The 60,948-nt window shown below is 37.6% G+C and overlaps 4 protein-coding genes and 1 non-coding gene across 6 annotated transcripts; 4 read left to right on the forward strand and 1 right to left on the reverse strand.

Annotated features, from left to right (window-relative positions):
- Positions 1-2,523: 2,523 nt before the first annotated feature.
- Positions 2,524-3,474, forward strand: LOC121998522 (protein P21-like). The gene has a single exon (XM_042553478.1). The coding sequence runs from the start codon at positions 2,544-2,546 to the stop codon at positions 3,225-3,227; it is 684 nt and encodes a 227-aa protein (XP_042409412.1). The 5' UTR covers positions 2,524-2,543; the 3' UTR covers positions 3,228-3,474.
- Positions 3,475-9,124: 5,650 nt separating this feature from the next.
- Positions 9,125-9,197, forward strand: TRNAA-AGC. The gene has a single exon. It is a non-coding gene; the product is annotated as a tRNA-Ala (tRNA).
- Positions 9,198-23,776: 14,579 nt separating this feature from the next.
- On the forward strand, positions 23,777-24,686 carry LOC121998529 (protein P21-like). Its single transcript, XM_042553492.1, has one exon. The coding sequence runs from the start codon at positions 23,798-23,800 to the stop codon at positions 24,566-24,568; it is 771 nt and encodes a 256-aa protein (XP_042409426.1). The 5' UTR covers positions 23,777-23,797; the 3' UTR covers positions 24,569-24,686.
- A 14,327-nt stretch (positions 24,687-39,013) lies between these two features.
- On the forward strand, positions 39,014-39,625 carry LOC121998536 (auxin-responsive protein SAUR71-like). The gene has a single exon (XM_042553501.1). The coding sequence runs from the start codon at positions 39,093-39,095 to the stop codon at positions 39,426-39,428; it is 336 nt and encodes a 111-aa protein (XP_042409435.1). The 5' UTR covers positions 39,014-39,092; the 3' UTR covers positions 39,429-39,625.
- Positions 39,626-40,994: 1,369 nt separating this feature from the next.
- On the reverse strand, positions 40,995-59,514 carry LOC122015050 (anaphase-promoting complex subunit 5-like). 2 transcript variants are annotated; one of them, XM_042571700.1, is made up of 21 exons: positions 59,198-59,509; positions 58,588-58,741; positions 58,368-58,489; positions 52,270-52,501; positions 50,092-50,260; positions 49,951-50,029; positions 49,763-49,848; positions 48,680-48,812; positions 48,147-48,179; positions 46,632-46,886; positions 44,922-44,999; positions 44,542-44,813; positions 43,677-43,736; positions 43,516-43,583; positions 43,155-43,260; positions 42,914-43,055; positions 42,463-42,561; positions 42,117-42,381; positions 41,916-41,983; positions 41,415-41,758; positions 40,995-41,341 (listed from the first exon to the last, which is right to left on the reverse strand). In XM_042571700.1, the coding sequence occupies exons 1-20, from the start codon at positions 59,381-59,383 to the stop codon at positions 41,612-41,614; spliced, it is 2,754 nt and encodes a 917-aa protein (XP_042427634.1). In that variant the 5' UTR covers positions 59,384-59,509; the 3' UTR covers positions 40,995-41,341; positions 41,415-41,611. The 2 variants fall into 2 exon arrangements, with proteins under 2 accessions (XP_042427634.1, XP_042427644.1); XM_042571710.1 differs by lacking the exons at positions 40,995-41,341; positions 41,415-41,758; positions 41,916-41,983 and having other exon boundaries at positions 42,208-42,381; positions 42,463-42,557; positions 59,198-59,514.
- Between the last annotated feature and the right edge of the window lie 1,434 nt (positions 59,515-60,948).

The raw sequence follows: 60,948 nt of genomic DNA on the forward strand, positions 1-60,948 counted from the left end.
CATGTTGAGGGCACGCCTCGCCGACAAGAGCAGACTCGCGGATGCGGAGATCAACACAACGGGCGTGGCTGAGTTGGAGAGTTGTGACTTGCAGCCGGTCACCCCTTCTGAAGACTCGCTCGACTAGGCGGGCGAGACTCCTGCACCGACCAGCGAGGCAGGAGGTAGTTAGATAGCGGCTAGCGGAGCCGCGGCTACTTTAGGTGACCTCCCTCCCGAATGACCCTCGATGTTACCGATTGCGGTGGCTTCAAAGTCGACCACCTCTGGCGAACCCTTGTCACGCCACAAGAGGTGCCATGCGGAGGACTCCTCCCGCTCCACCACATCCACCCTGCAAACCCCAACCCAAACCGGTTCATGCCCTTCCTCCCTAGTGGGGTGAAACATCCACACCTGTTCCACCCAAGAAAGGAGTCAAAGCCCTCCACCATTCACTACCATTCAACCGGACGCCTTCTCTGTCCGGTACTGTCTGGGACCATCTGTGAGCCGCCGGTCGCCTTCATACTACCATCATCTTTGCCGACGGCCCAACTGTCCATCATCCGATCGTCCCCTGCGTCAAAGCCTACAGGGAGAGAAACTTCTGATCCCTCTGGTCTGAGCAGCCAAAGGAAGATAACGGTCGTCATCCACCTGTCCACCGATAAATGGTGCAGTCCAAGTGACACCACGTCCCACACCCCCGAGCACCAAATCCGGATTCAAGGGCCGCTAGCACACATATGGGTCGATGCCAGGGCCTACGCGACGGTCATCTCTCCATGGGAGCTTACGAACAACCATACCCAGATGTCCACTGGGGTATGTAGATTGTCTTTATATTCTTCTATTTTTAGCCTGCTCGGCCCTTATAATCTCCTCGCTATTGCAGTACTAGGTTGAGAGTCTGGCCATATGCCAAAAGCTGACATTTTTGGAGCATAAAATCCAGCTGCTTCGCACCTCGAGCGACGTATCCGAAGCCTCCCATGCTCAAGTTGAACAACTGACGACTCAGGCAGCTCGGCTAAAGGTCGATCTACAGCAAAGCTCTGATCTGCTGCAGGAGGAAAGGAGCGAGAACGCTGATCAGGCTTATCAATTGGCGAGGCTTAATAAACAAGCCAACTCTTTTAAGTTGAAAATTCATTCAGTCAACACCAAGAAGATCCAAGCCATTGAGGACTTGGAGATCAAGAACAAGGAGGCTCGTGTCCTAGATCAGAACCTGAAAGAGGCCAAAGCCATACTGGGCGCCGAGTGGGAGTCGATTGGCAGAGCAAGCTGCGATGAAGGTTCAACTCGCCTCCAAGGATACAAGGTTAGATTCTCTGAAAACGGAGTTGGAGGCATCCCAATCGGTCCTCCAAATTTATCAAGAGACAGAGCCTGGTCATTTGAAGTACTCAAGCAGGATTATCTCTGCTCGAATGCTTTCAATAACTATTTTACTGACCGAGCGCTTCGCCTCCTTAATGTGAAGATTGGCCACATTAATACAATTTTTTCGCCAATCTAATATGCCTAAATCATTATAGTCTTTTGAAGTATTAGTATAATCTAGTAAGTATATTTACCTCATTATATAATTTCACTGATTAGAACTAGCACTAAACGCAGCTAAACTTTGTATAGTTTTTCAATTGTAAAGTTTCATAATATATAGCTAGAAGATTGCAAAAAATTATATATTTAATTGTAATTTTAAAATAATATAACAATACAAATGAATCATGATATTTTTTATATTCAAAAAACCAAAAGCTACGTGTATTTTTAACATATAATTAATCATTATTTATAATTGGTTAGCTGAAACTTTCTACACTAAACGTTTCTATTTGATCTTAAAATGATATGGTTGCTTTAAGTACAAGCTAGGTTGACTTTAATCTATGTGTTATATTAATGAGTAGTTTTTAATTTATATATACTTACATCTTTAAACTCTTTGTAGTCAGGTTTCAAAAATAGCTAGTCTTCGCTGAAAGGTCAATATTATGTGGCTCATGAACACTTTTAGTGGATAAGGATTATGCTGCGTTTACTTTTATTTTATAGAGAGAGAGAACAAAAAGAAAGAACATGGAAATTAAATATCGAAAGTAAAATAAAAGAGAGGAAATTCTTTTATTGTATAACTAAAAAAAGTATTTACGTAAATGTCAAAGAAGTTAGGCATCCATTCACTTCCACATCCTCTTCAAAGATATAAAACATCAACAATTGTCAGAACTAGAGGGCTTTCAACAAATAATCAGACATTGCAATCCATTAGTAAATCAAGTTTCAAGTTCATACGCCTTTGAATTTTCTATTTACACATTTAATTAAGCATTTTAATTGTCGGCAATCCATGCATGCAATTCTAATTTCTCGACTAAGGCTTGTAATCTGTAACATTTTTGTGTGAAAGTCCTTTCGTATTAATTTTTTCTACTATATATATATATTTCTTAAATTATCCATATTACTTGATTAATAAGTAATGAGATTGATTGCCTCTACCATCTCTATAAATTCTCTGCTTCCCCCATGAATCCCCACAAGCTTAAACCATGGCTACATCAACCAACGCTGCGCTCTGTTTCTTCCTCTTCCTCCTCCCTCTCTCCATTAACGCCGCCACCTTCCAGATCGTCAACAGATGCTCCTTCACCGTCTGGGCCGCATGGGCCACCACCGGCCCCCGCGCAGGCGGCGGTAACCGGCTCAACTCCGGCCAGTCCTGGACCATCAACATCAACGCCGGCGCCACCGGCGGCCGCATCTGGGCCCGCACCGGATGTTCCTTCGACGGCAATGGCCGAGGCAGCTGCCAGACAGGAGACTGCGGCGGGGTGCTGCAGTGCCAGGGCTACGGCCGGGCGCCCAACACCCTCGCCGAGTTCGCCCTCAACCAGTTCCAGAACCTCGACTTCTTCGACATCTCCAACGTGGACGGGTACAACGTGGGGTTAGACTTCAGCCCCACCAGCGGCGGGTGCCGCGGGATCCGGTGCGCCGCCAACATCGTGGGGGAGTGCCCGGCGCAGCTGAGGGCGCCGGGGGGCTGCAACAACCCCTGCACCGTGTTCGGGACGCAGCGGTACTGCTGCACCAATGGACCGTGTGGGCCCACGGAATTGTCAGAGTTCTTTAAGACGCGGTGCCCGGACGCCTACAGCTACCCGCAGGACGACGCGACCAGCACGTTCACCTGCCCCGGCGGCACCAACTACAGGGTCACCTTCTGCCCTTGATCGACCTGAAGCATGAGATATCGTATATATATAATTACTATAAGACAATAAGATTTTCAAGGATCTATTCGACACGTTTCTATAGTCCATAGTCATGTAGAATAAGGTTTTGGGACGGGTTGACGGGAATCGTTGGGATGAATGTATTTATTTTTTACCACAATAGTCATGTAGAATAAAATATAGTGGGCTAAATTCAATTAATAAATAATTATTAGATTGTCATAGATATGACAACTCAAGGATATATTAATGTGTTGTTGCCCTTTGTTTACTACTGCTCACTTATTATCTATATATATATACACGGTGGTGTTCGTCGGGTTGAATCAATAAATTGAATGAAAACAAACACCTTCGTTTAATGATGATTGTGATAACCTTCGTTTAACGATGATTGCCTTGATGGCAGTACTTAGATCACTTATTAATGATATATGATATATTGTTGTTCAAGTATCTAACTAACTTATTAATTTAATTTAGTCTAGAAATTAAAAAGTCAAAAACCATTGTTCATAACACTAGACTTCCCGTATACGAAACATTCTCATTGAGGTCATCGTATTTTTCTTTAAGTCGATATTTAATTACTTATGCCGATTAATTCTTAAGTTTTTCCACCAAACATACTATTAGATAAATAAAAAATACACATAATAAAAGGGTGTTTGACTGAGCTTATAAGCTCTCTAAAATAATTTATAAATTGTTTTGAAACTTATAAATTCTTTAAATTTATTTGATAATTTTTTTTCAAACAGCTTATAAGGTGTCAAAATAAGTTGGTTTGGAGCCTATAAGCTGTTTTTAAAAAAGTATGGAATACCCTATTTTTTTTTAAAAAAAATTATTTTAATAATTTGTTTCTCTAAAATATCCTTATATAATTTCATAAATCCCAATTTTATCCTCCATAAATTTTTATAAGCATAATATTTTTTTTATCTCCGTCGACTTTTCTTCCAACGTTGTGTCATCTTCTCCGCCAACGCCTCTTTCTAATTTTCTCTCCCCCGGTGCAGAAATTCGTCCAAAACCCTCTATTAATAAAAATCTCAAAACCCTCTATTAATAATATTATACCCTTTTTGGTAAATTTATTAATAAAAAGATCTTATAATACCAAACACATCAATATCTTTAAGTTGATTGTAATAAGTTCACCCAAACACTTTAACAATTTATTTTTAAAATAAAACCTAACAACTTATAAGCTGTACGGGTTTATAAACTATTTTTAATAAATTTAGCCAAACACCCTCTAAATGATTTATTAGTCTAAAATTTTTAGATAATAGTCCATTAAAACAAATCTGAGACTAGATTCTTAATTATTATTCGGGGTGAGGTCATCATATTCATGAGCATAATGCGTAGAAATCTCAAAAAATAAATTTTTTGCATGCCATTAAGATAACAAAATCAGAAGAAAATTGTAAGGAGGATGATCTACATATGATGCGGCAATCCTATCAGCAGGAAGAATAGTAATTATCTCTCGTAGAAATTATATTATATTATATTATATTATATTTGTCCCGGGAATGAGTTAGGCAACAGTAGGGCGTGGCATCCATGCGAGCCTTTCTTGACCAATTGGCCTCTTGATTCAATTCTGATCTCGTTCAGGAATCCATGTAATTACCCAAATAATCAAGAGTATCATCGTTATAGCCGAGTTGATATTTGAATAATAAATTTTCATAGGGATTAAATTTTCAGAGAATAATTTTTTAAGGAATAAAATTCTTACCACTTAGAGAGAGACTATGAGACTATTCGATTGTTATAAGTTACTCTCTTCGTTTCGTTTTGGGACGAAGAACATTTAGAAATTAGAATGAGTGAATTATTTTCTTCCTCTTCACGTTCTCCTTCTAGATTGTCAGTTCGGCAAGTAATTTTTTAACTAAGAGATCAAATGGACATTGTAAATGAGTCAAAGCGAAGATAAGCTTGGCCCCTTACAAACTTGTTTGACGAACCAACCTAAATTGTCGAAATAGATTATTATAAATTTGATTTAAGTGTGACTGGAACTTAATTGATTTAAATATTATCAAATTCTTAATTCATACTTACTGATGTAGTGATAAAGGGGTCAACAAATATGGGTTAAGGACAGATATAACAGTAAACGCCGAGGTCAATATTAAGATGACGAAATACTTAGGAACCTATGAACTCATCAAAAGTGGGCCCAACAGAGTTCGACTTCAGCTTTCGATCAAGTTTGAAGGGTCCGATTAGCCAGTAGATTCAACGGAGCAAATTGTTCATTTGGATGGGTCATATAAAAAGAACATCAAATAATGCACAACTGATCAAGCGAGTACCAGGTCAACCAAAGCTCATGTTTAGTTGGGTTAGAGATAATCAACTGAACCAAACTACAACAAAAAATAGCACAGCTGAGATTGATCGGGTGGGGAGTCTCGGCCGAGCGACTACCTCGCTCGGCCAAATAGTGAGGCTCCTCTCATATCTCATAATATCTCTTTAGAAGATAATACCATTGATAACAGGACATGATCAATAGAGAAATCATATCCCAACTAGCTTTCTTCATAATTTTCAAACAGAATCACTTATTTAATTAGTTAATAAGTTTAATAACATATGATTATTTATTTATCGTAATAGTTTATTTATTTAGCTTAAGTATCATTAATTTAAAAATATAATTTATAAATTTTATTTGTAGATATTATTGATAAATGTTATTCACTAACAATTCAGAATGTATGAGTTATAAATTGAACATGTATATATTTAAGTCTATTTAATGGATTATTCAAACATGATTACTCACACTAATATTAATTTGATCCATTTGAAATATACATGATAATAATTTTTATATTAAATTTTAAAAATATATTTAAAACTATTTAAGTGATAGTTTTAAGACACTTTGGAAGCTAAGAAGGCGTGATTAATTTCAATCGCTTCATCTTCATCGATAAAGATTTATAGTGAAAATTTGAAATAATGTTAATACCTTTTAGTTTACTTGGTATTTATCTCCAGACTACCGTCTCAAGATTCCTTTAGATTCTAGGTAAAAAATTTAAAAATAAAATTCTTTAATATATTTTTAAATTTTTCTTAACACTTTTCATTTAGATTTGGGATTAGAAATGATAAGTTTTAAAAAAAAATTAAAAAATGAATATTATTTTTTTAAAAAATTATATGGCTTGTATTTTGATAATAATTTTATTTTTATTAATAAAATTATTAAATTATTTAATTTTTTTAGTGTTAAATACAAATAAGACTTTATTAATTTTAATTTTGAAAAACTTATTTTTATTAAAGTATTTTACTTTATATTTTATGTATAAAAAAATCTCTAATTCATTATTATTATTGAGGAAGAAAAATAAAGAGCGAGGAAGAAACATTAAAGAAAATGATGTTTTCTAAGAGTATCATTGGCCAGAAAGGAAAAACATATAGAATCACTGATGAGAGAAGAAAAGGACACAATGCACTGATGAGAGAACGATTAGGATTTTTAAGAAATATTGACAAGAAAAAAATTGAGAATCATAGTAATAATAAAAAAATAAATATGTCAATTAAAAAATGAATTATATTTAAGGCAAATAGAATCTCATATAAAATCATGGTACACAATTAATGAGTAAATAAAGATAAGGGTAAGGGATAAATAGGAAGTGAAATCGATAATGAATTAATTGATAAGGTGTAATTAATGAATTAGCAAGATATTTATAATTAATTAATATTAATTATGTCAATTTAATTTGTTTTCAATGTCTTCAATTAATTAATCAATGGACCCCAATAAAATTGGGGCCCTAGCCATAAGCCTTAATGGCCTATACCTTGAGTCGAGCTTGTCTACCTCTTTGTGGTGACTAATCCATAGGTCCACTCTCCTCACTCAGAGATACACTATGACAACCTCCTTCCAAGAGGTGGAAAAGCTTCATACAATCTCAACACGAGAGATATAACAAAGATACAACAATAATAAGAAAGTTAATACAATAACGAGGAACCTTGCTCTTGATCTCTTGTTGCTCTAGACGGCCTCTTGTTGATTCGGAAATGTAGCAGTACTTCACTCTGAATCATCTAAAAATCAGTGAAGAATAGCGGAGAAGAAGAAGTGATTTGAATTTTCACGAAATTCTTTATATCGTGCTATTTATGGCTCTGATTGATTGACTTTACTTCTAATCGTTTGTCACGTCATATCAGATCAAATCCAGTCGTCCAAACCACGCAAGGACTCTTTTATGCTTTTCCCAATCGATTGGCTTGGGCTGAATCGATTGGTCAATTGATTCCCCAAGTCTCTGTGTTTTCGTGAACTAGCCCTTAATCGATTGTCCTAATCGATTAGGGATGCTAGAATTGATTCCACGTCTTCGTGACAAACTGTTGCTCAATCGATTGGCAATGGCTTAATCTATTGTGTTAATCGATTCAGCCTTTGTTCTCGCGAATTTCCTTCATGAAACTCCTAATTGATTGAGCTTTCTTCCCAATCAATTCAATACTACCTAATTAATTGAACCAATCGATTAGAGATGTTGGAATTGGTTGCCCAATCGATTCCGACACTTTCTGTGCTCTCGCGAATTAAGCCCTAATTGATTGATAATCGATTAACTTAGGGGCACTCGATTGCCCTAATCGATTGTCCAACTCTAACTTGCTTAATCCAAATCTAGGATTCCCTTGCCTAACCCTGACTGCCAACTCCTAGCTACTCCTGACTCCTGACTACCGACTGCCAACTCCCAGCTACTCCCGTCTCCTAACTATCGACTCCCGATTACGCTTGATGCCCGACTCCCAGCTAGTACTTCTGACTGTCGACTCTCGACGTACGATTTCAGGCTCTCTTAAACTATCAAGGATCGGCCGGAGCAACAAAGCATTATGTTGTTCCTGAAGGATAATGAATAATGCAATTGTTATCGCGGGAAAGGCGGAAACACAGCTATTACTTCCGACATAAATGGGTTATATATAATAGACATTTATTTGGAGGAATATGACCAAGGCAGCGAGAAACGAGAAGTATGGGGAGAACGTGTTAGAGAGATCTGGTCCTATAAAATGCAATGACTCTCCTAAGCAAAAGTACGCACTTATATGCTTTTAAAACCCTAATTTCCTGTAATCACTTTCTTTTTCAAAAGAACTAATCTGTAAGGGGAGCTACCTGAAGGATGACGCAAGGAGCACTTTCTCCTGCCGGGGCACTAACTATAGTGTCACCTTCTGCCCATAATCATGAGAAATATATAATGCATCACTATATAACTCAAATAATGAGCGAGCGAGAGGTCTTCTTCCGCGCGTGGGTCTGTTATCTATCTCATGTATTAAATCCCCATTTTTATATCTATATATATGTGTGTGTTTGTTTGTATAAAATAAATGACCGGCATCATCTTCTAGTCTGGATTCTGGAATACCAAGCAGCAAGGTTTATGGTAACAAAAGCTCTAGAAAGATTGCAAACATGATGAACGCCGATCGATGTGATCAACACAATCCACAATAGAGAGCTCTTGAGAATTATTCAAAAATTGCACGTGCGTTTGGTTCTAGCAACCACCATTCAAAGCTTGAAGCCATCGCTAATAATTAAGAATGATAATTTTTGTGAAATTGCAGATCTGATTAGGATTTGGCTGGCAAAAGAAATTATTGTGCCTCAAGAAAAATAGCAGGATGGATATAGGGAGAAACTACCTCCATCAGTTAACTACTAAATATTTCTTTCAACGCATGCTATTTATTATGTTATGCATGAACTTGTACAATTTAATTTAGTAGGATATAAATTGTTGTCGCAGTTAAGTTTGTTTTATTTTATTTAAAATTAAAATTTTAATATTTCAAAAGGGGATGTAGCTCAGATGGTAGAGCGCTCGCTTAGCATGCGAGAGGTAAGGGGATCGATACCCCGCATCTCCAATGTTTTTTATATAATTGGTTGATTTTGTCTAAATACATTTAAAAAATAATCATATTTTAGCTTAATTGAATGCAGGTGCGATAAAAGCAGTCTCAGTACAAAATCGAGGATTAATATTAATGTTAATTATAAATTATTAAAACTCAATCAATTATTAAAAAAATATCATTTATATTAATCTATATGACATTATGAAAAATATTACAATTAATTAATGTGGTAATGATCTCTCCAAATGCTTTTTATATAATTGATTGATTTTGTCTAAATACATTTAAAAAATAATCATATTTTAGCTTAATTGAATGCAGGTGCGATAAAAGCAGTCTCAGTACAAAATCGAGGATTAATATTAATGTTAATTATAAATTATTAAGACTCAATCAATTATTAAAAAAATATCATTTATATTAATCTATATGGCATTATGAAAAATATTACAATTAATTAATGTGGTAATGAACTAATGATCTCTTATAATAAAGATTTTTTTAATAGGTTTATAAAATTAAAAAAAGCTTAATAAAAAAGTTTGAATGAGCGTAAGTTTGAAAATTAAGGTGGAGTCAATAATTAATCATAAAATAATATTGTATATTTGATCCTTTTAAACTAATTTAAAAATAAAGTATTAAATAAAAATTATATATATATATATATATATATATATATATATATATATATATATATATATATATATGATTTGTAACGTAGCATTCATAAAACAAAGAGTTATATGGAAATATTTTTAAGTGTGGAAAGAAAATTAGGTTTTAGAATTACGGCTACTTAAAGGAAACGACGGACGATACATGCCCACGTTCATATGCACATCCTATGCTGACAAACTAAGAGCATCTCCTATGGATGAATCTTAAAAGTGAGGTTTTTTCATTTCAGATATCTCTATGTCATTATGATATCAAAAGTAAAAATTCTTATTCTTCTTTTCTTTTGACTATAAAAATATTTTTTTATGGGATCCACACTTACAATTCACATATCTTATAAAAAAATTATAATTATTTATTAATGGATCACTCTTGTATCACAAAATTTATTAAAAATAATATTGAAATTTATAAATTAAAAAAAGTACAACATTATATAACATTAATATAGATAAAAATAAATTACACAAATGAAATTACAAATAATATTCACTATATGTCATATTTTTTTTTAATATTTTCACAAAATTTACAATATAATTTAAATTGATCTTCTGTCATCCCAATAGTATCCTTCATAAATACTTCATACTTCTTCATTGTCATCTCGTGCTTTTATATCTCAATTCGTTCTCTTTGTAATTCTTCCCATTTTTGCCACCTATTATCAAATTCCATGTCATCAATGTCTCTAGTTTTAGATTTGCCCTTCCGTTTCGCTGCCTTTTGCCCCATTGGATGAGTATCGACTTTACAATCATCTACGTCGATAGGAGCATCCAGATTAGATGAGTATGTGTACCCCTTGATTCTGAAGTCTTGGATTGTTTGTTAGCACGAGGACCAACTCCTTGTGGAGCATATTTTTCACATTCTCTGATAACTCACCAAATATGTTCATAGTTGAAGGACTTGTTGTAATGATTTTCTTGCCATATTTTATATGCTCTCATGAGCACATCCTTATCGCTCCATCCGCTTTCACGATATGTATAAAAGTTATCGTATATGGTTGTAAATTCATTCACCATCAGATGGAGCCTATAGAAATGTGATTTTATCTTCACCTAAAGTCGCTCCACAAATCCATCAAGTCGATATTTGTTGTAGTAATCTGCGATTCATTTCCAGAAAGTTTGATCCTTTTGATCATTACCGACGATTGAATCTGTGCTAATATTGATCTATGTCTTTGCAAGGTGTATCTTCGTCCATTGACCATTTTGCTCTTTTGGTATTAGACACACCCAAACTTGTTTCTTTGATCAACTCTTGAACCTCATATGGTGTTTTTGATTCTTTGTCGGTCCCGAATACATTTATGCTAGCATTTTGTGATTCATCTAAGAGCATTAATGATGGTTGTAGAGAAGAAATTCCATAAAAAGGGGGTTACATTACAAATTGATTTGTCATGGGCTGTCAATATTCAGGATGATACATATAAAATAGAGATTGAGGAACATTACTTGAAGGAGTCGACAAGTTTTGGACACTTTAAAATTTTAGAGGAAATTATGGAATGTATATATAGAACATTTGGAAAGTTTTGGGGGTAATGTGTGAAAGTGGAAATTTAAGAATATCTAACATGAGAACTTTGCCAAGTTGTATTTTCATAATTAAAATATTTTTAAAACCTCCCCCATAATTTGGATCCATTTGAAAAAATAAAGGATGAAATAGATTTAAAAAATAAGAATGAGATGATTTTTAAGAGTAGGATAAATGAAAATAATAGAGAGAATATATATATATATATATATAGGAAAAAAGTTGATAGAAAAAAAAAAAACCGTTGTAAACAATTCGCAGAAAAAACGGTCACAAAAAATTTAAAAAAAAAACAATCACAAAAAATAAAACGGTCAAGCAAGCACAGTTAAAAAAATGGTCACAAACATTAATTGGAGAACAAAACAAATAAAATCAGCAAACTCCCAAAAAAACCAAACGGTCAAACCATTAAAAAATTATTTTTGGTTCTTAATGGGGCCCACTAAAACTCAAAAACCTGAGTTTGATTGATCGAACCCAACCAAAGGTTTTTAAAAGAAAAAATATGACTACAATGGTAGCTAGATTTTTGACACAATTTTCAAAAAGAAAAAACCTCCCAAAAAACCATAATAACGGTCAATGTATCATGTATTATACTCTCTAACTACCCCGGGCATTAGTATAACCATTTAAAAGTCAAGTAGTTAGTATTTTCGGGTCATAATAACGGCCAATACGTTAGATATTAGACTTTCTAATTGCCCTCGAGCATCAATATAATAGCTTAAAGGTCAGATAATTAGTGCCTCCAAATCATAATAACAATCGATGCGTCAGATATTATACTCTCTAACTGCCTTCGAACATCATCAAAATGGCAAGGTCCTAGACATTATATGTTCATATCGCTTACAGATAGACGTATAACAGTTTTCCTTTTTTCTTTACTAATCTCTATATTCTGCGTTGTTCCCTCTATCTCCCTGGCAGGAATGTAAACGTTCTTGTGGTTTTCCTAAGCGACATCATCTTACAGGCATTTGTCTTGGAAGGAAAAAATCGATTTCTATGATTTTACAGTGTTCCTTCAGCAGTTTCACTCATGAGTAATAGAATATCCTGCTCCTACTAGTATTACGTTGAACTCAAGCAAGGGCAAGATATTTCCTATTTCTGTGAAGGAATAAGGAAAGCGACAATCAACAACACTTTTAATAAACGGACTTCATTCGACTTCGCTTTTCAATCCGACTTGAATAAGAGATATCTAATAGGATCCAGATATATCTCCAAGCTAAATCCTCTTCGACTCAACATTTTTAATCGGACTTCATTCAATTTCTCTCTTCAGTCCTATTTGAAGGAGGGACATCTGATGGTATTCAAATTATCCCGAGCATTAGGAGTAGTTTTCATCCAAACAGTGTACATATATCTTTCATCAAGCATCATTAGTGTTTTCTGCCAAGTAGCATGCATAAATGTCCTTCATTCAAACATCAGGAGCATAGTTTGCAAAATCATAATCTTACGCAGGATCAATTTGAGGTCAGGATCAGATCGGTCAGAATTAAATCATAGAATAGTACTATCCTATCAAAAATCTTTGAAATTTTATAGTACATAATTAATATTTAGAAAAAAAATAATTAAAATGGTTATTTACATATAAATAGATTAAAAATTTTACATATACATACAATCATATAATCATTGACACTAGACACCACATTTGACATTATTACATACATAAATTCAAATTAATTAGTAATTTAGCTATCATTCTAATGCAATAATACTCAATAATATTTATATTTTTTAATAACAAAATTAAAGAATATAAAATTTCTACTGACACAATAGCAATAATTGCATCAACCTTAAGAATGTTCCCTTATTTCAAAAGATAACTTAGTTTAAAGGCCAACCAACAAATTATTGGTACAGTTGGTATTAATGATCAAATCTAAGTTTTGATAAATGATAAATAGATTAAAGTAGGTATAGTATGATCTAAACTTTCTACCAAGTGTGCAGAACTTGACGAGTCTGACACCAGGCTGAAATCCAGCTAAGTCTGGAAGACCTGATAGCTAGTGTAGAAGTCCAGATAGGTCAAGGAGTGACTCAATATTTAGCGAAAATTCTAGCTAGGTCCGTAGGATTTGACAACTTACCAAAGTCCAATTGGGTTTGTAGACCTAATAACTGGCGGGAAGACTTAGTGGGCCAAAAGAGAGTTAAGCCATTTTGCATGGTAAGTAATGTAAATCGAGGAGAGCGTTCTAGTGAGGACGAGTCCCAAGGGGACTTTAGGTGATCGTCTAATTTTGGTCCATTTTGGATGCCTAAACTAAGACCATGACTAGATCCTGGTCTCAGACAGACAGAATTTAATTAATAATGCTTATAAATTGTGCTAACTCTGTTTGTAGGGGTAACACTTTTTGTAGGGGTAAAAATGTATTTTAAGCCTTGGATGAACAGTGTCGGAGGCGCCCTAGATAGACTGAATGCACCTTCGTACATGGTTATATTAGTACCTCGGGATAGTTTTGATGTGATCAACTAAGTTCAGTTAGGTTCTGTTGTGTTTGATTCTCGTGTCTAAGTGTGCAGGAGTTTAGGAATACAAGAAGTCGAGCGAAAGATGCAGTTAGAGAGAAGGATGACACGGGAAGGGAGTTGACGGGCTCGATGCATTCCAAGGATGAGATACTACAGAAGTGTACACCTGCAAACGAGAAGTGCGCGCGCGGCGGTCTGAGGGACTAGAAGCCGGCGAGGAAGGCTGCTCGAGGAGAATGTCAGAGTTGAGTTTGGGTGAGCTCTACTCCGGTTAGCCAGAGAATCACCTACACGAAGAAATACTCGAAGAGATCAGCTTTTCAGCTGAGTTGCCCTGTGAAAGGCACCTTCCATGGATGGAAGACTCATTCGATGAACAGTGCGAAGACACCTTCCAGCCTATTGAAGGCGTCTTCTCTAGCGATTAGCCGAAGATAAAATTTTATCTTTGACGATAATATTTGCCACGCTAGAAGTGCCTTCCACCCTATTGAAGGCTCCTTCTAGCTTCAGATAGAATTTTTCAAGGGCTATAAAAAAGACCCCTGGAGATAGAAATAATTCAACAACTTGAACAACAAGTATTGTACACTTTCCTAATCTTTCTTTTGAGCTATCAACTTCTATAAGAAGCTTCTCCACCTGCAACAAAGGAGAATTCTAGTGGAGCTTTTTTCAACGTCTTGATTAACAACCACCTAGGTTGTAATCAAGTAAATAAAATTATCCTCTTACTTACTTTATTTAGTTATTCAATTAATTCATTATTATTGTGCTAGTATAATTTAATCAAAGGATCGATAAATGAGTTATTTTTTTTTGTAGGCAATTCACCCCTCTTGCAGGTCCCCCGTGCTAACAATTGCTATCAGAGTCAGAATGCCTCAGAAGGACTAACCACCGATTGAAGCATCGAGACATGACCAGACCAAGCATCTACCCGCCGAAGTTCAAAGGAGAATTCGTGAGATGGAAGAAACGCAAGGAGGTATTCTTGAAAACAGACTTTGAGTTGCTTTTAATTATTAAATATGATTTTATAACTCCCAAAGACCCATAAGGAAATGAAAAAGAAGAATACCAATGGACCAAGAAGGAGCAAGCAGACTTCGTAGCAAATGGATAAGCCGAGTTCCACCTACTTAGCGTACTTCCACCCAGGAAGTCAATCGGATCGGAGATTACGAATTAGTAAAGAAACTTTGGGAGAAATTCCTAGAGCTACACAAAGGAACCTCTGAAGCAAAGCTCATGAGACGGACCTGCTCTGGAACTAACTAACCAACCTCCGAATGGAAGAAAGTGAAATAGTCGCACATCAGCACTCGAGGATTACAGAACTTATCACCGGACTCATGAATCTCAGAGAAAATGTAACAAACTAAGATTCATTAAGACACACTTTAAATGCATTTCTTAGGACACCCGAGAGGACATCGATAATCAACTCATTTTATATATCTAAAGACTTTGAAGTTAGTTCATTAGAAAATCTATTTTCCACTTTTGAACTTTACGAATTAAGATGTGTAGGCTTATGAAATAAAGAAGAAAAGACAGTCCACAACATAGCTCTAAAGGCCAACCAGAAAGGCGAACCAAATTCAGACTCCGAAGAATCAATCGACCAAGATGAAGCAACATTATTGGTAAGAAAATTTTGTAAAATACCAGAAATATGCAAATATTAATAAGGGAATTTTCCAGAATTTTTGGATATTTTTCGGAAATTTTCCGGAGCTCGTACAGACAAGTTAACGGGGATAAAAACGGGGTCCGGAAAAGCCTGTTTAGGCTACCCTGTTTTAGTGAGGAAAAGTTGATTTATTTATTTTCCTCTTTTTCCTTTTTCTGTTCTTCTTCCCTCACCCGACGCCGTGCCTATTTCTCCCGCGACGCCATCTCTTGCCCTAACCGCTCCCAATCGGCGCCGCAAAACCCCTCTCCTCTTCCCCTTTTTGCTTCCGCGACGATGACTCCCTCTCGCCACTGGCTATTGTCGCCATTGATCGGCCGGCACAGCCTAGAACCACCGGCACCTCCTGGCGCAGACAAGCCCTTGCCGATCTCCCAGACTCTAGCCTCTGCCTATCTCACGGTAGATCGTCGATTGTCACCGCTCTACTGTCTCCTCTGCCCGAGCACCATAGTTGACGATCCTCTGCTTTCCCTTTTCCCTAGCACCGGCAGCCGATCTCACTCGTTCCCTAGTTGAGATTTTGGGGGGCTGTGAAGAGGGTTTCCAGCAGCAAGGTTCACCAGTGGTGAATCAATGAGGAAGCATCTAAGATTTGGGTGAGTTTGTTTGGATATGGTTGCTTGATTTCTAGGTTTGATATCTATGAGACTAAGCTGTTGCTGAGGTATGATATCCGATCATGGTTCAAAAGAAAATTCAGGTGAGCTTATTTCTGTGATCTCTCTTTGAATTCCTATTGAGGATGATATGTTCATTACATATTTCCATTTGGGTTATTAGTTTACTTCTATATTAATTCAATTGGAGTATGTGATAGAATGATGACATTTGATTTAGTGATTTATTTGAGAAAGTTAAGGAATTGTTCGATGGATTAAGGATAGATTAATTATCTAATTTGATTTGGATTGTTAGGTGGAATTAAATGAGAATACCTAACCGAATTAGGATTGAGTTTTGAGTTTAGCTAGTCGTTGCTTATAAGATTAGCTAAACTGTACATTAAATGATATACAGGACTTTGATTGCGGGACGAGCATCTCGACATCGGATTGGTTCGATTCGATCTACATCGGAGGCGGGTACCTCTTGACTTATCTTTTATGATATTGTCATTGGATATGTATAGTATTTTATAATTACATGCAATGAACATGTTTGCCTTTGGTATGTCACTGTTTGATATCCATAGCATGTTAGGTTTGTCACCTGTGATGTATCCGTGATTATATCTCGTGATTTGTTGCCATGATTATCTTGTTACCATGAGTATCTTAGTTTCTAGAGTGACATACCATGCTTACTGAGGTTAGGACTAGGATTTGGATTGTTGTTTCTGGCCTGTGTATCTAGATTATCTGATACTTAGATTTTTGTGCCATATCAGATTTGTGTACCTCTATTTGTATATCATATATGATTCGGGTGTTTAGACCCTGATTCTTTGATATGTGTATATTGTTGGTACATATGCTATGGAAGAGGGATATGATTTGGGTCTAGGTTGTTATACCTTAGAGGACTTGTATACCCTAGATCCGTGGATTTGGCTTACTGATACTGTGGTACCCATATTATGTATATATGGATTTTCTATGCTGATCAGGATATTCCATACTTATTATGTGCGGGACATAGGGTTTTCTATCTGACCTGTGTACTCTAGATCTTGGTATGTGACCATCGCTTTTACAGTACCCATTTTGTATGTATGGATATGGTTATGTTGATCAGTTTTTGCCATGCTTAGTGTCATGCATCATGATTGCATGCTGTGTGATAGTCGATTCCATTGTTGTTGAGCACATCGCCAATTACATCCGCACACATCACCACTCATGGGTTAGTGGTCGATTCGGCAGTGTGTGTTGCAGCAGGGACTTTGTTTGGCTACGTTGGTCCGCTCATGGGTAGTGTGACTGCAGTTCGGCAGGGATTCCTCCCGTCATCGTGTAGGAGTTGAGAGCATTGAGCTCCCCATTTATGATTTGGGGTCACGGGACAGACGACAACATCCGTCCACTCGGTCACTCGTGAGTAGTGAGTCTAGATAGCCCTACCCACTCGGTCTCGCCATTTGTGTGTGAGATGGCTGAGTCAGGGGTGACCAGGACACATCATTGGCATCATATGCATTGATGCATTTATTTCTTGTGATTGTGTTTGCTGCATTTATTTGTTGCATTTGGTTGGATGCATATGTTTGACATGCATACAGGATTTAGGGCACTTTCGGTTTGACGACCTTTTTGTCTGGATATGAGTTCCTGGTGAGTACAGCTTCCTTAGTTACCTTTCAGTTTTGCATCTTTCCTAGATATATGATTAGGAAGCTGTATTCCATGTTTATTGCTGTTAGATATATCTTACTAGGCATGTCTATTGGTATTCGCTGAGTTGTTGAACTCACCCCCGTGGACTCTATATTTTTCAGGTACTAGGTTATTTATGGTGTCGCTTGGAGCATCCTGTCTGCTGGTCCCCACGTCACATCAGAAGACATATCGGTTTCACGTATGTTTTGTTTGTTTTGTACTTGTTATTGGTTGTGTAAGCCTAGCCGGCTAGCAGTTTTGTGTTTTGGTTTTTGGTACAGCCGAGTGGGCTGCTTTATTATTAACTGCGTGGTGTTTGCTTTCTTTTATTGTATTATTCCAGCCGCATGTGGCTGAGGTATATAGTGCTTGTAGAAAAGTTTCAGATTGTCCGTCGTACAGGGGAGATGCTGCCGAAATTTGTTCGGACAGAGACTCCTCTGGGGCGTGACAAATTTAATAGGTTTATTAAATCTAATAAATTTAATAAGTTGAAGGCGAAAAAGTACTTTCAAAGAAAAAGAAAGGTCTGATGCTACAACTGCCAAGGAGAAGGGCACATCAAGGACGACTGTCCCAAACTGAAGAATAAGGAGAAGGACAAGGGCAAAGGACCAACAAGATCGAAGCACAAGATCTTGAAAGTTACATGAGATGAATCGTCGTCCTCCAAGTCCAAGATCAAAGCTTATGTCAGACTAGCTCTAATGGTAGACCACCAAGGAGAAGATGAAAGTAGCTCAGAGATGAACATCGATGAAGGGGAGGATTATCAGAGGAAAGCTACGATGAAGGGGGAGCATCAGAACATGAGGTAAGTGAGGTATATGCGCTATCTCCCAAGCAATTTTTCGAAGTAGGGCTAATGAACTTGGTAAGAATGATATTCACTAAGAGAAAGAAGGATTTTACTAAGAAGGATATGCAAAAGATAAAATCTATCTCTAACAAAGCCAACATCACATGCTACAGGTGCAACAGAAAGGGCACTAAAGCACGAGGGCCCAAATCTCAAAGAGGACAAATCAAAGAAATCCAAGAAGAAGAAAACCCTCAAGGTGACTTGGGACGAGTCATCCTTGAGGGAATCATACAACGACGAACCAAAGCAGAGCAGCTACCTTGCACCAATGGCAACCAAACAGAAATAAAAAAGCTAATCATAACAAGAAAACAAGTCAGAATACGAATCGAGCCGCAAGTCTGTACTCGTTTCTAACGGTTCCAACGAGGTACAAACTTACAAGTCTGTACAAACTTGAGGTACAAGTCTGTACAAACTTAAGCAAAAAGTTTTTTAGAATTATTACATACTTACATAGAAAATTATCTTCTTCTGAAAACCAAATAAATGTACTTAGTAAAGAAAATAAAGAACTTAAAAACCAACTTGATCTAAACGTTAAAACTAAACAAACTGAAAATGTAAACTCAACCCAAGTTATAAAACTTGAGGAAGAGAATTCAACACTGAAAGAGGAAATTATAAATCTCAAAAGTCTACTAGAAAAATTTACAATGAGATCCAAAAATCTTGATTTAATATTTGAATCTCAAAGAGTTATCTATAATAAATCCTGACTCGGATACAAAACCAACTCAAATAAAATATTTACCTCATTTTTCAGTCAAAACAAAAACCAAATTAAATCTTAGCTTCCAAAAGCTTGTCTAACCAAGCAAGTAGGACATAACCAATATTATATATCGAAAAATAAAATTCACTGCCTTAAAATAAAATGAAATAAACCTAACAAATCAAAATCAAAATTGAACTATAACAAATCAAATCAAAACTTGAACTGCAAATTTAATAAATTAAACTCAAACGTAAACTATAAACTTAATTCTAACAAATCAAATTCAAACACAAGCTATAATCAAGTTTATTACAATTACAAAATAAATCAACATAAACCTTAAACTTGAGCCCAAGTTTAATAATTCAGGGAGAGGCATCAAACTAGTTAGCACCTCTAAAATAATAGTTTACCCGTCTAGGTAATTAGGACTAGATTAAAAAAATAACTTGACTTTTGTCCAACCTAGTATCAGGGTGGAACAAGATGATAGTATGATAGGAAAGCTTAGTCTAGGGAGTTAAGTAGGGTAAGGCATACCCTTCTTGGTCTACTTAGCTAAGTGAAACTAATCGAAACTACCTCGCCAAATCCTAGCTTAACTAGACCAAGGTTTATCAATAAGAAATTAAATGTCTAATTTCTTAAAAAGGCTTTATCTAGAAATGGTCATTGCTCCGATACCCAAGAAGGCCCCCATGCCTCGCCACAGTCTAGAAGCCGATTTTTGAAGTGTGCTTAGTAATCAATTGTAGATCTCTAAACATACTTTGATTTATTATATTATAAATCTCATGGTTTAACCCAAGTCAAAAACTATGACCTTTCAAAGCTTCTATTGATCCTATTCCGATCCTATTATGATCTTGCTCCAATCCTACCGATCCTGCTACGATTCTACCGATCTTGCTATGATTCCACTACAAAAATTGATTTTGCATGATCCAGGATTGATTTGGTGTTCTGGTTCACAGGATTATACGATCCTATGATCCAGGATCGCCTGGATCATGATTTTACAAACCATAATTAGGAGTATGCTTCATTTGAACAATATATGTATAGCTTCTACCAAGCATAAGGTAAAACTCCACTAAGCATGAAACATAGCTTCCACCAAGCATAAAGAATACCTTCTACATAGCATAAAGCATACCTTCAACCGAGCATAAGGTACAACTCCACTTAACATGAAGCATACCTTCTACCGAGCATAAGGTACAGGTCCACCAAACATAAAACATAACTTCTAGGAGACGGACGATGCCTTGAGTATTGTTCATGGAAGGCGCCTTCAAGAGCTTGGAAGACACCTTCAGTCGAATAAGGCAAAAGGTTTCGTCAACGATAAGGAGTAGATTTGTCGGGATAAAAGTTTGCCTATAGAAAGACATCTTCAGTGCTATGGTAGGCGCTTTCCATCCCTTATAAAAGAGCATCTTAACCAATGCTTCAATATCAACTCTTCTACAAGCTTCTACGCATCTGTTTGACGTTCCAACAGCTCTGGCTTCCTACTGTTGCTCCTCTACGACATTGCTACATCCAACTACTGCTGAGGAGTCGTCCAATACCAAGCCTAAGCTGATCATCCTCAAAAAGTGTTGGGTGATAAAAATTTAATCCTATACTTAATTTCTACATAAAATAAAAGTGTAGCGTGTTATACTTGTCCTGATTTTTCATTATACTCATTTTCCCTCTTTTGGCCGTTCCAGAAGAGGATTACAGTAGATTGTCCATCGATACTATTCGTGGGATCGTAGATCTTGGAGTAGGAGTCGCTGAAGGTTCTGAACCAAGTAACCGCTTCTACCGAGCATAAGGCACAGCTTCCGTCGAGCATGAGATATAGCTTCCACCGAGCATAAGGCACAACTTCCACCTAGGGCTATAAATGAACTAGACATTTATGAACAAGCTTGGTCTTGACTTGGTAAGAGCATTCAATTCATACAAGATCAATTAAATAAATAAGCTTAAGCAACTCGTTAAACAAAACAGACAAACTTGAACATATATGTATTCAACTCATTAATGTTCGTGAATAACGTTCATGAACAATATTCGTGAACCATATTCATTAATAAAATTTTTATCAACATACTAAAAAAACTTTTAAAATAAACAAACAAGTTTGAATTATCAAGCTTAATAACCAATGAAACAAGCAAAAATTTCAAACAATCAAATAAGTTTAAATTGAGAGCTCGATAACATCTAATTAAACCAAGCTCAAGTCAAGCTTGAATTGAGAGTATGATAACATCTAAACAAACCAAACTTGAACCAAGCTCAAGCTTATAAAAAATACACCAAGTCAAGCTTGAACAATCATTTTAAAGGCTTGGTTCATTTTAGGCTCGACCGACTTGGCTTGATTACTTTATCAAATAAGTTTGAACACTCCCAAAATAATTAGCTCGGCTTGGTTTGTTTACAACCTTACTTCCATCGAGCATGAGACATATCTTACACCGAACATGAAAAGTATCTTATGTTCGATGTAAAATATGTCTCATACTCGATGGAAGTAGGGCTGTAAACAAGTCAAGCCACGCTGAGCTTATCCTCCTCCTCCTTTTTCCTCCTCCTCCTTTGATTGATGGCTGACTACATTAGAGGAGCCGTATCGGAGAGCCAGCTCAAGCACTAATCTATGTTACTTTTCAAGGCATCAGATCTCATGATTTGGAGGCATATCTAGCTTTCTCTAGAGGAGCCCGAGTTAAAGGAAAAAGGAAACCATCAGTAACCAAGTCAAGCCAAATTGAGTCTAAAATGAATCAAGTCATTGAAATGATTGTTCAAGCCTGATTTGGTTTCTTTTTTATGAGCTAAGCTTAGTTCAAGTTTGACTTGAGTTTGATTCAATTAGATGTTATCGAGCTCTCAATTCAAAATTATTTTATACTTTGAAACTTTTATATTTCAAGCTAGTTTAGTTGATTATTGAATTTGACAATACAAACTTATTTATTCATTTTGAAACTTTCTTTGTTTATTTAGTATATTAATAAAAATTTTATTTATGAACATTTTTCATTAACATTGTTCACATACATATTCACAAATATTAACGAGCTAAATACATGTGCTCAAATTTATTTATTTAATTTAATAAATTGTTCAAACTTATTCATTTAGTTAATTTTATATTTATTGAACGAATATAAATAAATTTTTATCAAATTAAATATTAAATTTATTTTTTAAAAAAATATTTTATTTATAGTCCTATCCATGGCAGCCATCTTTCACCGTTTGGGCCGCATGATCACTACCTGGCCTGGTCCAGGCGGTGGCATCCAAACATCGGGGGCTACAACACAGTCAAGATCTTCTGAACCGTAATTTACGGTCCAAAGAATAGATCATATAAGATGATTGATTGATAGGGATAAATCTTAATTTGCGGTCCAGAAAATTGTGCTAGGCTACAACGTGGGATAGACTTCGGCCCCGGCCCACCAGTGGTGGGTGCAGAGGGATCCGGTGCTCCGCTAATATAGGAGCTTTTGTCCTCATCCACTAATGAATACTATAATGTCTTCAAATAATTTTGTACTTTGATATCTCATTCTAGAGAAATAATTTTATAATAGTATATATGCAAAATAATCATTTATGTCCCTATACAACGTATAAACTTTGAAAATCAATTTTCAACGATAAACGTAAAGTCAAAGAAGTTAGAAATCCATTCACTACTATATTGACAGTTAGTTTGGGATTCTATTATTCTCAATCTCAGAAAAAGAAACATCTCGATAATTCAAAAATCAATTTGACTAATTATTAGAGATATACAACATAATCGGCAGAGGGCTTTCAACTAGAAACCAGATATTGCAATCCAAATGGTCAATTAAGTCAAAGTCACGAACGACAATTGCATGAAATTAAAGTGTCTTTAAGAAATCTTGTACAGAATGTTTATTGAAAATCTATCATTTTTGAGGACGTACGAGAGTCATCCTTGTAAATATCTAACCAAACGTGTTCACGACGGTTTCTCTTATTTTCCACAAATCTATTATTTCTTCCCAGAAGTCCCCAATCCATACGAAGGTCTTTTCATATTTAATTATTCTGTGATGGTCATTTCATACTTATTTTTGCACACTAATTTCTTTAAATTTGATGCAATATTACTTAATTAATCAATAAATAATTAGATTAATTGATTGCACCATCTCAATAATATCCCACTTGGCTTCCCCCATGAATTCCCACAAGCTTGAGCATTAGAAATTGTAGTCCATTATGGTTACATCAACCACCGCCGTGCTCTGTCGTTTCTTCCTCTTCCTCTTCCTCCTCCCTCTCTCCATTAACGCCGCCACCTTCCAGATCATCAACAACTGCTCTTTCACCGTTTGGGCCGCATGGGCCACCACCGGCCCTCAGGCAGGCGGTGGTAGCCAGCTCAACTCAGGTCAGTCCTGGACCATCGACATCAACGCCGGCTCCACTGGCGGCCGCATATGGGCACGCACTGGGTGCTCCTCTGACGGCAGAGGCTGCCAGACCGGCGACTGCGGGGTGCTGCAGTGCCAGGGCTACGGCCGAGAGCCCAACACCCTCGCCGAGTTCTCCCTCAACCAGAGCAACAACCTCGACTTCTTCGACATCTCCAACGTGGCCGGCTACAACGTGGGGATAGACTTCAGCCCCACCACCGGCGGGTGCCGAGGGATCCAGTGCTACGCCAACATCGTGAGGGAGTGCCCGGCGGCGCTGAGGGCGCCGAGGGGCTGCAACGACCCCTGCACCGTGTTCGGGACGCCGCAGTACTGCTGCACCAATGGACCGTGTGAGCCCACGGATTTTTCAAGGTTCTTTAAGAAGCGGTGCCCGGACGCCTACAGCTACCCGCAGGACGATCAGACCAGCACGTTTACCTGCCCTGGCGGCACCAGCTACAGAGTCACCTTCTGCCCCGGACACGTTCCTAAAATCACGCAGGGCAACGATAGCAATATTGTCAATATTGGCAATATTAAGCTCGTAGTTACTATAAGATTAAGCCAATAAGTTTTACAAGGATCTACTGGACACGTTTCTACGATCATGATGAATAAAAAATAGTATGCTGAATTCAACGTAAGGTCTTCGCAGCGACCTTACGTGGATTCGCTAATATGTTCGCTAATATGTGGAATTGTGGATTCGCTAATATTAGCAGCTCCCCAGGCGAATCCAAATGGCAAATGTACAGACGGGTCTATAAAGGCGATGCAATCTTTTGATGCTTGTACTTGATCAGGGGAGGCCCTCAAGTTCATGCATCATGGGTAGGATGAATTAGCCCCTACCTATTTAATAGATGGGGTACAATCCTTAATGGGCAGGGATTCCGGAGAGGTGGGTTCGATGGACATGTCTAATAGGCCTGCCTAGTCGTGTGATTATACACAACCTATTGACAATTTATAAAAAGTGAAATTATCACCTCGGTGATCTCTTCAGGATGACTCACCATTCTATGAGAAAGATAAATTACGGGAACTTTACCCAACAATAATAATGTATACAAGAAAACTATATTGTAATAGTTACTGGTTCGTACATGTTATAATAGTATAGGAAAAACTATATTTTAATAGCTACTGGTTAGTAACTCCTGCAACATAGAAAATTATGTCGGCCTAGTTCTGGATGAACCATATAATACACATTGGCTTGTTGACTTGATTACGGGCCTAGGTCGGGTCCAAGCTAAACCTGACTAGGGGTCAGGCCTAGTTCGAACAAATAATTTATAAATATTCAAAATTCAAGATTCATCCCATAACTAACCCTAAATACGTTCTTATTTTTATGAATACTAGCTAGGGTAAAAGTTACAAGTGATTTTGATTCGTGAAAATAATTATTTTATTTTTTTTTATGGATTTTGCATGCTGATACCGTGAATAGGGTGGGACCCTCAATAAAATATGACGGTCAAAGTTCCGAGAGATGTGACGGTGAAAGTCCCAAAGGGATTAACTAATTGAGCGACTTTTCTCCTCTGGTTGGATTGGACTCTCCTGCTGATTGGATATGTGATTTGATTGGGTTTACTTGCCAAGCATATGGTAACCACTAAATGGGTCGAATCGTCGAAAGTCAGCTCAATCGCACTAATACTTAGTCCCTCATAGCTGATCGGACCATTTTGAAAAGAAATTTCCATAAGATAACTAAAAAAGATAAGGCCACACTGAAACATCATTGGAGCCCATCAGAGCCTTAAAACCTCCAAACAATTCCATCGTCGTCGGCTCAATAGCTCTTTTAACACCATGTGTAACTATTGTCAAGGAATATTCTTTGTGCAGCATGTAAAATGGATGCTTCCATTCCATGTAAAATGGATGCTTCCATTCTATACATAGAATAAGTCGGTACGATTTAGGAAAGACGACGGGATGTCATTATGGTTAACATTATTTTAATAACATGTCTCGTTATTCATAATAAGAGAAACAACACTATATATAAGAGTCTAATTCTTCCCACGCAGGTAAGTTCTTCCATCGATCTCCATTACTTTTCATTATTATTCTTGGATCACCACAACGAAGTCACCCCATTTGACTTCAGTGTTAATGTCATTGCATCGGGGACCCCTCCCCAGCCCATCTACTGGCGTTTTCCTCTCCTTTTGCTCTCTTTGACGTGCAAGTTTACTCGTGGCATGAAACTCCTTCCAGTTGAGGTTCTCTCGTGGTCAGTAGGTGTTGGTTGCTACTCGGAAAACCTAGAGGTTCCACTGTACAAAAATTTTGTACAAAGGTCTGAATCTTTTCCTAGCTACTATGTGTTCTTTTAAATTAAATTTTGGATCGCCTGCGGAACTTAACACGTTTGATCCAAAACTTAATCTATTTGTTCTTTTAGGTTTTGACTTGGATCTCCTGCGGAACTTAACACGTTCGACCCAAATCACCTTAAGTTATTAATTCCATCAAATATTAATTTCATTGGTTCTCAGTACTGACGTGGCGAGGCACATGGCCTTCTTGGATATGAGAGCAACCACCACCGACTAGACAAAACCTTTTATAGAAAGCTAATATTTAATTTCCTAAAATAACTTTAGGTCAACCGAAAAGAACAATCAAATCACAAGGAAAAAAAAACAAAGAAACACTATATCGAAAACAAATTCGAAACACTAGAATCGTATGCCTCTTATATTTAGTATTATTTCCAAAAATAACTAGTATGATGCGGAAAGGAAAATTACTAGTTATACCTTTTAGAAAGACCTCTTGATCTTCTACCGTATTCCTCTTCTAACCTCAGACGTTGTGTGGGCAACGATCTTCCGAGATGAGAACCACCAAGCACCTTCTTCTTCCTTACAAGTTTCGGCCATCAAAACTTCTCCTAGGATGAAGAGGTTCGGCCACCACCACCATGCTCCAAGGGATGCTAGAAAAGAGGCTTCTTTTCTCTCCTTCTTCTCCTTCTTAGATCCGGCCACCAAAGCTATCTCCACCATGAGAAGGTTTCGGCCACACAAAGGAGAGGAGAGGAAAGAAAGAGTCGGCCACACCCAAGGAGAAAAGAGAGGAAAATAGAATAGAGTCGTTAGCCTTGAAGCCTCCTCTACCCCCTCTTTTATAATCCTTGATCCTGGCAAATAAGGAAAATTTAATAAAAACTTCCTTAATTCTTTTGCCATTGAAAAGGAAAATTTATTTAATTAAAATAATTTTCTCTTTTCAAATTATAATGGTCGGCCACTCTTCTCCCCAAAACAAGGAGAGTTTTAATTAAAACAAAAATTAAAACTTCCTAATTTGTTTCTAGAAATTTATAAAAATTTCTCCAATAATTTTAATCCCTTTATGATTGGTTAATAAAAAGAAATTTTATAAATTAAAATCTTTCTTTTAAACATGTGGATAATTTCTAAAAAGGAAAGTTATCTCTAAAAATTAAAATCTCCTTTCAATTTACAAATAAGGAAAGATATTAAATCTTTTCTTAATCTTTTGTAGGTTTAAAATAATTTTTAATAAGTTTAAAATAATTTTTAATAAGTTTAAAATAATTTTTAATCATTTTTAATAAGTTTAAAATAATTTTTAATAATTTCAAAATATTTTTTAATAATTTTTAAAATAATTTTTAATAAGTTTAAAATAATTTTTTTAATTTTTAATAAGTTTAAAATAATTTTTAATAAGTTTAAAATAATTTTTAATAAGTTTAAAATAAGTTTTAATAAGTTTAAAATAATTTTTAATAAGTTTAAAATAATTTTTAATAAGTTTTAAAATAATTTTTAATAAGTTTAAAATAATTTTTAATAAGTTTAAAATAATTTTTAATAAGTTAAAATAATTTTTAATAAGTTTAAAATAATTTTTAATAAGTTTAAAATAATTTTTAATAAGTTTAAAATAATTTTTAATAAGTTTAATTATTTTAAAATAATTTTTAATAAGTTTAAAATAATTTTTAATAAGTTAAAATAATTTTTAATAAGTTTAAAATAATTTTTAATAAGTTTAAAATAATTTTTAATAAGTTTAAAATAATTTTTAATAATTTTTAACAAGTTTAAAATAAGTTTTAATAAGTTTAAAATAATTTTTAATAAGTTTAAAATAATTTTTAATAAGTTTTAAAATAATTTTTAATAAGTTTAAAATAATTTTTAATAAGTTTTTAAATAATTTTTAATAAGTTTAAAATAATTTTTAATAAGTTTAAAATAATTTTTAATAAAATAATTTTTAATAAGTTCTAAAGTAATTTAAAATAATTTGGTTTGAATTAGGTTTGAATTAGATTTGAATTAGGTTTGAATTAAGTTAGAATAGAGTTAGGTTTGAATTAAGTTTTAACTTGAATTAGTTTTGAATTAATTTAGTTTGAATTAGAATTAATTTTATTGAAAGAGGTTATTGAACCCATGTTAGATTCAAACTTAGCTTTGGGTTAATCAAGCAGGCGTCCTAAGGATAAGTTTCAGTTCAGTGGCGAGGCATATGGCCTACTTGAATATCATTAGACCACTTGCTGAAGACTTTCCAAATTGTTCTTGCCCAAAAAACTTAATACTAAATTTTGGTCTAACTAACCCATGTTTGACTGGGGTAGCTTCGGTCAGATCCACTAAGTCTAGTGCACCAGGTAGAATTCCATATTCAACCTAGACATGCCTTCGACAGAGTTTCCTTGACGTACTATCATCCCAATCCATTCCGGTGCTATGTTATAGGGTTTGGTAAACCTTTTTCATCTAACCGTTCTAATAATCCTAATCCTAAGTATTGAGTTTGTTTTAATTAAGTTGGTTGGATTGTTTTTCTAGTTGCTCCCCCTGAGTTATAACTTAGATAAGGTCTATCTAAGTAATGGACTTGACTCTTGGGAACCAAGTAGAAATTTGGTTTAATTGGTTTGATTAACTGTTTTGTTTGAACCCATGCTTGGACTTGCCTTCTAGTATTTTGACTGATTAAGGATAAGTATGATTTGTTTGTTTGTTTGGGTTTGTAACCGAGTCCCGATTTGTTGTACACGGCTCGTTGCGATCCAAGTACCATATTTAGACACTTAGATCCCATTTCGAACCTTTCCAACGTCTTCTTGAGTCGCTCGACTTGACTTTTCAAATCAGAATTTTCTTCCTCAAGTTTTTCAACTTGAGTTAAAGTTCCGACTTGAACTCGGTTAGTCGAGTCACTCAAGTTAACTTGTTGCTTAAGGTGGTCTATTTCCTTAAGTAACAAGTTATTTTGTTTTTCCGATTTTGCTAATTTTTTAAACAAACATTTAACTACTTTAAGTAAATTTCACTTTGAATAAATTGTTGCCATATTCGGATCTTCTGATCCGGGGCTTCTCTCGGAATCGAGGTCGATCTCGGACTCGTATTCTTCGTCGGACTCGGACTCGGAATCTTCGTTTCTTGCCATAAATGCAAGGTGACTCAAGTGCTTCGTTTGCTCCGCGTCGGATTCGTCGGAAGAAGTTTCGTCCCATGTCGCTTGAAGAGCCTTCTTCCGTCTTGTCGATTTGGGTCTTTCGTCTTTCCGATTTGGGCATTCATTTTTGAAATGCCCCTTCTTGTTGCATCCATAACAAATCATTTCTGATTTGTTTTAGATCTGGTTTGGTGGAGTCTTTTTGGAGCTTCTTCTAAACTTCTTCTTAGTCAACAGTCTTCGGACCATGTTGACTAATTCTTCTTCATTGGTTGAGTCAGGGTCTGATTCGCTTTCTAACTCAATCTTTGTTTTTGATTTTGTCTCCTTGCTCGGCCCTGCATACAAAACAACACCTTTCTCGCCATGGCTCATGTTAGATTGCTCGTGTAGTTCTAATTCACAGAATAACTCATCTAACTTAAGAATTGAAAGATCCTTAGAAACTTTGTAAGCATCTACAATTGATGCCCACAAAGTATTCCTTGGAAAGGCGTTCAGAGCATACCTTATTGTGTCACGATTTTTGAGATTATGTCCGATCAGGTGAAGACCGTTGAGGATGTCCTTCAGTCGAGCGTGTAGTTACGAGGCGGTCTCTCCAGGAAATATTTTTATATTTAACAAATTATTTAAAAGTAGATCTCGTTTGTTTACCTTCGAGTCGTTCGTTCCTTCGTGTAGTTTGACTATCGAGCCCCATAATTCTTTGGCGTTGTCGTAGGGACCAACTCTATTCAACTCCTCCATCATAAGTCCGCACTAAATGGTATTGATTGCTTTGTAGTTCAATTGTGCCTTCTTGATCATCTGAGGTGTCCATTCTTCTAGTTCTAGGATTGTTCCGTCCTTCATTGGAGGAGTATAGCCTTTCAAGACCGTGAACCAGAGCTCAATGTCGGACTTTAAGTAGCACTCCATTCTATTTTTCCAGTAACTGAAATTCTCTCCTTTGAATAGTGGAGGTCGAACCGTACTATAGCCTTCTTGATATGAGTTCGACATCCTTGCAAAAAAAAGTTAAAGAACAAAAATATTTCCAAGACTTTCGTCTTGGGATTAGTAGTGTTTGAAGAAAAGAATATTCTAAAAATAAATTGAAGAAAAGAGAAAAAGTTTTTAAAAATGCTTTGAAAAACGGTTAAGAAATTTCAGAGCTAACCGGCTCTGATACCAATTGATAGATCGTTTGAAGCGATAGAAAGGGGGGTGAATATCGCTCCTTTTAAAAACTATTTCTTTTCTTTTATATCAAAGTCGTGCAGCGGAAATAATAAATGAGACAAGGTTATTTACTTCGTTCGGAGTCTAGCTCGACTCCTACTCGAAGGTTCGCGGTCCTTGACCGCACCGGTGAGCAAGGCACTATAATCCTTCTTTCCGAAATTCTCGGAAAGAAGTGAATCGTACAATGGAGCAAGATAGTAACACACTACTATCTTGCTTTAAAAGAAATTACAATGCAAGCTTTAATTAAAATATACCGACAACGAAATTGTAGATGGAGCTTAGGTCGGTGCTTTAGGATGCAGTAGCTTGCTGAGCTGATGAAGACGAGTTGTTCACAGAGCAGGAATTTTTTATCAGAAAGTTTTATCAACGCTTCTGGCTTCGAGCATGTTTTATAAGAATTTTGGACGTTCGGTCGACCGATCCCTCTGTTCGGTCGACCGAACCTGCTCCCTTCCATTCTGGCTGAAGTCCGAAGTTGGCTCGATCTTTTGCATTTACTGATCTTTAATGGTTCGGTCAACCGAACCCTTTTTCGATCGACCGAACAGTCAATTTCCCTGTTCGTCGAAATCTGCAGAAATCTTCATTAATGGTGCAATTAATTTTGATTGGATCGGTCGACCGATCCCTGAGTTCGGTCGACCGATCATCTCTTCTTTCCTTTGCTGCTGATCGGTGCTGATGAACTGGCTAGGCTGAGTCATCATGGTTCGATCGACCGATCTTACGGTTCGGTCGACCGATCAAGCTTTGATCTGACTTGGACTCAGTTTGATCTGAACTGATCTCTGGTCTGAGTTAAGCTGGTTCGATCGACCAATCCTCCTGTTCGGTCGACCGATCAGGCCGAATCTGCAAAATAAAGTTTAAACAATATTCCTGCAAAACAAGTGTTAGCACAGTAATATAATGCATGAGTAATATAGACAGTAGAACTGTCTTGATCTCAACTTGGAAACCTTCCCGGTTTCTTCAGTTGGATCAGCGACCTAAGGTTGTTCCCTTCGGGAACCCGACCTCACTGTCGCTCCTCCAGTTTGTTTACCTCAACCCACCTGCCAAACTCTGATCCTCCAGATCTAGTTTGGACTTTTCACTTAGCCTTGATTGGCTCCCCAGGACTTTCCTTCGATCTTCGGCCCTCCAAACCTCTCGATCATATCACCAAGCATTGAGTCCCCTTGACCTGCTTGGATTTGCACCTGGGTTCCACAATCTGCTAAGACTTTTCTGCCTAGCCTCCAGCTAGAGCTTTCCCGGTTAAGTAAACATCCTGCACACTCAGTCAACTTGTTAGATCATAACAAAATTTAACTTGAACCTTTGACAACATCAAAACTCAGGTTTGATTCTAGTGCAGCTTGCACCAACACTAAGTTCCTCCATTAACTCGTTTTACTTCTATTCTTTAGTTGTTTCTTAGATCATATAATCTTTTGTTTGATTGGTTAGCTAATTCATTTTGAGATATCTTTAGTGGTTATAACCAGTCCCTGTGGATTCGATATCTTTTCATTACTGACGACGTAACCGTACACTTACGGTTCGTAACAAGCAAGGACCTAGAGAAGGCTCTTTTGTACAGCTGATCTCCGACCAAGGTGAATCATCCGGCTCTCTTCTTTAATAGATGTGTCACTTCCTGGTCAGCCGACGTACTACCTGATCAGAGAAATTCGATTAATGGTGTTCTCCAGTTGCTCGGAAAGACAACTCCCTCCATCCGGTCAATATGCACCACAAAAGAAACCTGTTTGATCGGTTGGTTGATCACAACTGGTGATAATAAACTGGCTAACTTAGCTAGTTCATCTACTGCCTGATTGTCCAATCGAGGGATCTTCTATACAGCGAATTCTTGAAAATTCGTCTTTAGCTTCTCGAAGTCTTCTGCATATAACTTGAGTCGGGGGCTGCTAATCTCGAACGTCCCCGCCAGCTGTTGGGCGGCCAACTCGGAGTCCAAGTGAAGGAGGACCTTTGCGGCTCTGACATGTTATGCTGCTTGCAAGCCGGCTATCATGGCTTCATATCCAGCCTCATTGTTGGTGGTGCGATAATCCGGCCCAACGGAAAGTTGCATTCTCTCTTCCCTCGGGGAAATGAGCAGGATGCCAATCCCGCTGCCCTGTCGGGTGGAAGAGCGATCAACATATATTCTCCAAGTTGCTTCTAGCTTGTCATTCTATATTTCTGTGATGAAATCAGCCAAGGCCTGAGCTTTTATTATCGTTCGGGGCTGATATTGGATATCGAATTCACTTAGTTCAGTTGTCCACTTGATCAGTAGGTCGGATGCTTCTGGGTTGAGGAGGACTCTTCCCAAGGTATTGTTGGCCATCACATTGATTGGATGGGCAAGGAAGTACGGGCGGAGTCTCCGAGCGGCTAGTTCTAAAAAGTAAGCTAACTTTTCCAGACCAGTGTAGCGAGATTTGACGTCTTTCAATATATGACTTAAAAAATACACGGGATGTTGCTCTTGCATGCCCATTTTTCTTAACTAATGCTGAGCCGACTGCATTCTCAGTTGACGAAAGATAGATCCAAAGCGGCTCTCCTATGCTCTGCTTAGCTAATATAGGAAAATAGTTAAGATAATCTTTGAGCTCTTCGAACGCCCAGTCGCACTCCGCATCTCACTAAAATTTTGTCGTCTGACGTAGCATCTTGAAGAATGGTAAGCGCTGGTCAAATGATTTGGGTATGAATCTAGACAGAGCGATAATATGCCCGATCAGCCATTGGGCTTCCTTCAAGTTATGTGGTGGTGGCATATCTTGTAGAGCCTTGACCTTGCTTAGATTTGCCTCGATCCTCCTCTCGGTGACGATGTATCCCAGGAATCGGCCGCTCTTGTCACCAAACAGGCACTTGTTCGGGTTCAGATTTATTCCATAAGCCCTTAGAGTTTGGCAGGTCTCCTTGATGTCTGTGCAATGATCAATAACTCTTGGAGATTTTATTAATATATCGTCGACATATACCTCTATGTTGCGGCCGATCTACTGCCGGAACACCATGTTCATGAGCCTCTAGTAGGTGGCGTCGACATTCTTTAGTCCGAACGGCATGACGTTGTAGCAGAATGTTACGTCGACCATGATAAAACTGAACTTTTCTTGATCTTCTCGGGCAAGCGACACTTGGTGATAACCTTAATACGCGTCGAGAATGCAGATCAGCTCGCAGCTTGTCGTAGAGTCTACCATCTAGTCTATCCAGGACAACGAATAGAAATCCTTCGGGCACGCAAGTCACGAAAGTCTATGCAGACCCTCCATTTGTTGCCCGGCTTGGGGACCAGTACGATGTTAGCAAGCCAGCTTGGAAATTGTACCTCCCGTATGTGGTCAGCCTCCATCAATTTCTCTATCTCCGCTCGGATTCTGTTCCTTGCTGAAGTCCCTTTTCTTTTATTTTACTAGTCGAGCATTCAATCGAACGTGTAGCTCGTGCTGAGCCACACTTAGCAAAATGCAAGAAAGCTCATGTATTGCCCAAGCGAACACATCATGATTTTGTCTGAGGCAGGCCACCAGCTCCGCCTTTTTCTCGCCCTCTAAATTGGCAGCGATGAAGGTAGTTGCTTCCGGCCGGTTAGGGTGGATCTAAACTTCTTCTTTTTCTTCATAAACCAGCATGGGGGTTTCTCAATGATGGTGTTTACCTCCAAACGCAGGTTCTTCCGAGCAGCTCTTGCATCAGACTTGACCATCTCGACGTAGCATCGTCGAGAGACTAACTGGTCGCCTTTGACTTCTCCTATCTTACCGTCCACTGGAAATTTTATCTTCTAGCAGTAGGTGGACACCACTGCTTGAAACTCATTGAGTGTCGTTCTGCCCACAATCATGTTGTAGGCTGAGGGCGTCTACTATGAAATTTATGGTCCTTGTCCGCTTCAGGGGTTCTTCTCCGAGTGAGATGACCAACTTGATCTGGCCGATCGACAACACTTCATTGCTCATGAAGTCGTAAAGCAGAGTCGTCATTGGTAGCAGTTCACTCCGATCAATTTTCAATTGATCGAATGTCTTCCTGTATATGATATTTATTGAGTTCCCTGTATCAATAAAAGTTTGATGAACTGTATAATTGGCAATTACTGCTCGGATGATTAATACATCGTCGTGGGGAACCTCCACTCCCTCCAAATCTTTAGAACCGAAGCTAATCTTGGGTCCCTCAGCTTTCTCTTTGCTGCAACCAACAGTGTGGATCTCGAGCCGCCACGCATGCAACTTCCTTGCTCCGTTAGAATCTCCGACGGTCGGTCCACCAGCGATCATTCCTATCTCCCCCCGAGCGACGTTACTCTGATTCTCTTCTTCCCTTGCGGATGGTCTGGTCCATTAAGAAGAGGCTCCGTTAGGGATTCGATCCCTTTGTAGTTGGTGGTGGTGGGACTCGGTCGTCCTTTCCTCCTTCCTTCGTTATGCAGATCGGCTTCTGTGGCACCGGTCTGGAAGTGGCGATCGACAGCAGTATCTGCGCGGAACCGACCTACTAGCTGTCAGGTCGTAGCAGTCTCTGGTGTTGTGCGTCGTCGACTGGTGGAAGGTGCAAAACATCAGTGCCCACCTCTTGCCTCTTGGACGAGCGACCGCCACCTGTTGTACGGCATGTGGCCTAGTCTCCTGGTGTGGAGGGGCTCTCGACCGAGGTCCTTTAAGTGGTTGACGACTGCTCAGTTGACGCCGCTCGGATGCTCCTGTAGGCTCAGCGGTCGTCTCCTTCTTCCTTGCCTCCTGAGCTTCTTCTATATTAATATATTCATTGGCTTTCTTTTGAAGCTGACAAAGTCCTTTGGCGGCCGTCGAATGAGCGATCGGAAGAACTCTCCCTCGATGAGCCCTTAGGTGAAGGCGTTCACCAACACATCTGAGAAAACTGCTGAAATATCCATCGCCACCTGATTGAAGCGCTGGATATAGGCCCTCAGGGCCTCTCGAGGCCCTTACTTCAGCGAGAATAGATTCACGCTCGTCTTCTGGTGGCGGTGACTACTAGCAAAGTGATGTAGGAATGCCACTCGGAAGTCCTTGAAGCTGTGGATCGAGCTGTTCGGCAATCGTCTGGACTATCGTTGCGTCAATTCAGATAGAGTCGTAAGGAAGACTCGGTATTTCACCCCGTCCATGTACTAGTGAAGGGTGGTTGCAGTGTCAAACTTGGCTAGATGGTCATCGGGATTGGTTGTTCCATTGTATTCCCCGATCTTCAGCGGGGTGTAATACTTTGACAGAGGACCATTTAGGATTCCCTCCGAAAATTGTTGATTAACCCGCTCGAGTGAGTTGTCTTCCCTCGTCGCTTTTTTTCTTTCATGCGTCTCGTACGGGCGCCTCATCCGAGGAAGACCCCCGGTCTCTATCCACTCGGCCCCTTTCTTCTGGAGGAGCCCACGATAGCACTCGGTTAAAGGGGACTGGCATATTACAATCGCCCCCATAGGAGCCGATCGGTCTCCTATTTGTCTCCCGAGCAGAAAGTTGATCCGCTCGATCTCCTTTTTCAGCTTGTCGACCTGTTGCAGAGGCAGCAGGCTCATGTGTTGGCCGATCGGCCAACGCCTATTGTTGTTGCTCCAATATCTTCATCACTCGAGCTTCTATTAGCGCATCGAGATCCTCTTGCGACAACGTCACTGTTGTGAGTCGTTCGGCGTCTTCCATCTTCTTATTCGGATACAGGTTACGTTCCCACAGACGGTGCCAAAATGATCCTGTCCGAATAAGGAAAACTGGAAAGTCGGGGATGGGGCGACTACTGACGGGATAAAGACCTCAATCCTGCAAAACAAAATCAAACTAGGGAAGGAGTCTCTGGCGTTGGCCCTCCGATGCTCCAGTTAGAATCGGGAAGAAAGAATGAGTAATCAAGAAATAGATAAATCTTGTCTTTCCTCATACCTGGCGTATCCTTTTATACCTTTCTTTGTAATCATTCATCTGTCCTTATTTAATGATATTAATTGTCAGATGAATGTTTCTTTGTCTTCACTTCCGTGCATTAATGATAGATAGAGTGTTCTTCTTTGTCTTGACTTCTTCATATGTAATGATAGACAGAGTGTTCTCTTTTGTTTTCTCATCCCCTCCTGTGTAATGTCATTCCTTGCGCCGGACGGGCAGTCCAAGCGGCTCGCTTTCCTGCCGACCGAAACAACTAGCTATTGGTTTGTCCTTTCGTCCGACCGGCCCATGAGGTACATTCGTCTGACCGACCCATGAGGTCCATTAGTCTGACCGGCCGGGTGATCCGCTCGTCCACTCCTTTTCTGACCAGGATAATCAGATAACCACCTTTGGTCGAGACTCTTTTCATAAGTCCCGACATTGATCGCCTTGACTTCGACCAACACCGTGTCCACTGACCCGTGACAGGTGGGCTCTTCCTTCTCGTCGCATCAATATATATTTAAAATTTAGGATTTTAAAATTTAGTGGCTGAATTATAATGAATTTAATTAAGGTAATAAGATGTTTTTTCTCTAGCGTTCAGACTCCCCTCCTGAACTGAAGAAAAAAAGGGAAAAAAAGATCTTTGTTTGCTGGAGAAACTGAAGAAAATTCGCGAGAAGTTAAGATAATACCTCGATCAGTCTCTTTGAAGAAAGTAATTATCTGTTGGATGCAGATGACAGAGGGGGTTAAAACGATATGATGGTACCCTGATCAGCGAGTCGAAGCACAAGCTCATTCCCAATTAAAACCAAACTATTTAGACGAGTCCATCGGCTGAACCAACTCGTAGAATTATTAGAATCGAGTGATGGATCGGGATCCAGCAATAATTGCATCTCTGTCATAGCTATGGATGGCATCAGAGTCGTCGGGAAAAGTCCTCTTGATCCACAGGCCAGGCCTACAATGATTTGAGAGTGGAACAGATCAATTTTGAGCGAAAAATATGGATTTGCATGTGTAACTGAAAACTTAATTATCAAAGAGATAAAACAAAAATGCAAACATGGGAAGCTTAAATTTCATAACGTCCTTTGATAATCCTTCCAAGGGCTGTTAAGGAGAAGAAAGCATCAAAAAATTTCTTCCAAGATATTGGGAGCTAGGGTTGTTGAAGGAGAACCAGCTGGGTGATCAGTAGCTATAACTAGAGAAGTATCACGGAGAACAAAATTTGGCAGCTACCACAAAATTTGTTTATTTAATATAAAAATTATCAACTCACAAAAGGGGATGTAGCTCAGATGGTAGAGCGCTCGCTTAGCATGCGAGAGGTATGGGGATTGATACCCCGCATCTCCAATTTTTTATTTTTTATTTTACCTAGAACATTAAAAAAATGAATCTTACGCATTTTTAATTAAAAAATAGATCTTTAAATAAATGTGCCCGTTCCATAAAACTGTGAAAGCAATCAAAACTACTACACTGGATTTCCTGCATCATAAAAGAATTCATTTGCTTATAATTGATTTATTAATTTTGTATAAATATTTTTTTAAATCATCTTCTAACTTAATTAAATGCATGTGCGATAAAGCAGTCTCAGTGCAAAATCGAGGATTAATATTAATTTTGATTCTAATTAAAACTCAATCAATTATTAAAAAAGATTATTTATATTAATGATCTCTTGTAAATTGTCTGGCTGACGATGGAAGACACGCGTGCACGTTCACGTGCATGTCCCATGCAGGCGACAAACTAAATGGTGGAGGCAGGCGATCCAGACGACCGTTAAAAAATCGAAGCACTCAGCGACGCCTCGTCACGTCGCACCGGATTTACTGTCCGACGCACAAAAAGTAGATTTCATGTGCAGTACACGCAAGCCAAGGTTAAGTTACTCCCGTGATCCACAATAATTTTAATTATATTTATTTAATTATATATAAGGTTATTTCTTCATTTTCAACCAGATAAAACAAATATTTTAAAATTTTACGATGTGGACCGTCGACCGGATCGGTGTGATGATTTCAGGTGATAAACGCATCTATTTCAATGATTAGGTGTAATTAAAAATTACTAAGTCCCAATCATCGCTCGCCACGTGGTTCGCGCTCTCCACGTTTTTTTATAATCGAATTACGCTCATGTCGTGCTAAGTTTCCGTACCGAGATGCTCACCCGTTCGGTGGTTAGCGAGACATTGGGCCCACCACGGACTGAGAAAGCCTAACAAGTGCAGAAAAGTACCGTTCGGCTAATTGCGTGCCGGCCACTTGTTTTTTTCTCTTTATTTTATTTTATTTTATATTTATTTTATGTTGCAAAATAGGATTTTATATATATTTTTGAAATATTCGATTAATTTGGCTATAAATAAAAGTCGGACACAGGCGGAGTCGACGGGGCACAGTGAGCGGTGGCCGATTCGTGCCGCGCGAGCCGCTGAGCGATCTGAACCGTCGAAGCGATACGATGAGGCCGTCGCTGTGGCGGCCGGCGCGGGTGGCCGACTTCTCCTCATCCTCGAAGCAGTGCGAGGGGTCGGCGGGGATGGAGGCGGCGGCGGCGACGGAGGGGCACGTCCCGGTGTGCGTGGGGGAGGAGATGGAGCGGTTCGAGGTGCCGGCGGAGCTGCTGAGCCGCCCGGCCTTCGCGGCGCTGCTCAGCCGGTCGGCCCGCGAGTACGGCTACCAGCAGCGTGGCGTGCTCCGCATCCCCTGTCCCGTCCCGCTCTTCCGCCGCCTCCTCCTCGCCGGAGGTGAGGCCGAGGCGGAGCTCCTCCGGGCCCTCCGCCACGAAGAGGAGTAAACCGTGAACGAATCGAATGGTCGAACAGTGAACAGTGGACAGTGAGGGACAATGATCCATTTTTTTTTCGTTTTCTTTTAGACGATTTAAAACTTTTTTTTTTGATCTTCTTCCCTCGTTGTGAGCTTCTAATTATTAAGAGTGCGAGCAATAATGAAAATATCTAAATAAAAGTCATGTCATGTTCTTTAATGGAACCGCTGCAAAATAATTTTCAGAAGATGGCATTTTAAGTGGGTAGAGGAAAAGGAAATTCCACTGATAAATGTATTCGATAATGATTTTTTTGTTTCTCTCTTTGGTTCTGAGTCATATTCTAATGCCCTGGCCATTTTTTGTTTGTCATTTTCTTCGTCCATCATTTGTGCATCCTAACTCCTAAGAAGCTCTTGTTGGCTTTACCCCAAGTATTTAGCAATGGACGCATGACATCTTTAATATAATAGTCAGATTAATTTTCAAAAATAGACGATTTGAGATTTATTCATTATATACTTATGACCTATGTATCTATATTTATCTTCATTCATATTCGTTGGGCCGATACCAGGAGAACCACTAAGATAATGGATCTAGAAGCTCTTGTTGGCATCGACACGCATGACAATCTGTTGAGCTCCGGCACTGCCTCCCGGCGTTGTGGAGTCGTTGCCTTCTATCTACCCAACGCTATCAGAAGGAAAGTAATGGGAATCCATGTGATACAGCGACAAGGAGGAGTCTATCTGGCACCGGTCAATAGTCACGGTGTAGGTCAAAGTTAAGGCGGTCAATATTAGGGCTTAAGCAAGGCTCGTCCGCATGACCCGAGCGGAAAGTGGCTACACCAACCGATCGGAGGAACCATTATTCGGTTGACCGTCTGAATGAACCAGTGTCTGGTCAGCCTGATCAGCAGGAGAGCGGGCCGAGCGAGCCACCCATCTGGCGTGAGATATAGCATTGCACGTATTAATAACGAACTTATAAAATAATAAAAGAGAAAAAAGTTGAGATACTTAATAAGGAGAGGAGAGAATAAAAAAGAATATTCCATCTATCATTAACTACAACATAGCCAAGATAAAATATTCTTCTATGAAGATTAATACTAATTCCATGAATCTAAGAAGTCAAGACAAAGATATTTTCTGTCAGTAATTAATATCATTAAATAGGGAAACATAAAGGGTCACTAAGAAAGGTATAAAAACATAAATTAAGTATAAAAAAAAATAAGATTCATTTCTGTCCCTATTATTTTTTTCAATTTCTCTTCTGTTTCTAATTTGAGCATCCAAAGACTAACACCAAAGACCTCTTCCTTGATTTAATTTGTTTTACAGAGAGCGAAGTCTTCATCCAATCAACAAAGTCGCCATCTTCCCGACTTTTCAATTTCACGCTTTTGGACAGGACCACTAAATCATGTGTTTGATTTTTTTTTTTTTTCTTGTCCAAATTTGTAAGAGGTATTTTAATCGGATTTCCATCATAGTTCTTTCTTTATTACAATGTTAATCCTCTTGTCATGATGCCTTCGATCTGAAGATCTTATTATATCTCTGCAGTAACAGACCCAAGAGATAAATTTTCAATCAAATTTTCAATACGATTTTTACAACTATACACCATGACAGCAGACACTAATTGTTCGTTTTTTGTGTGTAGCTGCTGCTACATGACAAATGAAGACAAAACACGGTTAATTAGGCTCTTGTTTGACTTGTCACCGAACATGTCGGTTCACTTCGATACATAATTAAAATGGCCACACACAAAAAAAGAGAATCAGTTTAGTAAAATATTCTATGATTAGACATTGTCTGAAAATCACGGTAAACTCCAAGGCAGAAAATAGTTAACCTTCTACAAGGCTTGGGGTGGGCAATGGAGGAGCGTCTTCCATTTGCATTAGACAAGGCAGAAAATAGCTGCAAGAAAGACACAAAGATCAAGCCACCGAATATTGTAAACTTCTATTTGATGAAAAAGGAATAGGCCTACCTGTTTATGCATGCTGACATTAGAACCGCCTCCCTCAACATCATGTAATATAATTGATCAGACTGTCAGAAATAACTCAACTACGGTTCATGCGCAATGCTATATAGTAGGTAACTCCCACCAGTAATTGCTGTTCCAGAGGATCTACTCTCCCCGATTCTTAGTTTGTCAAGCCATGATGGCACAGTCCTACCAGTTTACAAATCCTCTTCATCTTCTGGATTTTCAAGTGCAAGCAGATGTTTTCTGAAAGACGATGCTGCCTCTTCTCTCTCATCTAGCCTTCCAAGCTTGTCATATACGATGGCCATCAAATAGAAAGCTTCGGCAGCCATTTCGTGGTACTGCAAAAGAATGCACTTGTAACAAGCACTAAATCAAATTTGAAAGAATTTGAACTGGCAAAAGAGAACATTTCTGAATTCGGATGTAGTGCAATGTGAGAGAGATGCTAGCCACCATAATAACATTAGTGAGATAGACATGCATCATACAACTCACCTCCAGAATTTGCAGTTCATCAGAAGCTTGGCTTAGAGGATCTAGCACTGAATCAGGGTCTTCCGAAACTGAACGAGGCAAAATGGAGAATATGAATGGGATCAGAAATCAGGACATAATTTCAAATTAGGTATGAAGGTTTAAATTTATCATGTATACAGGAAATCAACCAATGCAGTGTGTAGGATCATGCATACTCACTTGAGAAGGTTGGGTCAGATAAAAGACATTTTGCTAGTGCAATGTTGGCTCGTGCACGCAGCTCAAGACCTCCATGACCTAGAATCTGAGGAAGAGCAAGATGAACGAGGGACAATGCCTTCTTTGCATGACTTGATCCAAGAGCAAGCCATAATTCAGCAAGTATGACAGTGGCTGATGCTTTAAGCAAATCTAAATTAAATATTTTGCAGAATGATAAACTTGCTAATGCATAAGGCAGTCCAAGGACAGTGTCACCAGCTTTCTGACAAAATCAAAAGGGTAGAAGATAAGTTCACTATGGGAGAATTAAGAATGAAATCAATAGGTCATGTGTTTTCTTTACCTTATGAATTTCAGCAAGCAAAAGAAGAACAGTGGCATTCTCAATCTGCATGTTAAACTTGTAGCATGTGGAGAACAGATTGCTTGCAACTGCAGCTGCCTAATTAGAACTACTTATTAGATGTATGTATATACATGGCAGATTTATTCATTCCAGCAATTCGAGCATAACTATCAATTGGGATTGCGCAAATTATTAACAAGAAATAATGATGGCAATATTTGTGTCCATGATCCACCAACAAACCTACAAGCCTATTAAATTGGACTAAACTAAATATGAATTGATTAACACATTTTCCTGTGTGAATATGAGCCTGTACATCAGAGTATGGCATGCTAGTAAAGCAGAAAATATCAATCAAAATAAATCAATAGTTGACTCTTGCCTCAATCCTCAACAAAGAAACCATACAAATATCAGTAAAAGTATAATAGTGAGGATGATATACTTGGCTAAACTGATTTGCTGCAAGTAAAGTTCGTGCATTTCGAAGACCAGCCTCTGTCTTAAGGTCCATATCCACTCCAGAAACAGATGAAGCAAGAACTCCAAACTTATCACAAATTTGTTGAGCAGCCTTCAAATTCCCCCTGGATCAGGTCCATTCAGAATGAAATATTTAGAACCTTACAGTAGATGATCTTCCAACTAGTCAACTATAGGCAATGAAGAAAAATTCAACAACATACCTGTGTAAAGCTCGCTCATGAAGAAGCTGTAGCTTAAGAAGCTGGATGTGTTGATTTGATAAAGAAAAAAATTTCTTTTCTGCAAACTTCAGTGCAGTTAATGCTTCTGCAAAGGAAATGAGAGGAATTGATAACATGTTTCATAAGACAGAAATTAATGCACATGAGGAAAGAAATAATTTTGGTGCTGCATCTGAAATATCTCAAATACATCAATTTATGTACCTTTCACACTAAACCAACAAAACATTGTCACACAATAGGAAGAAAGAAAATCAGTTCACTTCAAACATCTCAGTCAAGTGAATAAGAAAGACTGGAGAATATAGTCACATGAAATTTAGGGTGAGTAGATAATTACCAGTATATCCTTTGAATACACTCAAATGTTGTATTAGTTTTGCATATGCCAGTGACAACTCTGATGAACTGACAATAAAATCAAGTCATAAGTTTAGATAATTCATCCTTTCACAATTTGCAAAAAAAGATGTCGCCAAGACATTCAGCCAAGTAAGATACCTTGCAACATCAGCAAAGCACGTTGCATAAACCAAAGCATTCATCCGAACCAATGGAGAGCTTAAGAAAAAAAAATAGAAGATAAAATGAGCTACATAAAGTTAATGTTGCTATCAAGTTTAATTAATAGTAGTATTCATGTAGGATCACATAGGATTACAGCTGCTAGATGACAGAAAATTCTCTTTAGTATAAATAAAGGTTGAGCATCATATTGCAGAAGATACATCAATTGACAATAGTGATAGGACTAACCAGGATTAAAAAGTGATCCTTACCAATATACTTTCACAAAATGAGAGATGTAAGCAACATCACCAAAAAAACATTGTCAAAGCTATGTAGTACCAAAATAATAGCACATCTCAATTGCAAAAACGTAAGCAAACAATAACAGCAACAAAATCTAATAGATTCACCATATTGATAGAGTATCAGCTAGCTCCATGGAAGGCTCAATTCTTTTCAATAGTAAATGGGTAAGCAGTAAGCACGATGCTTTATCCAGTAATAGATTTTTTTTTATCATTATGACACATTAACTTAGTCAAACCTTGACCACTGTTGCCAGACCTTTAAAGTAAGTATTGCAAAAAAAAAAGATGCATATATGTTACTTGATTCATCAAGGTAAGAAACAGGCATCTTTCTTCAAAAAATATATATAAAAAATGGTAGAAACCATGACCATTCAACTGTTTAGAATTGGCAACATGGAACTTTGTGCATCCTTAAACACAAAGTATAAAAGAAAGTAATATTTACAGCTAAATCATTAATAATGATAGTAAATCCTAGTCAAAAAACATGCAAAGGATGTACCAAAACACTCCATCTAAGTCCATTCATGAAGTACTAGAATTACCTGCCATAGTATTCCCATGCTGTGGACCTAAGCAAATAAGACGCACCAGCCAATTGCAAGACAGACCCAGGAATAGGACTGGGCTGTCCATGAAACTGAAACACATCAAAATCATTAGCTGACAAGCTCCTGGACATATGTGACTTAAGCCATGGATTATCAACAGTTGTTAGGTTCTTAAGCCATGAAGTGCTAAAAGCACCAGTGTCGTTTAGTTGCAAAATCCCATCTGCTCCAAATTCACTTAACACTTTGGAACTTAACCTTAGCTCCTGTAGAGATGACAGGCAACAGGATTGCCAAGTATCACAACTTCAATGGAGAAATCATATTTAAATTAGGAGAAAATAAGTGTAATGAATAAAGAATTATTTACTTACCTTGCAGACACTTATTGGGCATGTTTTAAGCTTCATAGAAGCTTTGGGACCAAAAGAGATCAATGGTTTCTTCACATGCTGAAAAAATGAAGATGCTAGAAATTTTCAGTCATAGGAAACATACAGATTCCAGACAAGATGAGTCTTTTGTCCACAGCATAAAGGACAAACATGGATAGTAACAAAAAAATCTATATACTTTGCTACTTATACAACAGAAACAACAATAGGAAGCTAAATTAGTTCCAACTATTTCCAGTTGGCTACATAAATTTTCCCTCCATTAACTTTATGCAAGGCCAGTTCAAATTCCATGCCTCCCACGAGTGTTAATAGAGAAGAAAACAAATACAACTTATTCAAGAACAAGACGAAGATGCTGCAATAAAGCTAGTTAAAGTTACTATATATTTGCATATAACAAATATAACCACATCATCTTCAGATACAGTGAGTTAAAGAACAAAACAAGTCAGTTGATGAAGATATTGGGCTTCTTTACTCCCACCTCGACACTTTAGGGTAAGTGTGGGGATCCAAGTAATCCACCCATGATAGGTGGCCTAGGTGACTTCTTCACTTGATGGAAGACTATATAAATCTTTCCTCCAAGAACTTTATGCAAGGCTAGTTCAAATTCCATATCTCTCACTAGTGTTAATAGAGAATAAAACAAAAGATGCTGCAGACAGCTAGTTACAGTTACTATATATTCACATATGAACAGTAAACTACACCATCTTCACATACAGTGTGTTAAGTAAATGGGATCCAAGTGATCCCCACCCATGTGGCCTAGGTGATTTCTGAACTTTAACCATGAAGTCTTACTGAATACAGAGACATAATTAGAAGAGTTAGTTTAGCCTTTCGGAGAGCTAAGGCAATTGTGATAGTTTAACTTTTAAATATTCAAAAAACATTTTGTCACGAACCCTCATCCTTGGCTGTTCTGATTTGATTTTGTTTTCTAAGCTTCAGGAAACATAACATCTTCTGTAAAAATATGTATCCCCACAGTATTATCAACATTGATAGGATTTGTGGAATACAAAGAGCAAAATTAATAAAACTAACACTAACATAATATACAGGCTGACTATCCATAAGGACATGCTTTATTTAATCTTAAACAGTAGATCCAATCTAAAAGAAACTACCTTTTAATATTCTTTTGATAGCAAATCCATAACACATTCCAGAAACACAAGAAAAATCAGGAACAAAAATGCTTTTGCCTTTTTACAGATTTGGTCTTACTCTTTGTAAAATAGAATTGTTGTAGAACAGATTTCTTAGATAAATTGTTTACTTTTTTACAGATTTGGTCTCACTCTTTGTAAAATGTAATTGTTGTGAAACAAATTTCTTAGATAAAAGCACAAAACAATATAAGTATCGTTTTTAACTTACCCTATAAATGGAGAAGAAATTTCATTATCAAAATTCTAAAAAAGATAGCCTACTTAGCTAAGGCCTTTTTTGGTCCAACCTATCTCTCAAAATTGTTGGTGGCAGAACAAAAATTAAAAATCAGATTGCCATTCAACAAATGAAAATGGTTAAGAATGAACTCTCCAGGAATTCTAGCACCATTATGTTCTAAGAAGAAACATTCAATAATTGAAGAAATAAAAAGATACAGTAACAAAGATTGATATTATTTTTAAAAAAAAATCAGAAGTGCAGAAATAACTTGACTAAACTAACCTTAAGATCAAATTTTGCCAAGGCAAGCCGATTGAAGGCTAACAGATTTGTGAGCTTTAGATGATTAGCCCTACCAAGCGATCTTTTAAGAAGCACAAGCAATTGTTTCTGGGTGGATAATGGTGTAGCAAGACCAGTAGAAGTGCCCAGTAAATATGGGGAACCAATAATTCCAGTCATATTTGAAACTCCTACTTCGGACAATAGTTTGCATATAGCTGCCAATGTGTAAGCAAGGCATGCATCGTCATTGTTCTACAACAATTAGTACATTCAGAATCAGTTGAAAATGTATAGGCACTCAAGCAAGGACTCACAAATAGACATAAGGATAATTAATATCTTATCCTATGCTCACCACATCAATTCCAATTATATGCAAATATTTTTATGAGGATATATTGCTAAATGCTTAATGCGGTTAAATCTTTTGAAACTGTGCCATGATGGACCACCTACACTTGTTTTCATTTGTTATGCATATCAAACACTTAACAAGTTTGCATCCAAACTCAGTGACAGATGCATGTCTCTGCAATAAGGGAGAAAACTTGGGTTGTAGGCCAAATCATGATCTACACAATTATTACACAATTCTAGATTAACAATCATAAGGTGTGTCTACTTGAGTGAACAAAGAGGGGAAAGAAAGGAAAAGTGGTGGTGAAAAGACGAGAAGGTTTGTATCATGATCTACACAATTATTACACAATTCTAGATTAACAATCATAAGGTGTGTCTACTTGAGTGAACAAAGCGGGGAAAGAAAGGAAAAGTGGTGGTGAAAAGACGAGAAGGTTTGTATCATGATCTACACAATTATTACACAATTCTAGATTAACAATCATAAGGTGTATCGACTTGAGTGAACAAAGCGGGGAAAGAAAGGAAAAGTGGTGGTGAAAAGACGAGAAGGTTTGTCTACTTGAAAAGAAAGGCAAGAAGAGAACATGAGATAAAAATTGGCAAAACAACCTCTTTCATTTTATCAACCCCAAGACATGGAGAGTTAAATCCAGTCTTTTCCTCTCATCCTCCCTTCCATTCATCTTTAGATGGAGCCAACAGTGGGGAAAGAAGCTCCAAACACCCCCTGCCCTTACTTTTACTGTGTCTTCTTCTACCAGAGTAGCTAAGAGAACTAACGCTTTTCCCCTTTCCCTTCCCTCTACTGAGCTCCCTTCCCCTCAAGTAGACATGTCCTTAACTATCACTACCAGTAATAACCCTTTTACCATTTTAACCCATTATAACAGTTTTGAATAGCAGCCCAGAAATCTAAAACGAATCCACCAAATCAACAATTTTTTAAGATCACAAACAAAATATATTTATCTTGAGCATAAAAAGAACTTATAGAGAAAAAAAAGTTGAATGCAAAATGCCAATATTGGGAAGTTGTTAAATAAACTAATCATTTGTTTTAAGAAGAATGATGTCCAGTAAAAAACAATGATATCTAAGTTTAAATGAGAGGTATAAATACTCAATTAAAGTATATCAACCACAACATACCTGTTGTGAGACCCTTACTGCTTCAGTTAGAGCCTGACAAGAAGAGAAAACTAGAGCAGTTAGGACTCAAACAAGCTGAGCTAATTGCAGAATAGAGAACTTCTGAAACCACTATATGCTAAAGAAGGTACTGTTAAGACAAAATCAGTGTAGCTAATCAGATATGCCACACTGAACAATTATCTGACATTTCAGAAATAATTTAAGGCAAAAATTGAGCAATTAAATATCCTTCCATGAAATCCAAGAAGAAAAAAACTTCAATGCCATTAAACAGATGTATAAATGACACAACCATCAGGTCCTCAGCAATGCTGCTCACGCACTTATATCACAATTTAGTCAAAGAGTAGCTCAAAGAAAATAATCAATGGGCCTCTTCGTGCAGCTGCAAAATACTAGAAAATATGTATCTAATGACAACAAACAAGCTAAATACTTGACCCATAAACAAATGGTGCTGTATAGAAATTTACAATCTTAATGGCAAGGAAAAAGAGAGGAGAAAAGGATGATGGCTTTAAAGAGATTACCTCCAAAGCTTTCTTAGGATGGCCAAAATGACTATGCAGCGAGCCCAGACATAGCAAAGCAGTTTCATATTTCCCAACCTCAAATTCAGAGGACGGAGCAGCTGATCTATTAAAAAGTCCTTCCATCCCTGCACTTTAGGGGTTCGAGTATCCAATCAGAAAACAGGGCTTCTTATTTTCAAAGTTACCATTGTAAAATATTGGTTAATAGTAATGCACATTAAGAATATAATTCATGAAACTATACCAAAAGTGATTCCCATTACATGAAGAATTAATGAAGGGAAAATCTGTCGGACGAATTTGTAAAAACAGAATACACATGTTAAATTGATAAAATGAAGCATGCATATAAAGACAACACAAGATATTAAGAATACAAGGATGTGGGTGTAACAACTGCAAGAAATTTGAGTTTAAAATATTATCTGTTTACTTAACTTTCAGAAGAAAATGAAAATAAAAACTTGACAGTGGGAATCATTTGACGCTATGATGAGACAGTATCAATCAAAGATCCATTGTTAAGGGGAAATACTTCATTTGGTAAGAATAACTGAAACAAAAAAAAGAATAACCGAAACCAAGAAATAGCTTTTGATGGTTATTGACTGTAGAAATATCTAATAATGTACAGATAGTTTGTTTCTAAGTAAAACAAGATTGTAGCAATGGTATCTCATTCAATAAGACAAACAGAGATAGAGTTTATCACACTATTTAGCCATGCTATTCTTCTAGAAAACATGATACCAATAAAAGATCTGATCATGAACCCAATTCTTCAGTTGAATAAAACTTCCATGATTTCCGACTTTCAGGTGGGAACAAATATCAAAATCTCATATCTCTAAAGTGTATATGAAGCCTTTCCAGAGCAATGATAGAGCCTTTGTGCCCTATCCCAGCCTTTTCCATGCTTTCCTGTGTGCTTAGGTAAATCAACATCTACTCTCATGTAAACAAACATGAGGATGAATAATTAACATAATGTCAAATTATTATAACTACTCCATGAAGAATTTACTCCAACTCTAGATTCAACCAAAAGTCAAAAGGCACATATCCAATACAAATCTATACCTGTTGTCGAAGTAGCAGTGCAGGCTGTCTAAAGCAGCAACATAATCATCATGATAAAGAGCATTTAAGTATTGCAAGTAATGAACCTACAAAAAAATTGAAGGGTTAAGAGTGTACTGAAGCAAGAACCATCCAATCAATGCCTACTTACTATGTTTGCATCCAAATCCAATAGGTCCTCAACTTACACGATGAAGTTCTGGAGCAAGCTTTTGTAACTGCTTTAGAGTAGCCGCAAGTGAATTTAAGGGAAATGACGCTGCATTCCTGGCAAGGAAAAGATGTAACAGCAAACAACAATTTTGCTAGACAAGTTAATCAATACTCACTTCTCAAGCAAATCAGCTTGAACATTCAGGTAGCCTTCTATTTGCCACCTTGATCGAAGGATTCCTAAACTATCATCTCGTCTGAAATTATGCAATAAAGGAATAAGCCCACCACTTTGTGCAGTATCATCAACATGCTTCATCTTCAGATCAAAAGAAGTCTGGTTATCTGGAATTTACATTGATATGGTCTTTTACTGAGCCAAATTCAATTTAAATTGATAAGAGAAATTAGATCAAGACAGGAGTAACTTTTTATAAACAAACATAAGACATCACACACCAGTGGAAGAACATTAGCAACAAAAGTTCAAAAACATCCACAAGCAACAAAATTAGAAAACATAGGATGGGTTTTGAATGCATATTCACATTATAAAATTGCATTTAAAAGTACTTGAAGTTAGTAAAAGTATCCTTCAAAAATATATCTAAAAAATAGTTGTTTTAGTAAAAATATCCTTCAAAAATTGCTATCTGAGGCAACTTTACCTTCCAGTGTTTGGTAAAAGTGCACTAAGGAAGTACTTTTGTAATATAACAAAAATACAGCATAAATGCCAACTGAAATACAGTAGAATTATATATAGATACCTAAAATGTTTCTGTATCAGAATAATTAACTGTAATTTAATTATTTTGATAAATTGATATTTATATGTAAGTAGCATTTTTATTGAAATTACTATTTGCTGTCAATTTTAAATCTATCAAATGCATCATTAAAAAAAGTAAATAATTGGAAATAATATCTTCTTACAATTGACAAAAATAATGCAATATTATTTACTGCAAGGAATGATTGCTAAATAATAATCTTATGAAAAATTAAAAGTATTAAAAATAATTTTAAAAAAATGTTACAAGGCAGTCAAACATTATATAACTTGATAAAGAATTTATGAAATGAATAGACCATTTTAAAATAACTTAATAAGAGAAATTGTTAAAATAATACTACATAATAAAATTAATTAATTACCAAAGAAAAACTAATATAGGATCATGCTATCATATAGTTAGAAAATATTGCCACAAGATTATACATAAAATTATAGAAACTCTAACATTGTCATTAACAAGAGCAAGGATAAACTCTAATCTCTAGTTTTTCACATTACATTGGCTGAATCTTCAAGTCATATTCACCACAATCTTCTCTCTATCTCTTGTTAATTCTACTTGCATTGTGCTAATTAATGAATGGAGTAATTGAATGCTCTAATAATGAAGAGAAACTTTAAAAATTATAGATTTTAAGTAGAACTAAAATTGAATAGGTAGACATATTTTGACAAAGGTTCCAAAATCTTGTCGACCATATTGAGTGCCTGGTTGAAGGGTGTCCTAAATGAGCAAAAGAGGAGGAACAAGAAAATTTAGAAAGGCATCATCATCGTCATGAACCACAATCAACACTCTCATCATCATCAAAGGCAAGTGAAACCAATCAACGTTGTCATGAACCACAGTGAAACCCTTGATGTTATCACCAACTATAGTGAAATCTTCAGTGTCATTGCGGACCATAGTGAAGTCCTCAGTGTTGTTGCAATGGGAGAAACCCTTGGCATTGTCACACTCGAGTGAAGCCCTCATTGTCCCAAGACCTCATCAAAGCCCTCAACGTCATTGCTAGTCCATTTCAAAGCCAAAGTGTCTTCTTTGAGTGATTGGAATGAAGAGTGGTTTCTAGTCTCTAGGCCACTTTATGCACTTTAGACTAAAAGAAAAAAAAAAATTAAGTCATATTTTGTGGGCCGAGCAGTTGGACAGTAAGTAAATAAAAAAAATGAGAAAAGATGAGAACACTAAAATGAATGTGTGGGATGACTAGAAAAAAATACAAAACAAAATTATTATCCAAGAATAACTATAATAGCTCCAAAAGCTGACAAAATGAGAGAAAATAAGTCAAGATGATACCAATATGTTAAAAATGACCAATAGATTTTGTAGTTAGTCCCGTCAGCTAAAATGAAAAAGTTACAATTTTGTCTAAACTACAAAAATAACATCCCAGTTGCACATACCAAAATGAAGACTAAAAAATACCATAAAGGTGAAATGGAAATCAAAATGTGGCTATGCAGATGCAAATTACTCTTAGAATCAACCACCTTGTTAAAATTAAGTACTGCAAAATGTATGAAAACATCGTACTGCTATATCACAGACCTTCAGGAAAACTAGAAAGTAACTTTGCCCTAACATTTAGCAAATTTTCTGAAGCTTGTGCACTGTTTTCTAGGCTATATTCATCGAGCTCAGCAGGCTCGCAATCAAGTTCTGGATACTCTTGCAGTTCATGGTTTTCTGATTCATCAAAATCGTTCTCTTCAGCCAATTCATCCATAGAACCATTTGAGTTACAGTATGCTGCTAAATTTGTCCAAAGATGGCAAACTCCCTAAAAAACATATAACAGAAGAGCAATATGTGAACATTAACTATATAACTGGTTAGTTATTACAATCATTCCTGCGATATAAATGAAGTATATAAACTTTGACAAACAAAGAACTTCAGAGAAACAAGATGAAAAATGACAAGAAAAACTCTGGGATTGTAAAAAAGTAAAGAAACAAAAAGTGAACAATTTGTTAGCCATTTTCAGCCCACACCATCAGGTAAGGTGGTGGGGGATAAGTGTAATGTAAATTGTACTCAAGATAATTGACAAGTTGATCCAGTAATTATTTAGTGACTCTTACTATGACATTTTTGGCCTTGAAACTTGATAGCAGCCATACTTATTCAATGCAATTGACCTTATTACCCAATATTCTTAATATAGAAATCTATTTAACTCTATTTTCCTTATTGTTTCTCAATATTGTATGTACCTGTTTAGCATGTCCAAACACTCATTTTGCCCCACAATGTGAAGAATCAATATTGGTTGTTAGGATCAATGGTGAAGCTAAAGGGCAGTGAATAGTGAGAAACTAGACACATCAAAGTCAAATTTGTCACCTCAGCGTCTGTTGAGCCATTACTAAACATGCAATTTGTCATCTCAACGCTTGTCGAGCCACTACTAAACATGCAATTTTCTATCAAGTTACTACATCTGGTTAATTAAGAAACACATGATATCATAAGATGGCCTAATTTAAATTCTTTGCCACCCTCATCAAAATAATCTGATTGGGCTTGACCATTTGATGCGGATTGCAATACTGATAATTCATATAGCGTGATGGTACCTTTACGATATTTGAGTTACCAAATAGGCATGCCAATGGTGAGGTTCATTGTGTGAACACGCGGCACACTGCTGCAAGTGTATATACCACCCTGAGGGAGTGAGGAAATTTCTCCATGGGTCACTCATTTATTGTGCATGCACTTGAACTCAACATGGGTCATGGATATTAACATAGGTTCTTTGAAGCTCTTGTTTGAGTAGGAGTTTCATTAGATAAAGCTATGAGATTGGTAGTATGGAATGCAGATTCAAGTGAAAAATACCTCCAATGTGCATTCCTTATATTTAATGTAGTAATTTGTGTTGGACCTCGTGGTAGTTTTGATGTGATCAACCAAGTTAGTTAGGTCCTGCGTTTTGTCTGACCCCTGTGTCTGAGTGTGCAGGAACTTAGGAGCACAGGAAGTCGAGCGGAAGACGCAGCTAGCGAGAAGGACGGCACGGGAAGGGAGCCGACGAGCTCGGTGCGTCCGAAGGATGAGAGAGCTGCGGAAGAGTACTCCGGTGGAGCGAGAAGAACGTGTACGGCGTTCGAGGGACGAGAAGCCCGACGGAAGCCTGCTCGAGGAGAAGGCCGGGAATTGGATTCGAGTGAGCCCTATTCCGGTGGGCCGCAATCACCCAAGGAGCCGAACCGGAGCAAGTCAACTGGAGTTGACTTGTCAACGGTTCGGTCGACCGAACCTATTGATCGGTCGACCGAACCCTTCATTAACCAAAGTCAACCGCAGCAGACACGTCGAATGCCACATCAGAAGCTGACCGTTGGTGGAGCTGATCGGTCGACCGAACCTACTGATCGGTCGACCGAATCCAAGTTTATCTAGAGACCAAGTCGAGCAGTTTGATCGGGCCAACTCAGCTGGAGACCGTTGGCCAATCGGTCGACCGAACAAAAGGATCGGTTGGCCGATCGGTCGACCGAACAAAAGGATCGGTCGACCGAACCTAAGCTCGATCCACGGAGACTGCACCTGGACAGAAGACTGGGCAGGTACAGCAGGTTCGGTCGACCGATCCCTCTCGAGTCAAAACCTGATCCCGAAGATCAAGTCATCCGATAAGCTCTAGAACCCCTATATAAAGAGGGTCTCGAGCAGCTGTAAAGAACATCGAATACGAACGATTTTTATCAACTCTGTACTCTCATTCTCGAAGCAATAGTTCTGTGCTCTCTAAGTGTAAAAGACTTCTCCGCCTTCAGCAAAGGAGTTCTTTCTAGTGTGCTCTTTCATTGCCCTGGATTAACAACCCTCTTGGTTGTAACCAGGTTAACTGCTGAGTTCCTTTTCATTTTTGTTAAGTCTTACTGTTTATTACTTTATAGCTATTGCATCTCGTTGAGTTGAAAATCCGAGGAGGGTATAATTTCTATTGCAGGCAATTCACCCCCCTCTTACCGGTCTCCGCTGCACCTACAAGTGATATCAGAGCCCAACAGCCTCAGAAGAACTAACCGCCATCTGAAGCACAAAGATCAGAACAATGGCCGGCGCGAACATCTATCCCCCGAAGTTCGACGGAGATTTCGCTACATGGAAGCGAAAAATGGAGGTATTCTTTAAAACAGACTTTGATATTTTAATTACTATGAAATATGGTTTTGCAACGCCGAAAGATAAAGAAGAAAACACATGGAGCAAGAAGGAGCAAGCCAACTTCATCGCCAACGGAAAGGCTGAGTTCCATCTACTCAGTGTACTGTCACCACAGGAGGTAAATCGGATCGGAAGTTACGACTCCGCGAAAGATCTCTGGGAGAAATTCCTGGAGCTCCACGAAGGTACCTCCGAAGCGAAGCTAGCGAGGCGCGACATCCTCCGGAACCAGTTGACGAACCTCCGGATGAACCAAGGCGAGAAGGTAGCGCAGCTCCAAGCAAGGATCAAAGAGCTGATCACACAATTAACCAATCTTGGAGAAGAGGTAACGAACCGGGACTCAATCCGGTATGCGCTCAATGCCTTCCCCAGAACTCCAGAGTGGGCCTCTTTAGTAGATGCATACTACATCTCTAAGGATCTCAAGGTAAGTACTTTAGAACAATTATTTTCCACTTTTAAACTTCACGAATCTCGAGTTTCAGAGTCCAATGGAGTAGAGAAGTCCAGTCAGAACATTGCCTTAAAGGCAAAAATCAACAGTTCTGACTCCGAAGCCTCGGTCGACGAATTGGTAAGACGCTTCAATATATTTTTTAAATCTAACAAATTTAGATCGCAGAGGCATGAGAGAAAAAGAAGAACGATTCGTTGCTACAACTGCAACGAAGAAGGGCATATCAAGGATGACTGCCCGAAATTGAAGAGCAAGCACAAGGAGAAGACAAAGACCAAGTACAAGAAACCAGATTCCTCCAAGCATAAAAATCTGAAGGCGACATGGGACAACTCTTCATCCTCCGAGTCAGAAGTCGAAGAATTCTCGGGACTAGCACTGATAGCCAACCATCAGCTAGAAGAAACATCTAACTCAGAAATAAGCATTGATGAAGGGGGAGGAACATCCGAAGAAGCAAGCAGCAGTGAAGGGGGAGCGTCACCAAAACAGGTAAGTAAGGTACGCAATCTAACCTCAACTCAATCTTTTAAATTTATCAAGTCTCTTTCTAGAGAGTTAGATCAATTAGAAAAAGAAAATGTTGAACTAAAGTTGAACCTAGCAAGAGCATGCCCGTTAGAAATGTATGATCATCTAAAATCAGAAAATGATAATTTAAAATTAGAAATTGAAAAATTAAAAATTGATGCTTGCTTAAATAGATTTCCAAAATCAAAAGTTAGAATTTATGGAAAATTGAATTGGTACATTAAACAACATCAGGGTCAACTTAGGAAAATTCCTAAAAGTTATATACCCTCTATGTTTTTAAAGAATCCCGTAGGAAGGAACCTTTACTGGGTTCCAAAATCTGTACTTGATTAATTTTACAGTGATAAAATTAAACTTTGAGTTTCTTTATGGAAGCTTTGTTTAAGGAAGTGGTTGTTGCTCCAATAACCAAGAAGGCCTAGTGCCTCGCCACGACCTGGAAGCCGAAATATCGAAATAAATGTTTAATTAACCTTTTGATAAAAGCATTAATATTAGAATTAAACAATGCTTTAAAAAATTTTTAAACATATCATTAGGAACTCTTTAAATATTTTTCCTTTGAAAATTTTTAAAAGTTTCTTGAAATTTTAACTTAAAAGTTTTCCTTTGAAAATTCTGAAAAATTGATCTTAACTTAGAAATTTTTTTTAAGTTAAAACCTACTTCAACTTCTGTAACTTGTTTGCCCCCGTTTTTGCTGTGATCAAAGGGGGAAAATAAAGAAAAGTACAAGTTTAGGGGAGTTAGGAGGAGTTAGGAAGGTTTAAATTTTTAATATTCTTTCTAAATATTGTTGCAATTTTACTTATTGCAAAACTTATGCTTAATATGCTAGTTTAGTAATTTTTTTCTTTAAAATTACTTCTTATGTATGTTTTAACCCTAATTTGAACTTGGGTTGATGCACATCAAAAAGGGGGAGATTGTTGGACCCCGTGGTAGTTTTGATGTGATCAACCAAGTTAGTTAGGTCCTGCGTTTTGTCTGACCCCTGTGTCTGAGTGTGCAGGAACTTAGGAGCACAAGAAGTCGAGCGGAAGACGCAGCTAGCGAGGATGGCACGGGAAGGGAGCCGACGGGCTTGGTGCGTCCGAAGGACGAGAGAGCTGCGGAAGAGTACTCCGGTGGAGCAAGAAGAACGTACGCGGCGTTCGAGGGACGAGAAGCCGGACGAAAGCCTGCTCGAGGAGAAGGCTGGGAATTGGGTTCGGGTGAGCCCTATTCCGGTGGGCCGCAATCACCCAAGGAGCCGAACCGGAGCAAGTCAACTGGAGTTGACTTGTCAACGGTTCGATCGACCGAACCTATTGATCGGTCGACCGAACCTACTGATCGGTCGACCGAACCCAAGTTTATCCAGAGACCAAGTCGAGCAATTTGATCGGGCCAACTCAACTGGAGACCGTTGACCGATCGGTCGACCGAACCTAAGCTCGATCCACGGAGACTACACCTGGACAGAAGACTGGGCAGGTACAGCAAGTTCGGTCGACCGAACCTGGGGATAGGTCGACCGATCCCTCTCAAGTCAAAACCTGATCCCGAAGATCAGGTCATCCGATAAGCTCTAGAACCCCTATATAAAGAGGGTCTCGAGCAGCTGTAAAGAACATCGAATACGAACGATTTTTATCAACTCTGTACTCTCATTCTCAAAGCAATAGTTCTGTGCTCTCTAAGTGTAAAAGACTTCTCCACCTTCAGCAAAGGAGTTCTTTCTAGTGTGCTCTTTCATTGCCCTGGATTAACAACCCTCTTGGTTGTAACCAGGTTAACTGCTGAGTTCCTTTTCATTTTTGTTAAGTCTTACTGTTTATTACTTTATAGCTATTGCATCTCGTTGAGTTGAAAATCCGAGGAGGGTATAATTTCTATTGCAGCCAATTCACCCCCCTCTTGCCGGTCTCCGCTACACCTACAATTTGTACTCTTATTGATACTGTATACAGATCTTGGTTCATTATGCACTTTCTCCTTTTAATATTTTTATGCCCCTTTAGTTGCTTCCAAAACTCTTAAATTTATGCCCCTTTAGTTGCTTCCAACACAACATAATGATAATGACAATGATGATGATAAGGTAAGATGGTACAGAACAGCAGAAAGCCTATATTCCTGCTTATTTAAACTTCACAGATCCTTGTAAAGAAAGTTGGAAAATGCTGACAGCACAGTAGGCGGGGTTATGCTGAATATAATTGGAATTCCTTCGGCTTCAGCTATTATTGCTAGAACTCACATAGACAGAAAATATATTCTTCTTGCACACCAAAGCAAGCTCCAAAATACAAGCCTCAGAATAAGGCAACTAAACAACACGAATCCCAAAACAAATACAAAAAGGTTTGGCACTAATTTTAACTAATTATTTTGTCATGTTACACACTAATTCACCAGGAAGACAATAAATAAGGTTCCTGAGCATGTTTAAATTTTAAGTATATAGCAGAATAATAAAAATTTGAAGCACCTCAAAAGATAGCATATTGAAGGCCAGTATGCAACACCGCAGAAAGATCCCCAAGTGACCATTTGGATCCAAATAGATCTGTTCATCTTCCATCGAAGATCCTTCAGGACTGGAAAGCACGCCTGATCAAATTCATAAGAGAAGTCATAATTTTTATTAGCATCCAACCTGAATATCCAAGTCATGAATACAAACATGAATAGATCAACAGCTTATTTACCTCGCAGCTTATCAAAAAAATTAAATAGATCATCTGGTGAGGATAGTGCCGAAAGGTTGGCAATCAAATCCGTACTAAGCCAACCCATATGATCAACAGCCTTCAGCTGGTTCATAAATTCTCCCAGTGTAGGTTCAAAGAAACCCTCACAAGACTTCGATAAAATAAGCACAGTATGAGTTAGAAGAGTATGGTTAGCTAAGAACTAGAACTTCAGCATATCAAAGACGAGAGTAAAATAGCCGACTAATCAAATGATTCTGCAAGGTACAAGAAACAAGGAAAGAGCACATAAATTACATAAGAAAAGCATTGTTCAATATCAAATGCTTTGCTCATCCGCAAAAAGTGTGAAGATGTAGAAATGCACCACAATGACAATAAAAGCAAGTACTTGGCAAAATTTAAATTCACTGGAGAACAAAAAAAACAGATTTTGGAAGTTCAAACAAATATATTAAGTAAGAAAACAGTCTAACTGAAAGATTGATAAAACTAGGAGGGGCTTCGAACCAAAACCTATTGACTGGAAGGCTACCAGTAAAGATAAGTACCGCGAATCAAACGGAAGACACTGAAAAGAACGGAACAAGGGTGTTTGAGATCGAACCCTAGTGAGCGAAAAGAGGAAGAGACCGAGGCGCTGGTGTTCCGAGATGGACTGGCGAGTGCAGTGCAAAGGTGGCTGAGCGAAAAGCTGAACGAGGTGGCAGACGGCGATCTTATGGGGGGTGACGTCGAACACCTCGGAGCCGCCCTCCTTCGTGCTTCCTCCGCCACCCATGACCGGACTCATTTCCGGGAGAGTTCACAATCGCAGCGAGCGAACGGAGAAGCGACGAGGACGAGGGTTTCTGCTGGCGGAAATTACTTTCGTCGCCCAACCCCACATGCCAATTCAACTTCTAAAGCGCAATACTTTTGGCACCGAGTAATTCGCCACCCGCATCTTGCACTCACCCATGAATTGCAAAGCGCTGACAACTGATTTTTTCATCAATTTTTTTTTTTAAAATATTAATATTCTATTCAACTTTAATACTAATTGTTAGGCCGTAAATAAATTAAGGGAAAATTTGCATGTAGTCCTAATTGATAAACACAATTTTACATGCACTCCTTATTAGAAAAAAATTTTTCTTTTCACTCTCTAGTCTAATATACTTACCTAATTGTCTCTGATATTTTAAGTATAAAAAGTCTAAAAATGAGTATAAATCCTCTTAAATTCAGTACAATTAAACTAGAATCCAGTATATTTTCTATTAAATTGAGTACGATTCTTTTTTCACCTCAATTGGATGGAAAATATAGTAGATTTTTTTTAAATGGTACTCAATTAGATGTAAAATATACTAGATTTTCTTTAAATGATACTCAATTGGATGAAAAATATACTAGATTTTTTTCAAATGATACTGAATTTAAGAGGAATTATATTAAATAGGAAAAAGTCGTACTCAATTTAATATAAAATATACTCGATTCTAGTTTAAAATGCTGAATTTAATAGGAATTATACTCATTTTTAGACTATTTATACCTAAAATATATAAAGGACAATTTTAATTAAAATTATACTCGAATATACTAGATTTTCTTTAAATGATACTCAATTGGATAGAAAATATATTAAATTTTCTTTAAATTATACTCATTTTTGGACCTTTTGTACCAAAAAATCAAAGGGGCAATTAGGTCACAATATTTGCATGAGGGAGTTGAAGCAAATAAAAATTTACATGCAGGGAGTGGAAACAAAGTTTTTTATGAGTGGAGATTGCATGCAAATTGGAGATTTTTCTCTACTTTACTCATAAATTAAACATTCGTGAATAAATTTATCGTTCGATTTAGTAAGAATTTATTTATATTTATTCAATATATACAAAATTAATTAAATAAATAAATTTGAACAGCTCGTTAAACTAAACAAATAAGTTTGAACATATATATATTCAGATTGTTAACGTTCATAAACAACGTTCGTGAACAATGTTCGTAAACCATATTCATTAATAAAATTCTTATCAATATGTTAAATAAATAAATAAATTTAAATTATCGAGCTCAATAATCAATTAAACAACTAAAAGTTTAAAACAATCAAACAAGGTTGAATTGAGAAATCGATAACAACTAAACGAACTAAGCTCAAACTAAATTCAAGTCAAGCTTGAATTGAGAGCTCGATAACATTCAAACAAATCAAACTCATAAAAAAAAATCAATCCAAGTTTGAACAATTATTTCAAAGATTTGATTCATTTTAAACTCGACTTGGCTTGACTCGTTTATTTTATTAAATAAGTTTAAATACCTAAAGCTCAATTTAATTCGGCTCGTTTACAGTCCTACTAA

Source organism: Zingiber officinale, chromosome 1A (genome assembly GCF_018446385.1).
Source record: "Zingiber officinale cultivar Zhangliang chromosome 1A, Zo_v1.1, whole genome shotgun sequence".
NCBI classification, from domain to species: Eukaryota; Viridiplantae; Streptophyta; class Magnoliopsida; order Zingiberales; family Zingiberaceae; genus Zingiber; species Zingiber officinale.

Excerpts from the sequence above, each read along its gene's own strand:
- LOC121998522 (XM_042553478.1), top strand. The coding sequence starts at position 2,544 with ATGGCTACATCAACCAACGCTGCGCTCTGTTTCTTCCTCTTCCTCCTC.
- LOC121998529 (XM_042553492.1), top strand. The coding sequence starts at position 23,798 with ATGGTTACATCAACCACCGCCGTGCTCTGTCGTTTCTTCCTCTTCCTC.
- LOC121998536 (XM_042553501.1), top strand. The coding sequence starts at position 39,093 with ATGAGGCCGTCGCTGTGGCGGCCGGCGCGGGTGGCCGACTTCTCCTCA.
- LOC122015050 (XM_042571700.1), bottom strand. The coding sequence starts at position 59,383 with ATGAGTCCGGTCATGGGTGGCGGAGGAAGCACGAAGGAGGGCGGCTCC. Across the intron at positions 45,000-46,631 it reads TGGCAAAATTTGATCTTAAG|CATGTGAAGAAACCATTGAT; the intron begins GTTAGTTTAGTC and ends TCATTTTTTCAG. Across the intron at positions 41,759-41,915 it reads ATGAACTGCAAATTCTGGAG|TACCACGAAATGGCTGCCGA; the intron begins GTGAGTTGTATG and ends ATTCTTTTGCAG.